This window comes from Polypterus senegalus, chromosome 1 (assembly GCF_016835505.1).
Source record: "Polypterus senegalus isolate Bchr_013 chromosome 1, ASM1683550v1, whole genome shotgun sequence".
Classification (NCBI taxonomy): domain Eukaryota; kingdom Metazoa; phylum Chordata; class Cladistia; order Polypteriformes; family Polypteridae; genus Polypterus; species Polypterus senegalus.
The window spans coordinates 275,044,462-275,116,550 of NC_053154.1; the positions used below are offsets into that span (position 1 = coordinate 275,044,462).

Consider the following 72,089-nt stretch of genomic DNA (forward strand, 5'->3'; position numbering starts at 1 on the left):
TTTATCTATTGCATTTGCAGAAACATATACCTTAATGAGCTTAGGTTAGCCCCAGCTCTTCATAACAAACCCTTATACCTCATAAATGCAGCTAACTTTGTCCAGCAGCAGCAACAGTCCCTGTAAATGGAGCATCACTCAGTAAAAGAAAATGTATTCATATTTTGTGTTGCTAATTTTCTGAAGGGTGGGAAATGGTGATATAATAATAGATGACTTATCTAGCGGTTATGTGAGCAAAAGGTGCTGTCCCATCACACCTCTTGTCAAAATGAATTAACATAACTAAAGGAGATCTGGTAGACTTGTGCTGACAAGAAGCAGGTCTTTTTTTACCTTTAAACTGGTGGCATTTAAAAACGTATTTTTAGAAACAAATTGTCAACTTTCACATAGTGTTAATAACACAGTGGGAAATTCAATACATTTTAGGCAGGTATAAAAATTTGTATTTTGGTGAGAGAGGTTAGAAGGTTAGAGGTTAAAAATCAGACGGTTTCCTTTGAACAATCACCCAGCTGTTATCCCGGACATTTGCCCATAGTGGCCTATAGTCCTGGCAGGCTCTGTCTCACCTAACACATCTTTTAAAATCATTCATCAGTTATGAATAGACCATGAAGTGCATGGTAAGCTGTTGATTGAATTTTCTTGCTAATTCCTTATTGCAGACATTGCAAAAGATGCTACATTTTTTGTTTATCTGTGCTTCCTTTCACGTTAAACAAGGATAGTAACTGAGACCACGATGTAATTGCCCTGCAGGTAGACCAGGAAGTAATGACATAATGGGCAAATTTAAAATTCATTAATTAAAAAAAAATTCTGCATGAAGCCATCCTGCTTCAAAACATTATAGCATAACTAGGGGGCTTACCACCTGCTCGCTTCGCTCGCCAACCCCTGTGGCCTGCGCTATGCGCCAGCCACTTCGCTTCTCTGCTGTTCATGTTGTGAAGAGGGGGGCTGAACGCTCCCCAAGGAGATGTGGTTGCTGCTCCGAAACACCCTATTAAACGGTGATACAATGGGAAACAAATACAGTTTTTTTTACCTCCTCTTTGCTCGATCAGCTGCTGGTTTGCTGCTGCTGCTACAGTGCCGCATGATCTGCATCTCACGTGGCGCTTTCAAACATTTAAAAGCCTTTACAGCAGCTGTCATCTACTCTTTGTCTTTTATTTCCGGTCCCAGGCGTAGTTAACTCTCTTGGCACAAAGTCTCGTCTTGCAAGGTGTGAGTTCTTGATATTTTAGTTTATAATTTAAAAATGGAATAAGAATCTGAAAATCTAACAACATCACATTAAAGTTCGATAAATTCTGAAAAGAATGATACAAACATATATATGTAGGTTTTAAAATAAGCCTGATTTAAAGCATGACAAAAAGGTGACACAAAATCGTTGCACTTTTAGGCTTAGGATTTTATATGTATAGAGTAGATATGAACAGTACTACAGGAGACAACAGAATGAAATAAAAATAGATTTCTTAATTTATGAGAAAATTTACATTTCAAAACAGAAATTATCAGTCTCCTTTAATAACCTTTCCCTTACACTTCAAAAGGGTGCAAAAGTTTGTCTGAAATGTCTTTTGAGCACAGCAGAAGATTAGGAGCACCACGTACATACAGTAGCTTCATACTGACTGATAACATACATAAGCCTCTCTCCACTGGGCTTGCCCTTCTTGTCTGCATGTGGATGTGAACACAGTCTGAGCTTCACTTGAGCAGTTAAATTCTGTCACACAGCATAAGTATAGAGGAGATCTGTCACAAGAAGAAGGTTGAAGCATAAATGGGAGGACTTTCTGGAGAAGGAAACGAAGGCAAGAGGGATGCGTGAGGAGGATGTGCAGGATAGGTGAAGATGAACAGACTCATCAAGGCAGCTGACTCTGAACAGAGGGAAAAAGAATAAAAAGATAATGATAATGCAGTTCCCCAGAATCTGACAATATGTTTGGAACTACTGAAGAATAGAACCAAGAATTATTATTGGTCAGGGGAAGTGGTCAATGCTTGGTGTTAATAATAACAGTACTGCACTATATATCGCTATTTGATGAAGAAGGTGAAGGTGAAGGTGTGTTTCTGTTTGCACAAGTCCCTTGTGAAGATACTATAGCTCAAATCCAAAAAAAACATTCTTCTATGTTTCTCCTTATATCTTGAGGAGAATACAAAAAATGCTTTGTCCATGTTTACGTAAGGATTTGGGACCAATATCTGTTTTTTGCACCATCTGTGGGAATGCAGTCACAATGCATTTTATTGATTCATGCATAACAAAATCCACAGCTTCTATAGCTGCATGGAATAAAACATAGGTTTTATTCAGGTTTTCATAGTGTCACAGGAAAGACATACAATAAAAACAAAATAAACAGTTTGCAAGTGTTGTTATACGAAAAATCAATTACTCCTCACTTTCCCAAAATGCATGTTAATCAGGGATCAAAACAAAGTAGAAGAACTAAATGTCAATAAAATGACATTTGGATGATGATCCAACATTGGATGACTATTCAGTCCTCTGAATTTACACTTCCATTACGAGGTCCTGAGTAGCCTCAGCTTATCCCAGCAGCTTTATCCCAGCACACAGCTAGCCCAACACCGGACTAATTCAAGGCACATTCACACAGTCAGCCACACTCAATCACACAGAGTCATCAATTAATCTAATGTGAACTTGTTTGGAATGTGGAAAGAAACCAGAGTACCTGGAGAAAACCACACAGACAGCGACGAAGCCTGGAATCAAGCTGTCAGACAGCAATGCTAACCCACAGATTATTATGCCACCCAAAACAATAATAATAAAAATAATGGTGGCAGTGGTTAACACAGCTTTCTGCCTGCTCCTGGATCCTAGGTTTGAACCCTAGTGTCTGTGTGACTTATGCCTGTTCAATCTGTTTCTACATGTTTTTTTTCAGTTAAATCCAGCCCCACATTCCAATTATATTCAGATTAGTTTGACTGGTAATTTTACATTAGCTCAGTGTGCATGCGTGTGTGTGTGTGTGAGTGTGCTATGCATGAATGTGTCCTGCTTATAGCATGATGGTGTCAAGATTAACTCTATGCCCTGTGACCGTAAAACAGAATTCGGTGTATTTGAAAATGAATAAGCTGAAAATAATTACATTATAAGAAGTACAGCATGCTGGCATAGTGGGAGTGCTGTTGCCTGGCAGTAAGGACCCCAGGGTTTGCATCCCTGGGTCCTCCCTGCACAGAGTTTGCATGTTCTCCCTGCGTCTGCATGGGTTTCCCCACATTGTCCAAAGACATGCAGGTTAGGTGGTTTGGCAACACTAAATTGGCCGTAGTGTGTGTGCTTACCTTGCGATAGACTGTTGTCTTGTTGAAGATTTGTTCCTGCCTTGTACCTACAATAACTGGGATAGGTTTCAGGCCCCCGAGACCCATCACGTAACACTGGTCTGAATTGAGCAGGTTAGAAAATTAAATAAATTAAATAAGAAAAACGAGAATATGGTCATAATGACCATGGGAAGCTTGATGTCCACAATACAGTTTTAATTTAAAACAGTACTTTGCACTTTGGACATGTTCACCAGACATTTTCATATTTAATAGAGTCTTAGTCAGACTTGTTACAAAGTCTTAGAGCACCACTAAGTTAAAACCAGTGTGATACGCCATCCTGGGACAAAGACTGATCAATTTAGATGGCTCATTCTATAGTGCATTCAGAAACTATTCAGACCCCATAACTTTCTGCACACTTTATCGTGTTGCAGATTTAATTTTAATGGATTCATTTGCTATTTCTGCCCATTGGAGATTTATAAAGTATCTATCTATCTATCTATCTATCTATCTATCTATCTATCTATCTATCTATCTATCTATCTATCTATCTATCTGCACTTAATACCCTACAATGACAGAGTGAAAATATGTTTGTGAAAGGTTTGCAAATTTATGAATAATATAACAAAAACTGAAGTTTCATTGTGGCTGATGTGGATATTCATTATTAGAAAGAAAGTATTTTAAAATACAATATTGGAAAGTGGATTTCAGTATGAGTCTAAAGCTCTTGTAGGAGTTTCCTTATTTCTTCACCAGCAGTACTTTGCTATCTTTGAAGGTTGGCAATGTCATCAACAGCTCCCCTATTTTTTTAAAAAAATGAGAAAACTAGATGGGGTCAAAGACAGAGTGCGATGGTTGCCAAAGTTCTTGTAGTGATGCTTTAACAGTTTATAACTAAAGCAGCAGTCTGGAGCCTACAGTTTTCAGCACCTTCCCTCATATTCTGCTTATCTCCAGCAATTAAAACATCTACATTCCTTTCACAGTTTTCAGCAATTTCAGAATGATTCTATTAAGTGGTACTCAGAAAAAAGCATGCACTATAGATTATACTAGAAGACCTTCTGTTAAAGAAATAAAACATTACTCTTATCTTAGATGTCTGAGAGGAGACCTGATGAAAGCAACATTAAATTATACAGGAAATATTTAAGACTGATACTAGCTAAAACTTTATGCAATGCTACTCAACTCAGGCACAAGGGCTGGAACCTGGCCTAAAATAAATTTTACAGAAATGTCAGAAAACAGGACAGACTCTGGCTCTTCATTATCATGAGTTGGATTAAGTGGATCTAAAAACAGTTACAAACATTTATTCACATAAAAACTGTAAAATACGCGGGCTTTCATACTATGATAGATAGATAGATAGATAGATAGATAGATAGATAGATAGATAGATAGATAGATAGATAGATAGATAGATATTGCTGTTGGTATAAATGAGACTCAGTAGTGTTTCTTGAGACACTTCTGCTGAATAATTTGTTGGCTGAAAGTCCTCAGTGTTAGTGTGTCATGGAGAAGATGTGCAGCATTGGTCATAATAACGTTCAGTTTTGTTTTAATTCTCTTCTTTGTCTCCGTGGGGTCCAGAGTGGGTCCCATAACCAAGTCTTCCTTTTCATCATCTTCTTGATTCTATGGGCCTTTCTTAAAGTGATGTTACCTGCCCAGCACACCACAGCTTAGAAAATCACATTGGCTGTTGCAGAATTGTAAAACATGTAAATGCAGACAATTCTTTTTGTACCAAGAAACAAACTTTTCCATCTGACTCCTATACTCTGTCTCATCCCCTTTATCGTTACACCCCATAAGTGCAGAGTCATCTGACAATTTCTTCATGTGTTAAGGAACATCTTAATCCAGTTAGGTAATTAGAAATTAGTGGGTTGTGTCACTTTCATTGGCCTTTCCTTAAAAACCACTATTTTTCTTATCTTATTATAATAGGGAGTAAGACTTTATTCAAGTGACTCTTTGTGAGGACTCAAGACAGAACTCAGAATACATGGGTAACTGAACCACTAGGAACAAGCAACCATATTGTCATTAACGTCAAGAGTTACAAACATTGGGAGTCAGGAAACTGACCAGTTTGATCCAATGGCCATTTTGTTTAATATTGTATACAAAACAAAAATAAAATACTAATACAAATACACTAATGTAATATGCAAGAATAATCAATACTTTCAGTTTTGAATCCACATAATGCAGTTAAGGGTTGCAAGTGAGTATAACTGTAAAAATTAGGTAGTTTGAAAAATAGTTAAAAAAATAGATTTAAAAATGTATTGAAGCTGTAATACTTCTACAAATATTGTTGAAAACTCTTGTCAACAACAGGATGAGATTATAAGTGAGAGGGATTATTGAATATTAAACAAAATCCTCACTTTGTACCTTTGAGTGGATGGTGAAGGCTAGAGCTCCATTTCAACTCAATTTCTCACAATAAATGAACAAGAGCTTAGAATGCTACATTTTTCTTTGTAAATTGCACTTTCATATATCAAAAAATATACTGTACTTTATGTATGAAACATACTTGCAATGCCATGAGGCAAGGGTAGTCATTTTTTAAACATGACATGAAGATAGAAGGACTAAATTAGAAAACCTTTAAGCAGGCAAAAATTTACAGTAGAAACCAAAAAGAAAAACAACCCATAATATCAAAGCCCAAAAACGTTAACGAAAGTCAAAATTCGTAGCAAAATAAAGCTCTAACTGTAAAATCTTCTAAAGAAAGACAGTGGACAAAAAATTAAAAAGAGTGAAAGATGTGGTCATCAAAATATGCAAAACCGGGAATCAGACAGACTTTTCCTCAAAGCCCAAAACAAGAATCACTACAACAGAGTAAAGGATCGTAACCAGAAATTGAAAAGCTAAGCAGAGATTATTGCAATTGGTTGTTACCCATCAAATTTTGATACCACAGAGTTGAAGGGAATGCCCTTTCTACCATCATTCGTTTGATGTTATTTAATGAGCGCATAGCGGGATATTCTGAGATGGGTTTCAATGAAAACAGTCAGCACAATGTTCTTAGAGTGGCTGTGCCTGTGATGAAAATAAAATGGAGTCAATGGCAGAACGCAAACAAATATTCAACTTTGTCAGGAGCAAAAATCACAAAAACAGACGTCAGATTCAAGTTCTCTGTACTTATGTACTATAATAGTTCTGATCAAATGCTAGAATAAGTACAGAAAATTTCAGAATAGTAGTATGGCAAAACAATAGCAAGCACCACTAAACATTTTGTTCATACAGCAAAGGAAGGAACAGTAAGAACCAGCTATATATTAGCTCACAGAATTGCCAAAAGAAGCAAATTGTTTTCTGATGGAGAATTTGTTAAAGAGTGTCTATGGGAGTTGGCAGCAATCCTCTGCCCAGAGAAGAAGGATCCATTTTAACTTCAGTCCCTGTACCGGTGAACGGTTGGTTACGGGTCGGATTGAGGAAATTGCAGAGAATCTGGTAATACAACTGAAATGCACAGTTGAAAATGTTGATTTCTTCTTCTTGGTCTTTGGATGAGAACTGTGATGTTTGTGACACACCACAGCTGCTGATTTCTGTGAAAGGAATAACGAAAGACTTTGAAATGACACTGAAACTGGCTTCTATGCAGTCAATGAAAGGGACAACAACCAGTAAGAATTTATTCACTGAGCTCAGCACGTCCGTGCAAAAGTTACGACTGCAGTGGGAAAAGTTAGTTGGTGACACAACTGACGGTTCTCCTAATTTGTCAGGTAAAAATGTTGGACTTTTAAAAAGAATGTAGGAAAAAGTGGCAGAGATTAACCCATCCCAAAAACCTATATTTATACATTGTATCATTCACCAAGATGTTCTAGGTAAATTAGTACTGAAAATTAATCATGTGGTTGATGTTGTAATAAATGCTGCAAATTTAATCAGGGCAAGGGCATTAAATCACAGAAAGTTTATTACGCTGTTGGAGGAGCACAAGACTGATCACACTGATCTGGGCTACCACACTGCAGTCAGGTGGACAAGCTTGGACAAAGTGCTCAAACAGATCTGGGATCTGAAATCAGAGATTCAGAAGTTTTGTCAAATAAAAGGAAAATCCATCCCTGAACTAAGCAGCACTGAGTGGCTATCAGACTTAGCATTTGCTGTTGATGTGACTGCACTTACAAATGAACTGAATACAAAATTGAAAGGCAAAGGTCTTTTTGCGCTTGATATGCACAACCTAGTCAAGGCCTTCAGGAGGAAGCTGCTGCTTCTATCTTAACAAGTAGAGAGGAACACACTGACACAACAGAGAAGGGAGGACTCTATCTGCTGATCAGCTTAACAGATATGCAGCCATGTTCTGGGCACTGCATGGTGAGTTTTCCAGACAGTTTGAAGACTTTGATGCAGTGGAAACTGAAATGTTCACCATCTCCTCTCCTTTTGTAAGTGATGTGGACAGTGCACCCAGGGAGGTACAACTTCAACTTATAGACTTGCAGTCTGATACATTGCTGGCACAACACTTTAAGTCAGTGCCATTTCTGACATTCTACAATTCTCTCAAAATGGAGAATTTCCCACACTTGTCTTCTTGTCCTCTTTGCATCAACATACATATGTGAACATACATTCTTAGTAATGAAATTCAACAAATCCAGGTGCAGATATTCTCTTCTGTCCGTTGTACTCTGAATAGCAACACTTCTGTGCACTAGTTGAAGCTCATCAAAAACTTAACTCTTCCCACTAAGTTGTCAAATGTACAGAGACAGTAAAATACTTTATCAGTGATTAATGCAGTAAAATGCATTTCTTATTTAGTGCCATGTACCATGGTTCAATAAATTAAACAAATTAAACAAAATCTGTCAATATGTGGTCAATATTTTTTTTTATTATGATGAAAACAAGAAATGTTTACCGTAATGTAACAGTTGACAGAATGTGTTTGGCCCTCCTCAACAAGGTGCATTCTCATGTTGCCCCCACATAGTTGTCCATCCTTGCCATAGACTGTCAGTATTGTCAGTCATCCCAGGTAGACAGAAACAAATAGCCCTCAAAATGGCAAATGTGCAACTCTTCTAAACCTTAACATCTGCCCATTTTAATGACCACTAAGGGAATACACAACAAATAAGAAATGGCAGCAGGATCCAGAATGTCAGAAACAGAGACACTGCTAAAGCAGTAAAACATCATATCTGGTTAACTTAACAACAGCAAGAATGCCAGTAATTGAATAATTAATAATAATAATACATTTATATATTTCTCATTACTCAAAGAGCTTCAATGAGTGGGTAGCCACTTCAACCACCGCTAATGTGTATTATCCACATGGATGATGTGATGGCAGCCATTTCTGCACCAGTACACTCAACACAAATTAGCTGGTAGGTGGTGATAGCCGATTAGAGAGAGGGGATGATTAGTGGGCTGCAATGACTAGGCTGTGGTGGGCAATTTAGCCAGGACATCAGGATACACCTTATATTTATGAAGGATGTCCAGGGATATTTTATGACCACAGAGAGTCAGGGCCTTAGCTTTACATCTCATCCGAAGGACAGTGCCATTTTTACTTCACCGTTTCCCCATCACTGGACTGGGGCATTGGTAACCACATTCAGACCTCAGGGTAAGCACCCCAAGCTGTCCTCACCAACACCTCTTCCACCAGCAACCCAAGCGTTTTCATGGATGGTCTCCCATCCAAGTGTTAGTCGGACCCAAACACGGTTAGCTGCAGGTGAATGACCTGTTCTGAGGTGCATGTGGTATGGCTGCTGGCTATCAAATGATCAGCTTTGTAAAGCAGTACATTTAATTTCTTCACCAAACTTTTGATGTAAATCAAGATAAATGCTGGCAACAAAAATACATCAGAAGACTAAAATGTGTGCCAGTGTATGGATGATAATTACAGTTTAAATTTGCCTTATGAAATAATAAGAAAATAAAGGGAAATGGTGAAGGGCTGGGGACCAGCCATTACTCCCTTAAATGCAGCAAAGTATATTAAAATAAAAGGTCCAAACAGTGAAAAAGAATCGTGGGCATTACTCATCTAATGCTGCCTCTTTTCCAAGGGTTTTCTCTGTAGAGCTCCTTGTTCTCTTTGGAGTTCCTTGCTCTTTTGAATCCAGTTCCCCATTGAATGCTGAGTTCCCATTGTTCTGTGGCTGACTTAGAAGTAACATCAGTGGACTTTGTCATCCGGGCTGCAGGTAAAAGAGAGGAGGCTGTTAATGACTGTGTTTCCCCCATTTATGATTCTTACCTTAGAATTGTGAAATAGACACTCCCAGCTTGTGTGTGTGCAACACTTGTAAAAACTTCAGCAAAATCTTTAACCATTTCACTGTTTTTACTGCCTTTATTTGACTAATGCATTATATTAATTACAGTTCACTTTTAGTTCTCGTCACAGAATCCCTTTAATCATAATGACCACTGAGACATTAGTTATTCCACAGCCAAGTATGTTTTATCTTTTTCTCTATTTTGGACAAACCAATTATAGTCTTCAGTCGCAGTCTATCCAATTAATACTATCCATTACATTTTTATATATCATAATATAACCTAATTAATTTTGCACTACTTATAATGTACATACTGTACTTAACTACATTTTCTCTAATCATGCAACATATACTTTATTTTTTGTTAGAGATAGATCACATTGTGGAAATCTGTTTCTGCTGGCTGTTGAGGTCTAATGTTTATAGTTATGTTATGCTTTGTGTTAAGCCATGTGGTGTGTAGTTATTTCTTGGGAGTTCAAAGGCCAGTGTCATAAATTTCCAGGCTGTCTCCACCAATGAGAATGAAGCACCTGGGTTATCACTTAATGTTGTTGTCTTGCTTTGCTCAGCTACTGATCATAAATTACTGCTTTCTGTAAATTACTCTGGGTGGGCTCATTTGTTAAGGTCAAGTTCTTCCAGTCATACTAATCTACCCTGAGCTGCAGCACTGCTCTGGGGAAGTCAAAGTGCAGCTAATGGATTTATATTTCATTACATCTCCTGTAATGTACAGCGTGCTTTAGGAATGTATTCAATATTGTACAAAAGGAGCCAGAAGCTAAACTACATCAACTTTAATAATTATGCACACCTCATGCATAACGTAAAGTCTGTCTATTTGCTATAATTCAACTAAGAACGTCTGTGTATGTCTATCTAAGAATATATCATTTAATTAACCGGTGCCAGAGTGTTTATAGAAAGCAGCCATGTGCTGTGTTTATACAAAAATTGTATTTTTAGTGAAGAGGAATAATGCTAATGGGCATTATTTATTTGAGCATCTTATGAAACAACCCAAAACATCCACTCAGGAATATCCAAAAGGCTTCATTAATGTAAATAGTTGACAAGATAGCCAAATAAAGGCTATCAATCAGAATCATCTTTGACAATTCATTTCGAAAAGGTCAAAATTTGTGCAGAAGGCTATCTATCTATCTATCTATCTATCTATCTATCTATCTATCTATCTATCTATCTATCTATCTATCTATCTATCTATCTATCTATCTATCTGTTGTATTTTAATAGCTTGCAAACCACTAAAGATCTTTTTGTCAATGAAAGCCAAACAAAACAAACTTTGAAATGCAATAGGACTTTTGCTCAGCCACCATCACTTCTCCTTGCCTAGTATAAATTTAAGGAGAACCTTAAATTTAAATGTGTTTTAAATAAATATTATGATTAAAATGTGTGGTTTATTATGGTTCCATTTTAACTCACTTAAGATAGTGGCATCTCTTTTTACCAAGGCTTTTTGTGACAGTATCATAGTCTATCTGCTTACCCGATGAGCAACTGAACTGATCATCTAGTTTATCACATCATAAAATGTCTTGAGTAAAGGCAATAGCTGCCATGAAAAGTAGTTTTCTCCAAAACAAAATAGGTAAAGCCTCGAAAAAAAGCTTGAACGCAGGCCAGAATCTTGCTCGTTTGCCCAGCAGATGCTAAAGAGACTTCAACCAGGCTAATAAGGAACCTCCTGGATTCAGCTGGACCAAACCACAAAATTTTTAAGATGGTAAAACAACTGTAATAATAACTTTAAAATCTTTAATGAAAGCTTCGCAGCTTGTATTTCAACTAAGGATCTTTATAAATGGAAAGGTTTATTTGAAAAAGTAGCAAAATGCACAAAAAAGACACGGGAGCAAAAAAAAAAAAAAAGAAACAAAACAGTTGCATAAAAGGCAATCCCGAGAAAACGAATCTCCAATAACGCAGCCTGAAAGCCAATAAACAGGCTGGAAAAATTCAAAGCATGCCTAGCCAAACGGAAAAAGGATTACAAAAAACAACTCCAACAAACGATGAATAGCCCCCACTACTGAGCGGTCTCATTCAGTTTAAATAACCTGAGCGAGGGACCAGGAGTGGTGATGTCATGGTGGCCCCACCTCCTGAAGCTCCACCCACAAAGAACAAGGAACATAATTACATTTTAAGGCAACATTACATATGAATTAAACAGAAAAAAACATATTGACATGATTAAGCAATAACTCAAAATGAACAAAACAACAATAAAACATAAATTACACATAATTTTGACCCAATGCATAAAAACAGCCAAGGTAAAGCTGACTCACTGCACAGGCCCTTCCTTTACTTCATTTTTTTTTTTAAATTTTTAGTTTCTTCTTTTCTCTTAATATTTTTCTGCACAACATTGTTTATCGAATGATAATTTAAGTTTTTTTTTTTTACAATTCAATTAGTCAAACACCTACTCTGTTTACTGATATTCATCCACTGAAAGCTCACCTTACTGTATATCGTACCAAATACTATACAGGTTTACTTACCACAAACACAAGCCTGAACAGAAAGTGCATAGTTTGATAAGACCATCGATTCCCAAGTCATATGACTCTTACAACACTGCAAGTATCAGTTTTTCCCAAAAATATTAAGAGGTTGAGCAGCTGAAATGAACAGATTTGGTAGATATTGATTGTTTACTGTCAATATTTCCAGTAATAGTGTTATTGCTAGAAGTACCCGTGATCCTGCTCGGGATGAAATGGGTTGGAAAATGGAGGGATAGATGAATGGGTTGTTAGGAGTATGTTGAAAAGTCAAGCCACTGTTTCACTTTGCTAGGGTTGAAGAGATGTCACATTGATTGAGTGCAAAACTCTTAACATCATTGATCATCCTACTATTTCATCACGGCACATTTGTAAATTTATTAACTATACAATGTTTTAACCTAAATTCAATGGCACTAAAAATACATTTGATGTTATACAATGAATTTAATTGCTCTTTGTCTGCCTTACAGATGTAACAACTGTTGTGCAGTCTGTCGATCCTGCAAATTAAGTTAAATGTTTATGTTCTGCAAGTCTACTGTTTTAAGATTACAACCCCATTTACTGCAGTTGGGCAGGGCAAAGGCAGGATTGAGTTTCAGGTGAGACTTAGGCTACATCCACATATAATGGATATACAAATATAAGCCTCCATTTTTGCCTTTTGTCCCCACTACTCCAACATTTGAAAACATTCTCCAGAACTATATATTTCTGAAAACAGCAACTTTATGTTACAGTGTGGATGGGTGAAAACTCTTACTTTTGCAAATGTGAATTCTAATCTTGTTTGTGCTTAAAGTGTAGTCCTTCCCTGAATGGATCCTGTTCATTACAACATTTCATTATCTGATTGGTCGCTCTTCATAGAAGAAAACTATTCCAACACAATGAACACAGAGGAGTTGCTTTGTATGGCGCTTGTTGTGTTTCTTACCTGTATGTGTCTAAATTGATTTTGTACAGTTCGAATGTGTGACCCAACATTTGCGGGATAGACATATGCGCGCCGAGAAAATAGCGCTGACAAAATCGCGAAAGTTTCATTAAATATGAATTACTAATTTAAAGCATATATAATAATGTTTATTTTAGAAGTCAGTATTATGAGTCGCGGCATGCCATCAGCACGGGACGCAGATAGTCCTTAAGATCACGCCCTGCATATGTCGGAAGAATTGCAGCCAGGGCGTCCCACTCTCTTGGCCTCTCTTGCGATTTTCTCTGCGCGCATTTGTCAAAAACCAGTTAGCGGGTTTGTCGGCGCTCATTTGTTGGTCGCGCTTTTGTCTGAATGTTGCATCAATGCACAAAAAGACAAATTCTGATCGCTACAGTTTTGTCATAAGGCTGGCAACGTTACCATCCCTTCTAGGAGTTTTCTGCTGATGTGAACATGGCCCGTGTATGCAAATACCTGGGTCATTTTTATTTTACATTGTTCTGGTACGGGCAAGGATACTTTGTAAATCATGTGAAAACACCAGTATAAATGGAGATTGTTTTCATTTAAAAATGCAATTTTTAAATGAAAACATAATAGTTAACGATGTAGCCTTAGATTCGGACACAAACAATAGGGCTAGTAACATTTGGCAATCTATAATCTTGTCCTTTTTGAGCTCTCCACGCCTCTAATCAACAACTTTTCCAAGTCTATCCACAAACGATTTCAGGCCTTGTAGCTGTCCACTTATCTGTATGGAATGTTTTATCTCTTTGAGCCCATATCTGCTTAAGTTTCATCTTGGGTTCAAGTTTGTGTGCTGCTGGAGAGGTTGATGTTCTTTTTTTGCCGCCATATATTTATTAAATAATTTATTATTTCATCAGTGGTTGATGTACTCATACATTTGATCACAAAAAATCACCTAAACAACAATTGTGAGTGCAATCTAATCAAATACAAGTAGAATACAGAAATGTCACATGGGCATCCCGGTCCACACAAAGTGCTGCAGCACCATGTTGCCCCTTACCAGGTATAAGCTGTGAAATTAAATACTATCATCTTGAATAATGATATTTTCACTGCTTCACTTTCCACAAATCTCTGTTAGCACTTCTTCTAATACAAAGACTGGAGCAAACAGAAAATAAATCAGATTTCTAATTCAACAAATCCTTAGAATAATATCTACATGTAGACACCAGTGTACAAGCTAGCTCTGGGAAGAACGGTGTCCATTCATTTTTCTAGGGAGGCTACTTTTCTGTCCTCATCAGTAAATGTTTACATTTTTCCTTGCATTGATGTTATCTGTAAGCTTGTTCTGGGACTGATAGAAAGACCTTCTGGGTTCCATTACAGAAGAGTGGGCCTTGTCTCCAAGGAGCGCTAATGTAGGAGTGCAGACGGGGTCACAATTTAGACACTACCATTTCTAAACACTGGAATTAGTTAAATTTCCTGTCAGAGACTCACACTATCCAGGGCAGTGTATTCCCTGTAATTATTTGGGACCTCTTCTGCCCGTAAATGGTTTCATCTCAATTACTAAGCAGCTTGAATGTTAAGGAATAAAACCAGTCATTAAAAATATATATATAATTTTTTTTTATGTGGCTAGCAGTCCAAAAAGACTTATTAATGTGTGATAAATAAACATGTTGATTATGAGTTTATTATCATGGTCACTGAAACATATGAGGAACATACAAAATGATAAATAAATAGGAAAGTGAATCTCTTCAGCTTTAAACCTACCTTTTAAATTATTTTGGCGAACTTTGTGATGATTTGAGCAGCAGAGGGGTATCTTCTTTCTTTTTGGAGCATGTTGATTGGATTGAAAAGGATTATCATACAAGCAGGTATGTGTTAATTTAAACAGCTTTTCACGAAAAGCAATTTATTATTCAACACTCTTAGTCAAAAGTCAAAGCATAACCAAACTGACTCTATTATAGCTTTTGTTTTTTTTTTCTTGTGCAGCTCCATTGCTAAGCCATTGAGGATTCTTGCTTTACTGATCCAAAGCCCAGGTGCCAGTATGCATGTGCATCCATTTTCTTATAAGGGTGGCTCAGTGACATCACACTTTGCATCACTTTTGCCTCTCATGTCTTTCATTGGCTCCTCAGGCATCAATAACATAAAATAAATAAATAAATAACGTAATAATAATAATAATAATAATAATAATAATAATAATAATAATAATAATAATAATAATAATGCAAGACAATAAAATGAATTACCTCATTGTTACAAAAATTACATAAAGCAAGTCAATCATTCTGAAATGCCAGTAGCTATAGAAATATAATGACATTAATAATCCCATACTTTAAATAAAGTGAAACAAGCCCTTCTTCAATACAATTCTGATATTACCTAATCTCAGTTTTCAATATTCTCAATAGTCATAGTCTCAATGACACTGAGGAAGTTAATTCTATCAGACTCTACTAGTTAAACTTTGCTAGTTAATTAAATGAGCAGGACAATGGAAGCAATGAATGGGAAGTGCATAGTGAAAACCAGGAACTGTTTCTTCACACAAAGAGTATGTCTGTAGTACTAGGGTGTTGTACCGTGTTAGCCATTATGGATGTAGTGAGAAGTCAAGCAAAATGACACCTTTTATTGGCTAACTAAAAAGATTACAATATGCAAGCTTTCGAGGAAACTCAAGATCTTGCCTGAAGAAGGAGCCTGATTTGCCTCGAAAGCTTACATCTTGTAATCTTTTTAGTTAGCCAATAAAAGGTGTCATTTTGCTTGACTTATTCACACATAGAGTAACGAGAATATGAGATAAGCTGCTGAGTCATGAAGTTTAAACACCCACCTTCACAACGTTTAAGAGCCAAACTGAAGGGATTTGTATTCACTATTAACAAGAGGGCTTAGATAATTGCAGTGTCCGTGCATATGCAATGTTCTTTACATTTTTAAGTTCTAACCTGAAGCAGTAGTACTTTCTTTATCTCATGACCCGATCTCAGAAATCTGAAATGTTAAACTAGGTTTGGCCGATCTGTCTGTAAGGCAGCTTCTGTACGTGCTTCCATGCCACATCTCATAAATGTGTTAATTACCTGGTATTGTCCTGGTATATTATGTGGATATGTGGACGAATGTGTCCTGTGATGGACTGGGCTTCCATTCAGAGCTGCAGCTTGTTCTGCAGCCAGATAAATGTTACAAGAGTCTTGTGACATTCAGTAAATGGATGGTGGTGCCATTTGCCCTAAAAGCATTATTTCTAAGGTAATCTTTCTAAATAATAATGCTGCACTTTCAGAAGCAATATGAGGGTCAACAACAAAATAACATGACCAAATGTGGAATTTCATTTTAGTTTAATTGTAAAGGTACAAATAAAATAAAAGGAAATCTGCCATTGTAGTTCTTTCTTGTAGTCTGCAGTGTATGCTTGAGAAGACTACAGGATGAGACATCTTTTCATGGCCCATACTTTGCTATCTACTGACTGTCACTGAGCTTGTTTTCTTCCTCTGTCTATGTTGTCGTTTTTTTTTTGGTGTTCACTCTATGCTCTATATTTTGTATTTGATTCACTTCCTGTATTAATTTCTTTGTATTTGGTCAGCTGTTGTTGCTTTTTATATAAAACAAACATACTGTTTTTCTCATTTGCTGAGGTGCCCATCCTCCCTACACACAAACTAAACAAGTTGCACATGGCCCCTTGATGATAATTTATTAATGACATTATGTATTGCTTAGTGAAAATGTTGTATCTCATATCTAAGAAAAGTCAACTACTATGGACTAGAATGATAAATCCATAATGGGCAATGGCTGCCTTGTGCCCTTGGGGGATTAGCACAGGATTGTCATAATAGCTGTTCTCTTCTGGACTGTTAATTTTAAATTCATTTGATGATACTACAGACTTTTCTTAGTTTCTTTTTGATTAAATCGGCTTCAGAAACCATGTCTTCAGCAGATAACACAACTGCTTGAAGGCTGGTGTAATACTGATCTACATGTATCTTACTTATCTCAGGATACACTGTGTGCCAACAAGATGGACAACATCTCTGCATGGCTTAGTCACTGTTTCATAGAGGCTGTTAAGACCGAAAACTATAAATCTATTGTATAAATCCAGTCATAATTCAAGTGAGTCTTTTATAAAGTATACCGCTTGCAATCTAAAGCCTATATGGCTGGGATAGTGAAGATTTAAATTTATCCTAAATGACTATAAGTCTTGATTCTTGGATTTATAGACTGAGACTGAAATTGAGAGACTACAACCCATGTTGAAATTCTCAACAGTGATGGGAAAGCTGGGTAGAAATGAAGCTCCCTATGCCTTCAATTGTATCTGCATTGGCCAAAATGCAACATGTTTTATATCTTAAAGACTGCCAATGTACCAGAATCTTGTTATTACATTTAATTACATTATAAAATAATGTTTTAAAATATGGGTGGTGTTGTGTCATAATGCTTCCTGTGCCATAAGCAAACAACTGTAACTTGCCTCAATGACTATGGCACTAACCTCTGTCATAATTAAATGCTTCGAACAAATAGTCATGGGTCACATTAAAGCTTGCCTTCCACCTTCGTTGGACCCCTTACAGTTCACATATCATGCCAATCGGTCCACAGATGACAAGCTCACACTTGTCCTATACACCATACTATCCTACCTGGAGAAAAAGAACAGCTATGCTAGGATTTCAGCCTTTAATACAATCATCCCACAGCAGCTAATAGTGAAACTTTCCATGCTCAGATTGAATACCTCACTTTGTATCTGGATTCTGGACTCCTGTCAGAAAGACAACAGACAGTATATGTTGGCATTAAGACATTGTGCACCATCAAACTGAGCATGGGATCCTCACAGGGCTGCATGTTTACTCCATTGCTCTTTGCCCTTCTAACAAGTGAGTGTACTGCCAGTCCAGCATAAATAAACTCATTGAGTTTTCTGGTGATACAAAAGTAGTAGGACCCATCAGTAATAAAGAATACATTTATTACAGATCAGAGGTGGAACAGTTAGTGAGCTGGTGTGGGGACAAAAATGTCAACAAGACACAAGAGTTGATAATGGACTTCAGAACAAACGCTGAATATACCCTTCTATATTTTAGTGGCTCTTCTTTAAAGAGGGTGGGCAACACAAAAGTCTTGGGCATTTACATCTCTGAACATCTCTCCTCTACTCTCAGCAGCGGTTGTACTTCCTTATAAGGCTGAAGCGTATGAGAATCCCTCCTTCCATCCTCACCACCTTCTATCGGGGCACTTTTGAGAGTAACCTGACAAGCTGCATCACATCTTAGTACAGAAACTGCAGTGTAACTCTGCAACTTGTGAAGATGATGGCTGAGAAACGTACTGGGGACTCCATCCCCTCCATTGAGGACATTTTTAAGGACAGATGTCAGAAGAAAGCCCTATCCATTGTGAGAGACTCCTCACACCCCTCTGACGAACTGTTCAAGCTCTTTCCATCTGGTAGGAGATATCGCTCCATAAAATCAAGAACAGCCAGAATGTACAATAGCTTCTTTCCACAGACAATAAGACCGCTAAACTCTCTGCAACATGCACATAACAAGCTAGTTTGTATACATACAGTATAATCATTTATTTTTTTAGCAGTAGTATTCAATTGACTATTTTACATAAGTATCGGTTGGACTTAAGGGTTGACTTTTGGTTTAGTTTTTTGTGTTTTTTTTTAATTTTTCCCTTTTTGCACATTTTCTGATCTTAAGTAACACAACTTTGTCCCACTGTGTTTTAGATATGGCTGGAATGACAAATAAAAACTTGAACTGAACGGAACGGAACTAGTTAGCACTTTTATGTCACAGCTCTACACCTTGCTTGTGTGAAGTCTTGCCAGACCCCATGGGAATCTTCATTTTGTCTGAACACTGCCATTTTCTGTAAGCACTTTAGGAAGCACGTTGGTGATGATTCAGATTTTGGTTTGGAGTCAGTCCGGTGCTACATGTCGGGTTTATTCTTGTCTTGAGTCCAATGCTCCCCAGATTGACTGTGGCAATGCTAAAGCAAACAAAGGAATAAGCTGTTACAGAATGTCAACAAATCAATATTTAAAATGCTGTTTAAATTTATGGTCCAAAATGTGCATTTTAATATTGTTTAAAAAGTCTAACAATGCTTTACTACCATAAGTAAAATATATTTTTATGTCCCATTGGGTTTTAATCTTTTCAGTTTCTCACTTTTTTTGTGATCTATGTGCCATGAGTGACATGAGAAGCCCACTAGCGTAGATAATGGAAAAAATGAATGGCCTTTTACTGAAATGTTCAAGGACACTAAATCAAAACATTCAAAACATAATTAGAAAGGAATTCATTTCCTAGTTTTTCAAGTGTAAGGGGTGCCCTGAAAGACATAAAGCAGGTGTCCTTGTCTGAAAAACTAATTTAATTAGCAAATCATTTGTTAAAATGAACAAAATGTGAGATCTCAAATTCAACTTCCCACTTCTTTGAAGAAGCTGAGAATTACCCTTGGGGTGTTCTTCATCTCCCTATTTAAGTTAGATTGTGCATGAATGCATACAGGGCGCTGCTTGACTGCCAGTGAGAAGAAAAGCACAGAATGTTTACATATTTTCATTAATACATTCAAATACATTGGCATATGGTGGCAGAGGGTGGTTTTCATGTTTTATTTACAATGATTATAGACTAGTTAGAATTTGGCACCCCACTTTCCCCCCCCTTTATCTTCTGCCTGACCCCATGGAGGTAAAAGTCAGCAACGGGTGCTCAAAGATGAAAAGGACAGCTTCTTTGAAAATTACTGTATATATTCCATGCGAGCAAAAATGAAATGAAGAGCAAATTCAATCAGCCGCAGTCTCCAGCAGCAAACCCAGCAGCACTGAGCATAATGCAGGAAATTACCATTGATGGAACAGAATTCCATCGCTAGACACAATCATGCAACTATTCACACAGGGCCAACTTGAAATCACTAATTAATCAAACTTGCATGTGTTTGGATATAGAAGGGGAAACTCCATGCAGACTCTGACTAGGCAAAGGATCTGAATTGCTATTCTAAGCACTATGTTGGGCATGAGAGGCAGACAAAGTCCAAAGAAAAGTTGGGGTGTCAACCTGGCCACCCCATTTCATAAAAAAAAACACAAGAAAACAAATGGCTTTAGCAGCAAAATAATGGCATAAGTATGTGAAAAACAATCAAAGGATATGTGGCCTCTGATAGCTAAGGGTCTGTCCATGGGGCTCTATCTTGTATTAGTTGGCTAGGGTCAAGACTGAGACACCACCTTCCCAGAATGACCGCCTTTGTGTGGTTTGAGCCAGAAGAGGCAGGACATCTTGGAGCGATGAAGACTGGGTTACTCACCGTCATAGGGTTTCTACTCTGAGCTGCAAAGGGAAGAGACTGGACTGTTAGTGCCAGTGTCCCCTCTTGTCCAAGAGTCTCATACCTACTCTGAGCTGATAAAGTAATCCACAGACATGCATGCGTGACAACTAATAATAATAATTACATTTATATAGTGCTTTTCTAATCTACGCAAAGCATTTTATATAGGCAGTGAGGAACCACCAAAACAACCACAGAATCCACCTGGATGATGCAATTGTAGCCATTCTTGTGCCAGTACATTTACAGCACATTAACTATTAGTTGGTGAAGGGGTGAGAGAGATAGTTAGCCAGTTAGAGAAAGGGGATGATTAGGGGCCAAAATAGACAAGACCGTGGTGGGCAATTAAGCCAGGATATTAGGGGACACCCTACTCTTTTGCCCATGGATCTTTTATGACCACAGAGAGTCAGGACTTTTGTTTTATATCTCATCTGAGACTCTGGGCCTCCTTCATGAAAAGGATTCAGGATTAAATGATAATACTACACTTATTAGAAATGGAGCAATTACACTTGTGAAATGTTAGCCTAACTCAATGCAGAAAAGTTCAAAAGCTTTACTTTGAGATATTAGTAATTTCTCTATAATATTAGAATAGCTCCTTCATTTATTTTTAGCTGACCTGCATTTCACTCAGTATATGTGACTTACAGAGCTAGTTTCTTTTGTCCAGCAATGGTGTTAAATTGTTACAGAACACATATGAACATGCAATGAATGTACTGGTCTTCTTTTTTATTCACATACTCTGTCTTTTTCTGTCATTTAATATACTTTCTTATGCCTAAGTTCTCTCTAAAATGAAGATCAATTTAGCATGAAATTTGGCATAAAAATACAATGTATTCATTGTTGCTCCTATTGTATATTGCTAGTAGATTATTTATGAATCATCTGTTTTTAGCTGTTTTCTATCTTCAGGTATTCCCAGACAGGGCTCTGTGGAGGCCATACTATATGTTGTACAACTCTTTGTTTTTCAATTATATTTTTCTTTCTGAAGATAGTCCTTTCATACCTGATGGTCATGGTCCTGCTGCAGAATGAAATGGGGACTGACTAGACATGATGGTATTGTGCGATGGATGAAAATCTGCATGTACTTCATTTCTCAGCATCAAGTATTCTATTAATTCTGACCAAATCACCAAACTTCATTTTAAAAATACAACCCAAAGACTACAGGGAACGTCCATTGTGGTTTACAAATTACTCAGCACCCCAGTTGTTGCATTTTTGTGCATAGGTGAGTCATTGGCTTTACTTCAACTTTAAAGTAATGGGATTTTGGCAGCAACTCTTCCATGAAATCCACTTTTGACAAGACTTCTCTGGACTGAATAGGGATAGCAGCACTGTAACTTCAGAGGTGACAGCAGTGATGTTCCTCTTCTGATTTGGAAGGGACATCAGTTTAATTTATCTCTCATCTGCTGCACTTATTTTTTGTGGCAGGCTGTTGGGTTTCTGGTTCTCAAACTTGCTCATTTTTTTGTGTATCTTAAAACTCCAACTCCTATCAGTTTTGAAAATTCTGCTTTGATGCATAATGCCCACCTTGTGTCTTGTTGCCATACTCACTCTTTTCATTGTATCAGAGTTGATGATTTGAAGGTTAGACCATAACATCTGCCACACCCTCACTTTTTAGTTTGGTTGTTCTTCTCCCACTTTGATTCTTTCCATACATTCTGCTTCTGTCTCAGTTAATCAGTTTGGTTCAAACATCTCATTTTGTCATTGATCACTGATCATTGCTTGTTATATTTGGGTAATCATGCGCTAATCATGAGGTAGAGACCTATAAAGTAATCTGAAATCTCTTCTTTTCTACTGACAAACATAAACATCCAAGGAAAGATTTACAGTATATAAAAATGTAGATGTTTGCACAATACTATAAATATAAGGCACATTTTCAGCTGGTAAGCAAGCAAATGATTAATTTAATCTAAAACTATGCAAAAGAAAGATTATAATTAAAACTGTTCACTCCATTAGGAGGATGTTACTGCCTTTGGCTCATACATACTATGCTTTCTTATGTTATGGCTACCCTTGACTATACTGTCCTCAACTGTGAAACATTCTATAAGCTAAGAGCAAATACACACAAAAATTTAAGGTGAATTCACAAGCAACTGCAAATGCATGAAACACTACAATTATATTCACGCAACACTGCAGTGAGTCTTCTTTACTAATAAAGACTTCTGTTTGAGAAGATAGAAATACATTACTTATTAGTACAGTGTGTTAAATAACAAGTACTGGCAAGAAATGGCCTAATGTGGAATTCATAAAATCTGGAAGAAGATAAATGGTGTATGAGAAAAATGTTTATAATAAGATAATATCTACAATTGACAGCCTAACACATGCTTTACATTGTGAGCAAATTGTAAACATTTAGATAGACTTAAAATTTTAAGGTGACAGAAATTCAACATTATAATTTACTGCTATGATTTAAAAAGCACAGAACAGTTTTCTGCAATTCATTTGTGCATCTGTTTACTCTACATTCAAAACACACTTTTATAATATGTAATATTTTAACAAAAAAGGTACACAAAAACACATAAGGAAACAGAACAAAGAGAATGAATTCCCACATATTGACATGTGACATGTAAAGAAAATCTTCAAATAAAAGAGGGAAATCCATCTGCAATTTACTTACTAAAGATGAATGGCTATGGACTGTCATGGGGACATTGAGATATTCACAATGCTTCCGTTATATATTAGAAAAGTAAAATTATCATTTAAACTAAGATTTCTATATCTCATTTCTTCATCCAAAATCATTCTGCTATGATTCTGATTTTGCAGGAATTCACCAAAAGCTAAAGTTTCATTTGTAGGCGGCACATCAACTGCTGAAGAAAGTTCAGTTGCTTGGGCTTCAGTGGTGTTTTGTTTCATATTGGCAGGTGGCACCGTCACGTATGACGAAGGACACAAGAATTCTTCACATTGTTCCAGGAGAAGCAGCTCAGGGCAGGGTACTCCATCATTTGCAGGCTGTAGAAGAATATAACGGGTTCTTTGGCGCAACCCACTGCCACAGGTGTGACTGCACAGTCCCCAAGGTGACCATTCAGACACCTCACAGTCTAGAGGTGTACCTTTAAATGATAAAGTTGAAAAGAATGTATGAAATTGTACATTAAGTTTTATATGTCAGAATTAGAAAAATGCCTTAACTAGTTCAATAAACAAATGATCAGTGCGCATCAGGATGTCAGCCATGTCCTGTCTTGCAAAGTTTCTTCTTTGTTTTTGTCATTTCCCACCAGAAGCTTTTATTATGTCTTTGATTTGTGTTTTCTCTTTATCCTTGCTCCCATGCCCTCTTTATTGTCAATAATGCCAGGTCTAATTAAGACATAGCCTGGCATATGCAACTTGTTGTGGCGTTAGTAAGCTTAGCTTGCACTTTCTTTGGCAAATTTGTTGTACTCACCACTTTGAATTAAAGTTAGCCGTCTTTTGGGTATCTCTATTTTCGATTTTTTTAATCTGGTATTGACTTTGAGTATTTATGGATTTGGGTAATTAGATCTATTCTTTGTTTTTCAGTTCTTTCATTTTCTTTGTGATTGTTCCCTTTTCTGCCTCTTTCTTTGTTAATTAGTTTAGCTATTTAATTTTGAATAGTTTTTCTGATTAGTTTTTATAATTGTTTTGTTTATTTCTTTCCATCCATCATTCAACCCGCTATATCCTAACTACAGAGTCACGGGGGTCTGCTGGAGCCAATCCCAGCCAACACAGAGGACAAGGCAAGAAACAAACCCCGGGCAGGGCGCCAGCCCACCACAAGGCACACACACACACTATGGACAATTTAGGATCGCCAATGCACCTAACCTGCATGTCTTTGAACTGTGGCAGGAAACCCACGCAGACACGGGGAGAACATGCAAACTCCACACAGGGAGGACCCGGGAAGCGAACCCAGGTCATCTAACTGCGAGGCAGCAGTGCTACCCCCTGCGCCACCGTGCCGCCCTCTTTCCATATTTGTTATTATTGATTATTGAATGCAGAATTTTTACATGTTTGGATTTAAAATTCATCAAGTAAATTAAATTAATAATTCAATTTTATATTCATTTGGGGTAGACTTTTTTGGTGGTTTTAGTCTTCTCTTACAAAAATTTCAAAACACTACCTGTTTCTGAACATTCATTAAGAAATCATGGGCAGCTCATCTATGTGTTACAATCAGAAAAACATGGAAATTGCATAGAATAATTGGTCGTTAAAAGTCTAATCAAATACTTTAATCAGTTACATATATTTAATTTGAATTTGCGGAACTGTAATTGCCTTGCTGCACTGTAACACTTAATGCATACTGTGGGTGCTCTGGAGGAAGGACAGGCATCCTGGCCGGGATAAAAGAAGGTTTTAATACCTGGCCATAAGGCCATAATGGAAGGACCGAGAAAATGGACTCACCAGGAGCAGGTCATTCCCCAACATGGCAGGCAGTGTTCCTCAGGGCTAAACCCAATAAGAACACCAACAGGGTTGCGTGGGAAATGGAGTCTGGAAATGCAACCCTGTCGGGGTCTTTGGGGTCGACCAGAGGTCACTGTCAGGGGAGGACTGCCTGGTTTTCACATAACCTGGAACTGCTCCAGATGACTGGGACAAGAGACCAGAAACAATTCCTGGGTCAGGCTTAAAAGAAAGTCTGCTGCCTCATTTGGACGAGTCAGAGTCAGGAGGCAGTGAGGAGAACTTCAAAGGCTGTATACCATATTGTCTGTAAGTTTAATTGTATTGGGCTGTCTGGATTAACAATGCTTACATTTGCACCCAGAGGTGTTTGTGGGTCATGTGTGTCTGGGGTTTGGGGGCTCGGTGGCACCCCCTACTGTTTACAACACTTACTCTGAGACATGTTATTCGTTAAATTGTAAACAAGTGGCCACAACTTAAACTCCATGTCATTTTGTTTTACATCCCAGTGTAGAATCGATGTCTTCAGTGTAAATCATAGCTCAGTTTGGAAGCATAGTGAGTAAAATTGTAGCAATTGCCATTGTACAGTACATATTTCTGAAATACAACAACAGCAAACCTAATATACTGTACCACATACAAAGCTACGCTGTGAAATTCTAATAGATGTTGACTGTAGCAGCTTACTGGATCCACACCACTAGCAAGGAAAACCTTATTGACTGGCAGTCAAATAAATTCATAACAGAGGGAATGTATAATGAGAGAACCTCCCAGATTAAAGAATGAATTTTGCTATTAAAATATAGAAAATGTGACTGTTCCCTGTTCACAAATTACCAATGGTTTACTTCATATTCCCAATGCAATATTAAATAATATGCTTCTTGCTATTTTTCAATCTTTATCTTATATAATTTCATAATCTCCAGTTGATCTAGATGAGTTTTAGAGTGTTTGGGTTATCTTTTACTCATGGTTTTTATTGTTCTGTTTTTATTTTTATATTTATTTGGTCAGGGTTTGATCACATCATCTAATGTTTGCGCCGTACTGATTGCTACAGACCATATTGAGCGCATGTGCCAATCAGTTTCCTAATGAATGCCAGGTTATTTGATGGCGAGGTGTTGAGGAGGCTCTCTTGTCTGAACTTTGCTTTAAAGTAAATAAAAGACTCTTTCACGATTAAGAATAAAATATGTCTTGGTAAGAATTTCAGGTTTTTGATTTAAGTATTCCCCTGACTACTAATTTTTTATGTAAACCCATTTATAGGAGTTTGTACACCAAATGCCTGAGCCTTGTTTGTTTTGTGCTTTTATTTCCTGGATAACAGCTTTAGCCTCAGCGACCCTGAATGAAATGCTCTTACTTACTAAATGATTGTGCTAGTCACAAACAGTATATCTCCTTTACTCTTCACAAAACACATACACTATGCCCTGGTCAGCTATATGGCATTTATGTGTTTCTTGCCTAGGGATCAGCACCTCAAACAAGGCAGAAGGAAAGGCCAATGCTGCTAAACGTTATTACTGTTCACTCAAGTCAAAGAGAGCAACCAGGCAGGGGCCAGACATGCTATCTCCTACTGCTACATATCATCTACCATCATCCATTTATCCATCCATTATTCAATCCGCTATATGCTAGCTACAGGGTCACAGGGGTCTGCTGGAGCCAATCCAAGCCAACACAGGGCACAAGGCAGGAAACAAACCCCGGAGAGGGCGCCAGCCCACCGCAGGGCACACACACACACACACTATGGACAATTTAGAATTGCCAATGTATCTAACCTGCATGTCTTTGGACTGTGGGAGGAAACCCACGCAGACACGGGGAGAACATGCAAACTCAGGGAACGCTACCCACTGCGCCACCCTGCCGCCCCATCTACCATCATTTCTGTATTCATTTATTATTATTTACTTTGTAGTTATCTAGTAAATTGCACAATGTTTGGTTTAAATTGGTCAGCTTTAGTGACTTTTTTTTATAATAAAGCATGTTATTTATATTAAATGTACATTCCATGTACAGTTTCACCAAGGCTTTTAAAAAAAATTTAACAAATGGACATTGACATGAAAAATAACAGGTCTTTTTTTGTCAAAAAAAAGCCAACAGAGGAAGACGTTGAAGTAGAGGGTGCTGTAAAAGGACCAAGACCAATGAATGTAAAAGATGATTTTTATTCTTCTCATTAGTCACCTGTCAACATCCTTGTGAAGCATCATCTCCATGATTAGATGGTATACACTGATAGTATTTTTCTAAATGGAAAATTGTTCTTTATTTCTGGTAGATATACTGCTGCGTAACACATTTTTTACACGTATCAGTCTAAGTTGACGTTTTTTGACAAGGGCCATTCAGACTTGGGGTTGGTGGTGGCTTTACACATTTACAGACAACAAACAAACAGCATAAATGAAATACATGCTGGATGTAAACTTTTAGTATTCTAAATTTGTGCATCTTATTTTATGATTTTTTGCTGTCCCAGCACTCTTTGCTTTGCAGTACACTCTTAAAAATAATGGTTCTTTAATGCATTGTATGATCCTTTAGTGGGTTGCATGGTTCCTTGTGAAACTATTGATAGATAAAGCACCATTTCATTCTGAGAAGGGTTCTTTGCACATGAAGTTCACTCTTTGTGCTTTGAAAAATTGTCCTAATATGTAAAGGAAGAAAATGAAATATTTAATGTATGGTAGGCTACCTGGCAGAACACTACAGTAACAGATTATGAAAACCAGAATTTAGTTTGTGTTATTGTTTGCAATGGGGGTCCTTTTAAAATCAGGTCCCATTTGTATTTCACAAATCTATTACCATCTAGTCATGATTATTTACAGACCTAAATAAATAGAATCTTATTTCTGGATGGGTCTTTTGGGACCCAAAAATGGCTCCACTATGACATCGCTACGAAGAACCACTCTGGCACCTTTATTTTTAACAGTGCTCTGTATATGAAGTTTGGTTTATTTTTGACGCTACCTCTTGGCTTACTAAGCGAGGTGTATGAATCCACAGAACATGTAAACTCCACTCAAACTGAAATTGAAAGTGGAATACAAGCCCACTGTATTGGATCCATCTATCAGAGGTGCTAACTACAAAGCCTCTGCTTTGTCCTAGTAATAGAAATGTGTGTCTGATTGTACTGCATGCTTTTCATTTAGAAGCTTTGGGTGCTGGTGTTAACTAAATAATTATACAATATTGTTTACGAAATTTTCAGTTAATAGGTTTTATATTATGTAAGAGTTTTACTGATTACTTCATACAGTACTTCTAAAACTTTCCATACGTAACATAAGCACAGTACAATGCATGAAGAGAAAGAATGAATAAACATTAAGCAATAAGTTAACTACTTAAAATTTAAATAATGGCAAAGTTTACTCTTTACAAATAGCTACATCTTATATCTCTTTTTAGAATGTTCTTACTTATTGTGCAGTTGAATGTAAGAACACTAATTTAAACATTAATTAATCTGATTAAAATTTGTTTGCAGTCTACTTTACCTTTCATTGCCTTGTTTTCTGAATTTTCGTTAACAACTTCACTGTTGATAGAAGACTCCTTTTCTGTCCTCTGGGCAGAAGATGGTTTGGTTTGATTGGCTTCTCTATCCATCAGGCTATCATTGTAGTTAACCATTTGTGTAGATAACAGACGAAACTCTAAATAGCCCAATCTTGGTAATTTTTGTAAACGAGGATAGTAAAATGAATTGGCAGGATGAGCAGGACTTTGTGCTGTAATGGGGGAAATTGGCTCTTGGGGCTCAGTGGCAAAATTTGGAGAAGAAAAAACAAAACCACTGTCTGTTCCTGCATCCCAAGGATAAAGATCAAAAGTCACAACTTCCTCCCAATGACCACTTTTGCAAAGATTTAGACTGTTGACTCCAACAAACCAATCTGGACTTGGAATTATGCGGGCCAAGATGGAAATCTAAAATTGAAGAAGATCATCTCATCTTAAGTAAACTGACTTGTAAGGATGTCTGAAAGAGAAGTTAATCTTTGAACGCAAAAAGAAAACAAGACAATATAAGGTAAGGTTTAATGTTGACAGCTAAAAAAACTCAAAGAGAAATTCTTTATTTTCAAAACGTTTACAGTTGACTTTTCATTGACTCAAACCAAACTCATCCAAGATCCAAAAGGAAAAATGGTGTGCATTGTCGACTATAGTACAGACTTATTAGTAATCACTATTAATAAAGACTTCTGATTCAAATAAATGTATGATGCAACTGGTGGTATTTTAGCATGTAGCTAGATAGATAGATAGATAGATAGATAGATAGATAGATAGATAGATAGATAGATAGATAGATAGATTCTAAATACTTTAAATAAAAAAATAAATACATACATACGTACATACATACAAACAAACAAACATAGATAGATAGATAGATACATACATACATACACACACTTTGGGTGTAGAAATAGAAATGTGTAAAATTAACACAATTAAATAAATGAAAAAAAACAATAGACAAATAGGTGACTGCAGTTTCCTGTGTATTGTGAAATTTTGTCAGACTGACGTATACAGGGAATTGAACAGCAAATGAGAATATATACATACTGAACAGTAAATAGAAGAAATGGTATTTAAAGTGTTCAGCACATGAGATACTCCAGACAATAAGGGATGTTATACCAGCGCCACCGCATGTATGCAATGAATCTCATCAAATTTGCAATATGGAGCAATGGCCCACCTGGTTTGTATCTAAATAGTGAATTGCTAAAAACTTCTGGGATAGTCACGGATTGTCCATAACAAACTCCATGTTTGAACAATGGGTTGCTCATACATGTAGTGCACCTGGAGCCAGATTACCAAAGGGCATCAGATTTGAGACTATATATTCTGAACACTTGGATAAAGGTGCTGCAAAGCTGTAAAATTATCAGCACTTGGTGAAGACCTGAATAAGACAGGAGTGTTTGCTGAACAGACCTGGGAGAAGAATGACTAATGAGTGCCCCTGATCAAAAAAAGTCCAACTACCACTCTGGAAGGACTCTTCTGCTTGTAGGTAGAGGACAGTGACATAGAATTTGAATGGTCCCTACTCAGGATGCAGCTGCATGATGCTGTGGCTAAAAGGTGGTTGATACTAATAAGGTTCACAGCACTAGGACTTGTAGTAGGAAAATAGTACTACGGAAGCTGTAAAGCTAAACAAAATGGACCTCCATGCAAAGTTATCAAGAAGATCCTCAAATTTTAAAGACAGGTGCTGGTAGGGCAAAATGTTGACAGATGCAACAGTGGGTGAAATGAAGGCCCATGTGTAGGCCACCAAGACAATAAATTTCCCTGGCTGTTTTCAGCAAGATATTGGAAACATTGATCTCACTTGAGGATATTGTGGAGCCTGTAAACCCAGTAGATACACTCTTTCCTGTTTAAGGTTACTATGGAGATTACAATATTCAGACTCTGCAGAGGAGAGAATGACACTTTGCTGGAAATGCTAATAGCTGTAGATATTGTTGAGTGTTTTACCTAATCCTCCTCTATAGTTTTGCAATTTTATAAGGGGACAGTTCCTCAAGACTAGCACATGACTTTGTTGGAATATCCTAGAGTCACACTCCTCATTCTTCCTGGAAAAGTCTTTGATGGGGTACTGGAACTGAAACTGCTCTGATAGTTGAACCTCAGTTTCAGGAGGAGCAATGTGTATTCTGTCCATGGAACAGTGGACCGACTTTTTTCCTAGCACAAATACCTCAGGGGTCATGGAGTTTGCAATCCCATCTATATGTACTATGTGAATTTTGAAAAGACTCATGACTATGTATACAATGGAATGTCCTACATTAGTATGGGGTTCTGAGCTGCTGTTGAATGCCATTCTATCCTCATAAATGTTGTGTTCATATACTTGGCATTAAGTGGATATCATTTAATGTGGTTCACAGGTGAATCTTGACTGCTAAATGTTTATGATTTTCAAGAGTAGAATATCAATGAGCAACAGAGGTTTGGAAGGCGTTCGGTTAGAGAACCTAATGTTTGTATCTGTACTGATTGTAGATGTTATTGCCCTCTTAGCCTCATCTGGTTGTGAACTCTAGAAAGCCCCTAGAAAAAGGTAGTTAATTTTCAGTAGGTAAGCAGTTTAAAAGTTGAAGAGTTCAGGTGTCTAAGGGTCTTGTTTGCAAGTGAGGGTGATCACGGAAGTTATAAATGAATTGGTAGGGCAGCAGCAATATTATTAACATTGTACCAGAATATAATGGTGAAGCAGGAGCAAGTCCACAGACAAACCTGTAAATTTACCTGTCAGTCTTCATTTTCACCCTTACATATGACCACAAATTCTGGGTACTGACTAAAAAAATGAAATCCTGAGTACAAAAAAGTTAAAATAAAGTTCCTTCATAGGGTTATGGGGTTCACACCCCATGATAGGGCAAACAAGTCAGCTTTTGGAGAGAAACATCTGCTCCTCCAGATTCAGATAAGCTAGTTGAGGTGATTTAGAAATATAGAATATGATTTGTCTTGTGCACTTCCCTTGGGAAATACACCAAGCATTGCCCATTGGCAGAAGACTGAAGAATAAACCCAGAATTTGCATTTTGGATAATATTTCTTGAGTGTCCTAGTGTATTTATTTTCCGGGAAGGCCTGGAGAAAGTTGTCGTGTATAGAGATGCCAGGTCAGTCTTTCAGGTCTATCTATCTATCTATCTATCTATCTATCTATCTATCTATCTATCTATCTATCTATCTATCTATCTATCTATCTATCTATCTATCTATCTATCTATATATCATAGTATGTATGTCCATGTATTTTACAGTTTTCGTGTGAAGAAATGCTTTGTAACTGCTTTTAAATCCACTTGATCCAGCTCATGATAATGAAGAACCAGAGTCTATCCTGTTTTCTGACATTTCTGTAAAATTTATTTTAGGCCAGGTTCCAGCCCTTGTGCCCAAGTTGAGTAGCCTTGCATAAAGTTTTAGCTAACATCAGTCTTAATTATTTCCTGAATAATGTAATATTGTTTTTATCAGGTCTCCTCTCAGACATCTAAGATAAGAGTAATGTTTTATTTCCATTAAAAAAGTCTTCTAGTATAATTTACAGTACATTTATATTTTCTGAGTATTTCTTTTTTTCCAAGTGTGTATTGCCCAGAACTTATCATACCGTATACTTTGTTAACATACAGTATATTGCATCTCCTACTGGAAAGGAATCAAGCCTATACATTTCTGTGATTATGTTATTAAATGTGCCTTTATGATTTTAATTACTTACATAATAATATAAAGGTAAAGTTACAGAAAAATTAGAGACCTCTGCATTGCTGAAATAAAACTCACAAGTCAAAAGTGCCAGTTCTATTCAGCCTCTTTTAATTGCATTTATGAATGGATGACTGCATAAAGCAAAATGCTAAATGACTGTCACCATATAGTGTATAAATTTCTTTGAAAGAGATGTGAGTGTCTGCCAGTTTGGCTTGGGTTATACTGATTGATGCCTAGCTGTTGGCATCACGTGCTAGTGGAGGAGGGTCACAGAAGAAACTGGTGCATCAGTTCACAACAATTACCACTTCAGTGTTATTATCTTCTCTTGAAGAACAAGACCTTAACATCTAACATAACTGTTTTAATTGCACCATTTTGCCAAATGCAGCATTTTAAACTAGCATTTTTGGTAACTCATTATTTATGTGTTTTAAATTGAATTAAGTTTTAAATATGAATTACGTATAAACTTTTCACTTTCCAGAAATAAGAGCAGGTGTAAATGTTACTCAGCATAGGATTAAGTTCAGTATTAAAACAGAAACTCCTTGTATGTACATATATAGAATGTAGACAAACAATTTTTACCAGAGGAGAGTCAGGCATCAGAGTGATGGTGCTGCTCTGCTTTCCTACTCCCGCTTTAATGGCATCTATCAAGAAGCAAGTATCTGATTCCAGTTCCTTTGACAATAATTCATATTTACCATCCTCAACAAACACTTTAAGCCCTTGCGATGCCAGCCCACCTTCAGTCCAAATGAAATCCGGTGACTTGTGAGAACAGCCTGAAAAACAAAAACCAATTAAATTTTGCTCTACTCATTATTATGAGTTGTCCCTTTACATATACTTTGCCAAACCCTACCCTAGGGTCACAGAGAGCCAGAGCCTGTCTGAAAGTATCTATCAAAATGCAGAAACTAACAATGAAAGTATATCATTCAGAGCACATTTACATAAAGATTTACTTTATCAGCCCCAGTCAATTTAAAGTCACCAGTTAGAAAGGCTACATGTATTTGGATTGAGGATAGAAATTATAATCCATCCACCCATCCATTTTCCAACCCGCTGAATCCGAATAGGGTCACGGGGGTCTGCTGGAGCCAATCCCAGGGCACAAGGCAGGAACCAATCCTGGGCAGGGTGCCAACCCACCGCAGGACACACACAAACACACCAAGCACACACTAGGGCCAATGTAGAATCGCCAATCCACCTAACCTGCATGTCTCTGGATTGTGGGAGGAAACCGGCGCGCCCGGAGGAAACCCACGCAGACACGGGGAGAACATGCAAACTCCACGCAGGGAGGACCTGGGAAGTGAACCCGGGTCTCCTAACTGCGAGGCAGCAGCGCTACCACTGCGCCACCCAGAAATTATAATCCTATTTCTTTATAGAAATTTTTTTGCCCCACGATTAAATCTTGCAAGTATCACGCTATTGTTATCTCTGTCCACGCCTCTTTGATCATGGAGCTCAAATCATTATGCCCCACATACTCATCTCGCAGCTGGCATCTTAACCCACTTTTATTAGCAGATGAGAACTGTACAGAGGTAACATCCAAGCAAAGTGATTTTTTAGAGACAAATACATCCTCAGAGGTCTCTACAGGAATACTCTGGGAAACTCTGAAGGCATTTCTAAAAGGATAGATTATTTCATATCTCTCCCACAAAAATAAATCGGAAACCAAGAAGGCATCAGAGTTAATCAGTAAAATTATCAGAATAGATCAAGAACATGCCAGGTTTCCAAATGAGGCACTTTATAGGAAAACACATGCTCTGAATTCAGAACTCCTCCTCTTGACAACAAAAGAAATGGAACAACTCATTTTCAAATCATGACATCATTACTATGAACATGGAGAGAAGGCTAATAAGATCTTAGCTCAACAAATCCACAAGTAGGAAGTTCACAATGCAATACCAGTAATTACCAACACAGACAAAATCATTGACCATAAAAATATAATGCACACATTTAGAGACTACTATAAGTCCTTATGTTCTACTCATTTTAAAGAAGACAAGACACAATCTAATAAGTTTCCGGATGCATTACAGATACCACAGCTAGATACTCTCAGTTCAGAGGAACTGGATAAACCTGTGACACTCTCAGAATTACAAGATGCTATAAACTCACTTCAGAGTAGGAAATCAGCAGGGCCTGATGGCTACCTGTTTAATTTTCTAAAAATAATTTATTTAAATTAACTCCTCTTTCATTAGCAACATTTACAGAAGCTATAAACAATAAAATTCTACCTCAGAATTTTAGCCAAGTATTAATTACCGTCTTTCCTAATAAAAATAAGGACTTATTACAATGTGCATCATACAGACCAATCTCACTTCTGAATAATGATGTTAAGATACTCTCCAAAGTTCTGGCTAGATGGATTGAGAAAGTGATTCCTTTGGTAATATCACAAGACCAAACCGGATTTATTACAGGCATACACTTAGCTTCCAATCTTCAATGCCTGTTTAATGTAATATATTCACTCACAAAGTCTAACGCCCTGGAGAAATTATTATAGTTGGATGCAGAAAAAGCATTTAATATGGTTGAATGAGACTACCTTTTCACTACCTTGGACAAATCTAGGTTTGGTCCGAACATATGTGCATGGATCAAACTAGTGTACTAGTCCAGAAGCTTCAGTTTGTATTAACAATATTATTTCAGACTACTTAAAACAATAATGTGGCACTAGACAAGGATGCCCCCTGTCACCACTGCTATTTGCAATTCCCATTGAGCCATTGGCAGTTCACTTTCAAAATGCATCTGATGTAAAGGGTATTATCAGAGAATGACTTGAACAGAAAATATCACTATATGAAGATAATATGGTACTATATATATATATATCAGATCCACAAAATACTGTGCCTGCAGTCCAAACAGAATTTCAAAGGATTTTTGGTCTCAGAATTAATTTGAATAAAAGTGTACTTTTTCCAGTGAATTCTCATGCACACAATATTAGATTGGACACCTTCCCTTTTATCATTTCAGATCAGTTTAAATATCTAGGGGTAAACATCACAAGTAAACATAAAGATCTTAATCAACAAAATTTTGCTGTCTGCATGGAAAAACATAAGAAAGATATGCATAGATGGTCTACCCTTCATCTTACTTTAGTTGGATTAATTTACACTGTCAAGAAGAATATCCTTCCTAAGCTTCTTTTTCCATTTCAAAGCATCACCGTATACATTAACAAATCATTTTTTAAGAAGTTAGATTCAATCATAACCTCGTTTATTTGGAATTTTAAACTTCCACATATCCAAAGGGTGATCCTACAAAGATCTAAGGTAGAAGGTGGCATGGTTCTACCTAACTTTCAAGTTTTGTACTGGGTGGCAAATACACAAGCTATAAAAACCTTGACATTAACACAAAAAGATGAACATACACACTCTTGGTCCACATTAGAAATAAAATCCTGAAGTACTTCTTTATATTCCTTGCTTTGTATCGTCAATATGCTAACTACCCAATTGAGCATCATTCACTCAGAATATGGAACCAATGTAAAAAAGTACTTCAAGATAGAGAAGCTTTTATCTGTGGCACCTCTGCATGAGAACCAACTTTTACCACCCTCTCAAATGTATGCAGTTTTTAGTGTTTGGAAATCATACGGGATTAAATCACCTACAGATCTGTACATACTGTAGATAACGTCTTTGCATCCTTTGAACAATTACACTCCAAACTTAACACATTTTTTCCACTATTTACAAATTAGAAACTTTGCTAAACAAAATCTGCCCAATTTTCTTCACCTCCCACCTGTTTCTATTCCAAAAGAAATATTCATCAGTCTTGAGAGCTCTAGACAGCATTTCTGTAATATATAAAAACATTTTAAAGTCCCTTATTTTCAAAGATCCCAGAGTACAGTAGGAAAGGATCTTTTACTCAACATTTCAGAAAAGGAGTGGAAGGTCAGACATGCACAGAATTCACTCGAGCTCAACTTATTATTCAACTTAAAATCTTTTATCGAGCACATCTGTCTCATTTAATATTATCCAAAATGTTTCCAGGGCAAGATCCAACCTGCGAACATTGTAATTGAGCTCTAGCCTCATTGGGCCATATGTTTTGGGTGTGCACCATATTAACATAATTTTGGACCAAAATCTTTAAGTGCCTTTCAGACAGCCTTGGTGACACAAGCCCTCCTAATCCACTAACAGTTGTGTGTGTTACACTCCCAGATGGGCTTAAAGTGGAAAAGATCAAACAAACTGTAATTGCCTTTACTTCACTATTGGCACGTAGACTTATCTTGCTCATCTGGAAGAAATTCTAGCCCACCTCTTTGAAGTCAGTGGGTAACTGATCTTATATACCATTTGAAATTGGAAAAAAATCTAATTCTCACTTAGAGGATCTGTTCAAAACTTTTTAAAAACCTGGCAGGATCCAAACATTTTAGAATAAGCATTTACATTGGGAAAAGGATTCTCTCCCCTCCTTTTTTTCCCTTCATGGATGGGGGCTGATTTGAATTAATTTTTGTCAAGTGTGACTTGCTTATATGGAATGTTACTTGATTTTAATAAATTCAATTAAATGTAAAAAAAAAAAAATTCAATTGTAATCCTCACAGGCAGAAGGTGCAGTTTTGTCTCCCAGATGCCTGTATGCAAGCAGATTCTTCCACCTCATCCCACAGATGCTGAAATGGGATGAGATTTTATAGCTGAGCAGGCCAATAAGTTGGAGATGTCACTATAAAGTCCTCATTATCTTCAATACAGTATCTGTCAGTCAGTCAGTCATTGTCCAACCTGCTATATCCTAATACAGGGTCACAGGGGTCTGTTGGAGCCAATCCCAGCCAACACAGGGCGCAAGGCAGGAACAAATCCCTAGGCGGGATGCCAGTCCACTGCAGGGCACACACACACACACACCAAGCACACACTAGGGACAATTTAGGATAGCCAATGCATCTAACCTGCATGTCTTTGGACTGAGGAAGGAAACCGGAGCACCTGGAGGAAACCCACACAGACACGGGGAGAACAAGCAAACTCCATGCAAGGAGGACCTGGGAAGCAAAGCCAGGTCTCCTTACTGTGAGGCAGCAGCGCTACCACTGCACCACTGTGCTGCCCTCAATACAGTATCCTGCTGGAAATAACCAGTACCAGATAAGTAACTGATGTTCATGGAAGTAATGTTTTGGAGAGGGGATTCAACTGCATGTTGGGAGAATATTTCTTGAACCATCACAATTTCTGTTTACAGTTTTCTCACCTGCTATGAAGAGTCCATTGCCTCATGAGACAGTCTTGCCATCAGTATTGATCAGATAAGGCTGGAACTTCCAAGATCACTTGAATTTGTTATTCTCCACAGTTACTCAATGTTTTTATTCTGTGTGCACTTTAATAAATGTTTTTTGGTTTTTGCCAAAAATACTGGAACCCAGATAAGTAATCTCTTCCAATACTCAATATGCAATATTTTCTATCACACTTTTACATCATTTCAGTAACTGTGGGCTGTCTTATCAGCCTAGTTGTTTCTTCATATCCTTCATTAGTCTATCAAATTCAAAAAAGTGTTTTTGACTGATACTTGTCAGATGTTGTTTGTATGATATATTAAACTAAGACTACTAAGTATGAAAATAACATGGTTTGGCAGTGTTCCACTGATGAGTTTAGTTATATTATCTCATGTTCAGATTCACATAGTGTCATATTTTGCCAGTCTGAAGGTCTGAATGCAGTTGGTCTGCATTCATTTATCACACATGTAGACTTTAAGCTAAGAAGAATGGGAAAGGACAAGGATGAAGCTCTGTATTGTTTCCCTTAGAGAGAAGGAGGACTATTCAGGCAAACTGATCTCACTTCTTCCCTCCAGGGTAAAGCTCCACCCCTTCCATCCCTGAAATAATTGAAGTCACTGGAAGCCGGTGTTCATCCTGGACGCTGTTCCCATGAGGGAGAAAATCCCCTTAGTCAAAGATATTATAACAGATCTACCAGTTGATGTTGTACTGGGGCTACTTTCTGCATCATTATTTTCTTTTGCAATTTTCTTTATTAAATGGAGACTGCTGATTTGGCAACCCAACATACTAATGCTCCCTCTGGCTTCTCTGTTTATAATGTATACTGATGTGTCTTGATGGTGGTATGTGTGGCCTGAAGTGTTGCCCAATATGCTCAACATTCTGCTCTATGTACACTAAGTTTTTATTATGTTTTTAGGTACATGTAACCTCCCACATACATATTTTTATGACAGCATCACATACTATATAAATAGAATGCTATTTAAAGTAAAAAGGCAGGTACCAATTGATAATAGAAGTATGAGAGAAAACAGGCAAGACTAAAAATATTTGGTGCTACATATTGAATATACCAGTGAGAGTACATTAAGAACATCAAGATTCTTCCAGTTTTCACACATGACAGTGCCATCAGCCATATGCTTTCATCCTAATGTGAACCTGAGGTCAGAGACAATCCTTGTATTAAAAAAGCTGATTACGGCACACCTGCCTAAAAAAGCTTAACAGACTGACTCCAGAAATTCAGCTAAAAACAACAGTGAACATTTATGCAGCAATTTCATTTTGCTTAAAGGTAAGATGGGTAAAATCCCATTTAAAGATTTAAATACATGAATGAATGAGCTGGGACAATTAGAAGTAACGCATATCAATGCTTCAGTTATACTTCCCACTGAACAAGATATTGTTTGCTGTATATTGCTCAGTCCCCAATAAGATCCGCAGAATAGGCTCAGGTGCTATGAAAGATGACTCATAAAACATCTTAGTCATCATTCTTTGATTATTATAGTAAATTGGGGAAATCATCAGGATTGTTGTCTGATGTCTTATTTGTTCTCCGTACTGTTTGATTCTCCATGTTAGGCTTTTACTGTCATTTTTTTCAGTTATGTTTTGTTTTTGTGTCTTTGTTTCCTCTCCCTTACTTCAATCCCAATCTATCAGTCCTCTCAGGTATTTCCTTAATTAAATCAACAGTTACCTGACAGCTCTATATAAGACACCGGCTGCCACAGCTAAAGTCAATAATGTCCTAATTGTCTCAATGACTATATCTGTGTGGAAACACCTGCTTTCAAAATCATGCGCATGCTTTATGTTTCCTTCATCTTGTAAGTAACCTGTATATAAATTATTTTAATAATTCTGAGATACTTTAGTTAATTAAACACAATGTGGGACGCCCAGGAGGACGTGAGGAGGGCTTGTGCCTCCTCCAGACCGCGAGGGGGCGTCCGTCCTGGTTTTGTTGGCGACCACGGGTGGAGGGCTTGGAAGCCCAGCCCTGTAGGGGCCCGTGGTCACCGCCAGGCGGCGCCCCGATGCCGGTTTATCCCGTATGGTCCTCGGCTGGGGCTGGAGCCCGGCCGGGACGCTTTGGAGGACCAGAGGAGGGCGTGCCTCCTCCAGACCGAGTGGGGGCGTCCGTCCTGGTTATGCAGGGGGCCTCGGGTAGGGGGCTTTGAAGTCCAGCCCTGTAGAGACCCGTGGCCACCGCCAGGCGGCGCCCCAGTGCCTGTTTATCCCGGGAGCCCGGCACTTCCGCCACACCAGGAAGTGCCGGGGGGAAGACGACCGGGGAGACACGGACGGCTTCCGAGTGCGCAGCCAGCACTTCCGCCACACAGGGGTGGGGCCACCGCTAAGTGCCGGGGAGCAGCTGGAACCCGTCCGGGTTCCCATAGGCCTCCCTCCAGTCGGTGGTGGACGTCGGGAGGCAGAAGGACGGAGCTTGAAAGAGGACAGGAGGCGGCCAGGAAGCAAGGCACAGAAACTGTGGGCCCTGGACTTTGGGGGATTCAGTGCCAGCAGCACTGGGGTTTGTGAGTGTGCACTGGACATTTATAGTTGTAAATAGTGTTAATAAACGGTGTGTTGGGTGAAAATATGTTGTCCGTCTGTCTGTGCCGGGGCCAGCGTTCACAACAAGTATATACGTGGTTCATGTTTTATGCCATTCCAAATTTTTTTCTTCCATTGTCCTGATAAAAGTGTCTCAGACAGGTTAGCTCTTTCAGGGCTGATGTAGACTTTTGTCAAAAGGAGGTGTTAACAATTGTAATCAACTGTAAACTGTGACAACTCCAACCATTATGTTTTAGTTGGACTCTCTTTGCTAGAAGGAAAGTTAGATTCATTGGTTTGACTGAGATTTCCTGCGCTCGCGTGAGTAGCAACGGCAAAAATGGCACTAACATCTGGCGAGAGATGAAAGTGAATGCTTAAAGCAAAATACTCCGTGGACGACGTTTTGCCTATTATCTCTGAACTGGACTTATGACTTGTCGGACTCAGTTTTTGATACAAGTGATCGAAAACGAATGTGAGGTTCCAGCTTCAGCTGATCAGTCCCCAGCTAGTCGTGGTACTGACAGTGTTCGCCAGGGAGGACTGACACTTAACAATGACAAGTGGCAGAAACCAGAGTGACCGCCGCTGCTGCTGTCCCAGCCAAGCAAAGACAGCCTGGCAGCAAGCCTGCTGCACATTCTTGGTAAACTGGCAGCCACAGCATGCAGCAACAGACGTTTTATGTTGATATCTGTGTGAAACCATTGTTTTTGGAAAAAATATTCAGCCCTCAAAGAGTGAAATCACTTGCTCTGCGTTACATGTGGATTTGCACCTTTTAGCCATTAAGTTAAATACAAGTCAGTATGGTCATGTTTCCTGTTAACTCCCTCAATAATAAACTCCACAATTATTTACTTACCAAATATTTAGAAATGCTGGAATATGGAAAATTCAAATAGCTTTCTTAAATATAAATTACTCTAACTTCTTCAAATCAAGAAAATCACACTAAATCTAAGCAGCAGTTCTACCATAAATGAGGGAAAACAATATCCATCCATCCATTATCCAACCCGCTATATCCTAACTACAGGGTCATGGGGGTCTGCTGGAGCCAATCCCAGCCAACACAGGGCACAAGGCAGGAAACAAACCCCGGGCAGGGTGCCAGCCCATCGCAGGGAAAACAATATAGCACTGAAAAATCTGCTTTGTCACTTCAGGGTCATAGGCAGACAGATCGTACCCTGGAGCACTGGCCGCCTTGGATAGAATCAGCCCTGGATGGCGAACCAGTCCATTATAAGCTGTTCTCACACACACACACCCAAACTCACTTACATCAAGCCAGTTTACAAAGATCAATTGATCTTTCATATTTTTAGAATATGGGATAAAACCTCATATAAGGAAAGGGAGTAGGGGCAAACTCCAGGCACATAATGGCCAGCCCTGGATTCACACCTTATCTCTTTTAAGCTAAGCAGCAGCAGTCATTCTTGTGATACTGTAAATTTTCCTCATTAAATCTTGTATGTTGTTTTCAAATGCATCAGTCAAAGTTTAAGAATGCTTTCTCAGGTTGTACAGACTCCTTAACGTCATGACCATAATCACGTTCAAGTGGCAGATGAAATTTAATGTAAGTAAATGTAAAGTATTACACATTGGAAGTATAAATGTTACATTTGAATAAAACTTGGGAGTTCTGAGAATTGAAAGTACACTTTATGAGCAAGATTTAGGAGTCATAGTATACTCGTCGCCATCAACTTCCAGACAGTGATCAGAAGCCATTAAGAAGGCTAACAGAATGTTAAGTTATGTAGCACAGTGTGTAGAATACAAGTCGAAGGAAGTTATGCTGAAGCTTTATAACACACTGGTGAGGCCTCATCTGGAGTAGAGTGTACAATTTTGGTCTATATAGGAGCACGAGAAGAGTGACTAGGCCGATTTCAGGACTGTAGGGGCTGAGTTATGAATAAAGAAAGAAATAGTTGAACCGTTTCAGTGCAAGCAAAAAAAATGAAGAGGTGACATGATTGAAATGTTTAAAATTACAAAGGGGATTAGTACAGATGATTGAGACTTTAAAATGAGTTCAACAAGAACACGGGGACACAGTTGGAAACTTAATAAGGGTAAATTTTGCACAAACATTAGGATGTTTTTCTACATACAGAGAGCCATAGACAAATGAAATAAACTCCCACATAGCATGATAAACAGTAGGACTTTAAAGACTTTTAAAACTCAGCTTAAGGTTATTTTGATAGAATTAAGTGGATAGGACTGGCAAGCTTTGATGGGTTGAATGGACTTTTCTCATCTAAATTTTTCTGATGTTCTAAAGTGACTTTAATATGCTAAACTAAAACTGGGAGCTGTCAAGGCCACAACCTGGAAATCTTTTGTCAGCACATACATAGATGCAAAAAAGCAAATTAACAAACATAAATAAAGACGTCTTTGTTAACAGACCGAAGAATATAATGTATTACATTGTTAAAGGAAACATCTGTGTTTTGTACTTTCATAACACACAGGTTAAAAAAAAAAATTATAGAGATATCATGCAGTGTTCAGGACATTTATTTGAATGAAAACATATTTTTCTCCTGTTTTGGGGTTATGTTTATTTTCTCCTTCATTCACTGGAAAGCTGCTGTTCTTCATCACTGATAATAAAGGATCCTAGTTTTTCTTTCTCATACTTGGTGAGCTCAAATAAAAGAGCCGTTTTCCACTCGTGGCATATTTTGAAAACTGCCTGCTTGCATATATGGGGCTGCTTCTGGGAGACTTGATGTGGCTCATTAGAAATAACTGAGACTTGCAAGCTGGAATGAAAATAAAATTATGTGTTGACTAGAAAAAAGAAAGAACATAACAGAATTCTATAAACGGCAGGCTTCTTTACATGTCTGTTCAGCTCATCCTCACCTGCAGGATTCAGTTGGTGCTAATGAGCCACAGCGTGCAGACAATACACCTGATGGTCTTTGTATGGAATGCAGCCCTCTTAGGGCATTTTAACAGACGGTTTTAGGCAAGAGCTACTGTAGCATTATTTTAGTAAACACAAGTACTACTCAAAAAGTACTCTTGTCTTAAATTTACCAGTGAATCATTTCTAGATATCTCTGATTTAAATATTTAAATGTTGATGCTTTATGTGCAAGTTTTTTTTTTTAATTCCTTCTCTACTGTTGTAACAATTATGACAGGAACTGCTGTATCTTCCTCTGATGCCACATTTCCCTGGTGTGTGTTAGTGTATGTCTGTGTGTGTGTACGTTTGTGCAAATGAATCATGTACAAAAGTAGTACCATGCAAGATGAAGGAAGTCTTTATGTTCCTGGTCCTTACCAACTGCACTCTATATAAGATGTTGCTCATACTCAACCTGCTCTGACTGTTAACCGAAAATGGATGAATGTTGTTTACTCAAATAATGCTTAATTTATATAATTTAAACAGGAAATTATAATAGAAGTATACATTCACATTACTGTATATGCATGTGACTGAGCATGTGTGGATCTGAGCCGTGCTTAACAATGGACTGATGGCCTATTCAAGGCTGGCTCCTACTTCATATTTGATGTTGCTATAATAGACGCTAATATTCTGTGCAAGTGAGTTTGATAAGCCAAGAAAGAAAATGAATGAATGAATGAATTAACTGAAAACATAACTGCTGTAGCAATCCATGGTATGCCCTATATACACTGTAAACTATTAATAATATTTAGTACAGTACAGGCATTCTTTCCCTAAGTTGCTAACTGGTTAGCTACTGTATACATGATTTTATATATATATATATATATATATATATATATATATATATATATATATATATATATATATATACAGTGGAACCTCGGTTTACGAGTAACTTGGTTTACAAGTGTTTTGCAAGACGAGCAAAATTTTTTAATAAATTTTGACTTGATAAACGAGCGATGACTTGCAATACGAGCAGTATGGATACACTTTGTCTGCTGAGCGTCATGTGATCACAACTGAGCTGATGGTTCTTCTATCTCGCACGCACGCGCGTCTCTCTCTCTCTCTCTCTCCTTATCTCTCTTGCTCGCGTGCAGCGCATCTCTTTCTCTTTTCTCTTGAGGGCAATTGTCTCCTATTCTCAGTCTGAGTCTGTGTGCCTCACTCATATAGTCAATATCCGTACGAGCGTATACTGTTTACTACAGCATTGTGACTGTGTGTGTGTGTGCACGCGCACACGTGTGTGCTGTGAAGTGCGAGTCCCCATCTTGCGCCCCAAAACACAAAGCTGAGTCTCAGTACTTTAACAACACCAGCCGCCTTCAGCTTGAAACAGCAACAGCGCTGTTATTTATTGTAGTTGGATCTTTATAATGTTCCTTGTATCACCAATTGACGGCAGGCGCTTATAGCATGTCTGTGATCTTTTTGGATGCGCTTATACGGCGAACTGCTACAGCGCTGAGAGACTGTGATTGCTTTGGGACACTCTTCCGCGTGTCGTCGCGTTGGGTGGAGTCCCACATGAGTTTAGAAACTCACTCACACCAGCCATGATTCTTTTTAAAGGTAAAGTGCAGGTTAATTTGTTTTATGTATTTTTACTTTATATTTTGTATTAATCATTTTTATATGAATAGTTTTGGGTTGTGGAACGAATCATCTGAGTTTCCATTACTTCTTATGGGGAAATTCGCTTTGATATACGAGTGCTTTGGATTGCAAGCACGTTACCGGAACAAATTATGCTCGCAAACCGAGGTTCCAATGTATATATATATATATTCCAATGATATAACATAAAAACATTAGCTAATCGAGTAAATATTAACTCAGTGGTTCTCAACCTGTGGGGGGGGGGTCTAGGGGCTGTAACAAAAAGGGGGCGTGAAGATGTGAAAAAAAGAAAACGAATCAAAAATATGAAAAAAAATCTACTGAAACCAAAACAAATTAACTTAAACTACATTCTGATACTAGAACAATAAATATAGAATTAGATAAATATCGATAAAAGTTAAGTAGGTATACAGTAATAAAATATGCATCTACATTTCAAAAATGTTGGGGGGGTGATTAAAACTTATGAAAACTCGGGTCGCAAATACTTAAAGGTTGAGAAAAGCTGTATTAACTATTAAGGTGGAAACAAATCTAAGCAATTGTAAATTCTAATACAGACCTACTCTGATAAATAAACATCTATAATAACAAATGAACTAATGCACTTTAATTCCTATCAAAATTTTATATCCCACTCTGTTTCACACTTCATGCCTTATTACTATCAAAAATTCTAATAATAGATATAATGCAGCTAACATATTAGATTAGATTAGATAGACAGATAAATAGTGAGAAGGACAATGCACAGTGGTGGGTGACCCGGTCAGGATGAGCCAAGGTTCTTTACCTGGATGTGAGGCCAGCCTGTCAGAAGGTAGGAACTGGCATCCCAGCAGGTTTGGATCAAGTAATAATAACCGGCTGGGAGGCCAGTGTGATAGAAGGACTGGGGGAGACCACCAGTCAGCGTTACATGCTCCCTGGACACAATAGGACGGTGAAAGGCTCCCTGGGTGACACTACCAGTATGAACACCCACTAGGCATGCTGGGAGCTGTAGTCCCATAGGGCAACCTTGTTGGGTTACATGGCATGTATAAAACCTTTTTATAAGGTATATTGGTTAATAAACCTTTTTTATTGTATGTGTTTGGGGTTTGGGTTGCTGCAATGGTCACTATAGATAGATAATTTAAATGAAAAGGCATGGATTTTTAAATAAGGAATAATCTAAAAAATAAAGGTGCCATAGAGGTTACTCAGAGTAATGCCATGTGGAACCATTTTTGGTTCCCAAAAGAACTATCCAAATGAAGGTTTCAGAAAGAACCTTTAGTTAGATCTGTAACAGGCTGCATAAATAACCTTAAATAAATGATAACAGATTTACATATGCCAGTCGGTTCCTGATTTTAAAAGAACTCTTACTGCATTCAATAACACAGGCTATGTTCTGGTTTTCTTGATCTTTCAGTGCCCAGATAGGTCACTAAGGGAAATGAGGACCTTGAGTTCCTAGAATAGAAGATACCATTTAATTTCCTTTCATAGTGGTGACCCCTCTTGTCCTCTCTGTGGTTCCCTCATTTTTTCCTTGTTTGGATGGGAATAGTTTTACACCAGGAGTCACCCAAAGCTGACTGTGACTTCAGTAGAATTTTGACTATAAATGTGTTTTCCTTTAAGTTTTATTTATTGTGTTACAAGGGGTTTATGGGCCATGAGAAATAACATTGTTTGAGTAGCAACAACCATCTAGATGAAGGAGTAAAAAATTACTTTTAATTATTTTGATCTGAAGCAGATTCTATTAACATATATGATATCATATTTGAGAAATGCCAATGGGTTCATGATTTTAAGAGGACTCTTGCTGCCTTAAATGAATCTGGCTAAACTCTGTTCTTTTATCTGTAGATTCCTACTGGGTATCCTACTATACATTGAAGATGTTTGTTTTGTCCACATATTAGAAACCTTTTAAAAATCCAAAAACGAAATTCATATGCTAAGAACCATTTTCAGAATAGAATTTTCTACGAGGAACCACACAACCCAGTAAAGCGCCGTTAAAGAACCAGTTATAAATCTAAATACAAAATAAGGGGTTCTAGCACAAAACACATAAAAATATAATGAATTCTAACTGTAAATGGCAAACCAGATTTGCAGAAACAAACAGAATCAAACATCCATCCATTTTCTGACATTTAATTTCCAAATCAGGGTCCCATCAGCTGGAAGCTATCTTTTATATAAATTTCTTCGTATGCTCAACCTTCATTAATTACCTGTATACATTTAATTATTTGATTATGCCAGAAATCGAAGTGATTTCCAAATATAAAATGATACCTGCACAAATTCTACATGAAAGCACTGTCACACGACCGTGTGACACGTGTCAACTAAAAAGGAAATATGTGTCAGGATTATTAAACTGACGATAGTAAGAAATAATTAGGAGTTTTCCTTATAAACGTGTTTAGGAATTAAAGCCTCGCTGGAACGGGAAGTCTTTCCGAGCAAAAAGAGTCACAAAGGCTGTCACCAAATTGGAGGCAACTTAGTGACAAATCTCACGCACTTAACTACAGGACAACAAGATCACATCTAGCTTCGTGTGCTCTGCATTCTGTTTTTGGATTCTATGCCATATTTTGCTTTATTCTACTATTTATAAATGTTGTGCATACTGTGTCTTGTGGAAGTTCTCAATGTGGCAGAAAAAATTAATTGCACTAAAGTGTGAAAGGTCAGCAAACTATTAGGTTCATCCATCCATCCATTATCCAACCCGCTATATCGTAACTATAGGGTCACGGGGCTCTGCTGGAGCCAATCCCAGCCAACGCAGGGCGCAAGGCAGGAAACAAACCCCGGGCACAGGGCAGGTTCATGTAATGTATATAAATTGGTGAATGCTTAAATGCAAAGGTGTGCTGATGTTTGCATAATGTATTCCAGTAAGCCATTGTTTTACTTAGTAAGTCCTACAAAATCGATGAAGCCGTCCTACAAACTCCTGGAGCTAAATCTGGACGCGACACTAACAGAAAGACGCACCGGTGCACATTTATACATATTTACTACTCCTTTAACCACATTTGTGAGTGCCTGCTTTCGCTATTCCCACTTTATTACGTATCCTTAACGTGTGTGGTTATTTTTGTCTGTGGGCTCCGAGATAACAAACGACAAATCTTCATCCGGGCTAATGAGGTAAAGCGGATCCCATCGAGGACAGTAGATAAGGACCTCACGGTGGAGTTCAGGGAAGCTTGTGAAACTCGCTCAAACTCATTTTTATCAGTTTAATGAATTTTGCAAATCAATCACATGTCATTAGATGATAAAAGAAAAATTAGTCCCTAACTAAACCCATTTGAAAACAGAGAGAACTTGCCAACTCCGCATAGATTGTGTCTCATAAAGTACTCGAACCAAGCCCTCTGCGCGACCTTGTATGCAGAAACAGACAACTGGTAGTAGTTAATTACAGATGTGAGCCGTACGTTCTGACAGCAGTAGGTCAGCCTCCTTATATTAAATTAACACTCACCGAAAAGCCGAGACCATTGTGCGGGGGGACGATAAATCGGGTATTGCTTTGGAAAATTCTGCGGACTCCATTCTGCGTTGAAGGTAAGAGAAAAGTTCGACGCGTATACACTTTGACAGGCTGTTGCATTTATTTCAGAGAGCACCGCACGTAGCGAATTGGCTACGAAAAAAGTCAGAAAAATGGCAGAGGGTTGTAGGCTGGTGGTTTCCATAGCCAGATTATATTGACTGTGCAAAGACCCTCTGGCGTACTGCAATAAACTACTTGTATGTGGGCCGCTGCTGTTCAAATAAACCTTTCAGCTGTCAAGTATCCAAGTCAAATATTTATTTGACAATCGAGGATACTTTAAAAACAAGGTAACATTAACTTTGAAACTTGTTCTTTTAAAGGAAAAACCGTGTCGGTTGTCGGAAAGCTAGAAGCCTGAGATGGCCAACTTATTTGGAAGAAACGTTATTCAACCTCCACCTATGCGCGAATTGAGCCTGTTCTCCATTTTTTTCTTTTTTTTTTTTTTAAATAGTTATTTTTGGTAAACGATGCCATAGTGTTGGGTTGTATGCGATTGTGCCCTGCAAGCGGCTGGCACTATGCCCAAGGTCGGTTTCTGTCTCGCTCCTCACACTGTGAGAGTAAGCCATAGCTTTTCAGGATCGCTGCCATGGTCGCGCATTGGAAGCTCTCATTTCTGGATAGTTTAACAGACGTGTCCTGATGTTACTGGTCTGGCAGTACTTTGAATTGCTAAATAATGTGATACAGGATCAAATTTAAAGCATTTTCAGAATTGAAATGAAAACTTAAATTGAGTGTTTATATTGTATCCTGCAAAACACGACCGAGGCTGCAAATAGATGAAGCCAATAATCCGTAAGTTAACTAACTGAACTTTAACATCAATATTTCTGACCAAGGACATTTTGAATTAAACACGAACACAAGTGTGCATTGACTGCTTCAGCCATTAGACTGTCAATAACCTTTGCGAGGAGGATAGCAAACACTGCCAAATCCACATTGTCACAGTTGGGGAATCAGAAGATATTTTATTGCAAGGGTATGGAATATTTCACTAAATTTAACTACATCTAATTAAAGATAATGTTATGTCTGTGGACTGCCCCTCATATGATCCTTACTTATGAAATATACAGTAGCACCTAAAACGAGAAGGTGTCAAGTAAACCAAGCATCACCATAATTAAAAACTAATTAAAAGCTAAGCACACTCAAGCATGGTTTGATTCCAATAAATTTGATCTCTTGCTAATTTAACATCCATATGCATATTTTTTTAGTAAATTCCAAAGACACTTTGCACAATTAATGGTGCTGCCAAAGTATTTCACAGTAACAACTGTGTTCAGATATGGTCATATATGATTTGCTGTTTTTTTATCTTTATTAATGATGCACATTTCAATTTGACCAGAAGAAATCATAACGAAAGGAGTATTATCTAACAAAGCTGTCTGTGTGAATGTAATGGTCCACTTCCCCTGCTAAGGCAGCCCACTGAGATATCACAAGAAATTATTCAGGGCAAAGTGAGTTGTGAGAATGTACAGTTACAGTTACATACAGGTTGGTCGTGTGCCACATATGACATCCATTTCTGTCCTTTCAAAATATATAAAAACACCCAAAACTTTAATCACCTTTTGAGATGGGTTGGGCAATTCTTAGTAGCATCCAAAAACAAAAATGCTGCACTTCTCCCATAATCCAAAGCAAACTGCTTTTGTACGTATTTTATGCAGTTACATTTATGAGGTAGGGGAAGGAGAATAAAAAGTAGAGAAAATGAATTGCTTCCTACAAGCCTGACCCTTTATTTTTTTAAAGCTATCAAAAGATTCTGCATACAGTATGCTCCAGCCAAAGCCCCCCATGCCTCCAATCTAAAACATTTCTTCACCCCCTTAGTAGCCTGTGATATGTGCACATAAAGGCTGAGCCTGTTTACTAAATACTGGAAGGCTTACCATACCACAAACATTCAAATCCACCACCCCTTTGTCTTTGTACCTCTTAGCTTATCCCACAATGGTGAGCGACCATCTTTCATGAGATTACAAGAAATCATAAAAGGGATTTAATATGTGATTCCAGTTCTCACTTTCACAAAACAATCCAGATCTCTTCTCCATCTTCCTCTGTATTTGAAGAACTGCCTTCTGTAATTCAGACATTTAATTCCTAAGCTCTGGTTACAAATTTTAGTCAAGGTGTTATATGACAGGCTCGCTGCTTACCCCAATTTTCCATTGGGATGCTGTAAGTTGTTGTTGATCGATGTAATGTAATTTTCCTCTTTCTTGAGATGTAGAAGATATGGATTTGGACCAAAATATGATGTAATTCTAGTATTATATCTACTGTAAATGTTCATTTTGTTTGTGAATACATAGTAATATTTATTTTAAAGAAGCACAGGATCTTCGGATAATAGTGTTTTTTTATTCAAGATTGCATTTATTGTCATGAACATAGTGTACACAGTATAAACACATTTTTAAATGTCTTCTCAGAACAGCTGACAATACAATACCAACAAAGCACACACACACATACATATATATATATATATATATATATATATATATATATATATATATATATATATATATATATATATATATATCAGAGTCTCTGGCATCTATATGCCCAGGCTAATGGATTTCAGCAGTGCCTACAGGTAAGTGCTCTCTGGCCATACTGCCCTTTCCATACTCTGCACCAAAATAAATTGCGCCGTGCATTTGCACATGGAGAAAAAGTTGTATGTGTCAAAGTCACAGGTTTCGCTACAAATTGAATTTCATGCAAATTGTTTCATTCATTAATTGTATAGTTAAAATACATGCATAAGGTGATATGTCAACTTATGGTATACATATATACTTTTAGCATTTTCCTTAGCTAATTTATTGTACCCTAGTACCACAGCAGGATTTAACCGTTCACCCAGCACTGGAGCACCTGTGTGACACCCGGATTACCAAAGAATATTTTATACACGGGCAGCATGGTGGCACAGTGGTATCGCTGCTGCCTCACAGTTAGGAGACCCAGGTTCGCTTCCCAGGTCCTCCCTGCGTGGAGTTTGCATGTTCTCCCGGTGTCTGTGTGGGTTTCCTCCCACAGTCCAAAGACATGCAGGTTAGGTGCATTGGCAATTCTAAATTGTCCCTAGTGTGTGCTTGGTGTGTGCCCTGCAGTGGGCTGGTGCCCTGCCCAGGGTTTGTTTCCTGCCTTGTGCCCTGTGTTGGCTGGGATTGACTCCAGCAGACCCCCGTGACCCTGTAGTTAGGATATAGCGGGTTGGATTATGGATGGATGGATATTTTACACACTCCTCAGACCCTCTGTTAGGCCAGACTTACATGTCATTTACAAGTGAATTTTAACTGATGTGGATTGATGGTGAACATTGTGTTATTAAGTGAGAAATGTTTAGCACTCACATGCTTGAAGCATGCATATAAACTATCTTGCATCAAATAAACTCAAACATGTATCAGTGCACTATTATAGTTTAAAGTTTTTAGTTGCTCCATTTGAAAATAACATATTATATACAATTGAGATTGGCAGCAACTTTATGTATTGCAGCTTCTGATAGTACACAAAGAAACATAACTGCAAGCTACTAAAAGACTTTAATGATTGTGTGCTTATCTTATTATCATTGTTACCTGAGATTCACCAGTTGTATATGTGACAGTGCAAAGAAATCCAAAGTATGCACATTAAATATAAAGCAGCCTTGCTGATATCTTTGAGAATTCTACATGTGTCCCCACATAAATATAAGCTTGCTAATGGATCTTAGTTTGTTCCCATCAACTATTGTTATTCAGGTGCTTTGTGTACATTTTTATAGTCCCTGCAGGTAAGACCTTGTATGTGTAATCTTTGCAATGGAGATCACTTAGTAGTAGTGCTTTCCTTCTCAGCATTTCAGTTAGGAGAGGCTCCCTCTGACCCTAAGTGGAGGAAGATCTCTGACTCTGGCATCACTGTAACTTGCCATATTTTTTCTGAATTCTACCTTTGGAGCAGATCCTACACTGGGCCCTGGATTGGAGAGATGTCAAGGGTGAACAATGAGAACACTGTGGTGGCCCAAGGATCGGGTCTAGGACCTCTCATCTCTCTGAATGTCCTCTCTTATGCTCTATCATCGAGTCTCATGGTTTGTCCTGTAAATGTTGTACTAATGATACACAGCTATCTATACCTGTTATCCCCTCCAGAGGACCACACAGTATTTGCTAGAATCTCAGCATGTCTCACTGATATGACAGCTTGGATGAATGAACACCATCTCTCACTCATTCTGTCAAAGATGGACCTTCTTGTTATCCCAGCCATCTATTTAGCACCCCACTTTTATTAAGTTTGGCTCACTACCACTAACACCCTCCAAGTTGGTATGCAACCTTGGGGTGGTGACTGATGATAAGCTGTCCTTTGGACCATGTTGCCTACAGTCTCTTGGTCTTACATGATCACCATGTACAACAACCATAAGATCACACTGTATCCGGCAGAGTATGCAGCACAAATCCCGCTCCAGCCTTTGGTCTTGTTACTTCCAGACTACTGCAGCTCTGTGCTGGCAGAAACGCCAACATATTTCAAAATGCAGTGTCACATCTCATTGTTCAACCAGCCAATTCGGGCACATGCTGCTCCTCTTTTCAGATCATGACACTGGCTTCCTGTAGAGGCACTTATTAAATTTGAAATCCTTGATGGTTGCTTACAAAGTAGCCAGTGAGTCAGCAAATATATATATATATGGGGACACTTGTAAGGTCCTATGCTACTTCTCGATCACTTAGCTTTGCTGTTGAATGGCGTCAGGTGATGCCACCTCTGAGTGTTATCAAATTTCAGTCCAGACCCTTTTCAAGTGTAGCTCCTAGCTGGTAGAATGAGCTGCCCACCTCCATTAAATATATAAACTTAGTCATAACTGAAATAACATAGCTAAATGTAACATTTTCAAACCTTAGCATCACAGAAAGTCAGTTCTATCCTGTCTGCATTGAATGTAACATATGAGACACCAGTCCATTATGGTGATCACTCACTCACATACTAATATCTGCATTGATGTGTGACCAATTAGAATTAATTACCAGATAGCCTAACATACATCATAAGGTTATAAGGGAAAATCTAGTGTACCTGCACTAAAAATTCACAGATTCAAGGAAAAGATGCAAACGTCACACAAATGATGAGTGTAAGACTTGAACCAAGGGTACCGATACATGAGGCAGCTGTACAACAACCATCAACATTTTTCAGTCAGAGAAGTCGAGTTTAGGATTGTGGAGGGTTTGGAGGTTATCTCAGCGGCACTGGACATAAGACATGACATCTGTGGAAGGGCCCCACTCACTCCCAGGCACCATAAGTAATGAAATATTAGTAATTTTTTTGCCATTTTATATTGCTTAATTCAAAAACCCAGTGCTTCTTTTTGACCCATTTTTCATATGTTGAGTAGTTTGCAGTTATGTTACACATTTTTCATAGTCTTTTAATTATTTTTTACTATCATAATGTTACTTAAGGAGTTTTTAGTGGTGCATGGCAACCTTTAACAAAGTGTATTTCTTGGAGCAATTTCTATACACTGTGTGTGTTTATTTTGATAAAGTTAATGTAGTTTTTTGTTATATATTATATATGTCTTATTCTTTGGTCTTATTTCACAATTTGCACTTTATAAAATACATGATCATTGGTTCAAAAGTAAAATTGGGTAAAATATATACAAGTATGCATAATAAATGTAACATGGGCTGGCTTGCAGTGACTGAGTCCATTTAAAAATTGTTTTCTACAAACCTTCAACCCAAGGAAGCACACTAGCTAGAAAATAATGGAACATGTGAGTGCACAGCTTATATAGTAAGGCAAGCTTTATTTCTCCTAGCTTATGTTCAGTCCTGCATTTTGCTATTGGAAGGTAACTTCCACTTTTTTCATTTCATGAGAAGGATGAGATCTTTCTGACAGATAACTTTAAAATGTGATCCTAGGAATTACTTATGAATGCTTTGAAATCACTTCAGTAGAAGAAAAACCCCATATATGATACACCATTTTACTCATCATGATGTAAGTTATGCAAGATGTGAAGCTTTTTGCCCCCCGCCATTTTGCACACCATTGTTGAGCCATATTTTGTGCAGAAAATTATACCTTTTTGATAAAAAGTAAACCAATAGGTGCCTTCAGAAAAAATAATCAGAAGGACTTGATGTGGTGCAGCCACATGAACTGATCCTAGTGGTTCACCCCTTAATGGGATATGAGGAGGTAAAATTACTTCTTTTCATAAAATGTTGAAAATGGGGATTGGTAATATAGGCACGTGGAGTGTTATTTAATGCCATTTCATAGCTGCTGATCACGACTATGATAAGATGTTTGATATTTGATTCTTTACTGGTAGTCATAGTCCTCTAAGAGCCACCCCAATGTGCAAAAACAACACATTTCATATATAAACATGTGGGGTATTGTTTTAGACCGTTTCAAGGTCAGCAATCGCAAATATATCATTTTTGATTTTTTGATCCTTTATTAGATATCTAGCCCTCTTGGACTTATATCAGAGAATATTTTATTATACTTTATATATATATTTATATTATACTTTAAACGTTTAGATTGAAGCACGCATTTTAATATTTCAAATAGCGGAGGCAACTATTCTTGTTTATTTCCGCCTCATGAAGTAACCTCACTTATTTTACCTGTGTCTTTGGGCCTTTTCTCTAGGATCTCTACATTTATTTTCATATCCCATCTCAGGTTAATTGGCAGCCCCAAATTGCCCCTGCAAGTGCATGAGTGTGGCCTGCACTAAAATAGTGCCATTCCTGTCTTGCATCTAAAGCTGCCAACATGAACTCTTGCACTTCGATAATCAGGTTCATGAAGTAAGTTTGAAAACTGTTACGAGTATTAGCAGTATGTACAAGAGGAATTTGTATCTGACTACACGATCCAATGAACAGACCATAAGACATTGGCGTATTTTCTAGATATACTGTTCAAAATTAGACAGAGGTAACCGATTACTAGCCAGTGTAGGAGTTACCGATAAACCAAACCAAACTGCAAAAAAAAAAAAATGTGCAAATATAAAACACCATATCTTCAAGTGGAGGTCTTTGGGCGGTGTGAAATCTTGAACCATCTTAAACTTGAGTAGAGTACTTTGGATTGCTTGTTAATATTTGGTATTTTAATGAATAGGTTTTTTTATTTATTTATTTAAGTAAATTAATAATAAATGGCCAATGCAAAATTCCCTACTCAGTATTTGAACTAAGTCTCCGCAGTAGTGCAGTCCCACTGTGGGCAAAAAGCAAGCAGCACATCCAGATGAGATTGCTATAATGTAGTTATTTAAGTCAAGTCAAGTTGGGGAGCATGCATTGGTACAGCGTGTATCTGCGCCCATTACATGACGAAACAGCTCGGGATCCCGGTTTGCAAATCCCCAGGCAGACATGCAGTCCAGTCCCACCCTATCTGCCACAGCCTGGTGTTATGTGGGTGACCCCTTGGCCTGATCCAGCCACTCAGGTCCTCAACAATTCCTCGGGGAATTGTGCCACATGGCCATAGTGCCGTAACTGACGCTCCCTCACAATGTAGGTAATGTGCCTCATTCAGGACTCCATGAGCAACCACTCATTTAACACACAGTCAAACCAACGGTACCCAAGGATTCTCCAAAGAGACACAGTACCAAAGGAGTCCAGTCTTTGTCTCAGGTCACTGGATGGTGTCCATGTCTCGCAACCATATATGGTTATTTAAGTATATAAAAAATAGTTCATTCAACAAAGGTAAAACATTTTTCCTTGGTTATTGCTAATAAAATTGGAGGCAGATGAAGTGAGCCCAAAATGAACACTTCCAACTGAAGACCTGTATAGTTATGTAAAGCACATTATTATCAAGTCCAGTTCTTTTGTAGCTTGTCTGGCTAACGGACGAGACATCTCAGTTTTCATGAGGAGTTTAGGACCTGAATTCACATCCTGGTGATTATGTTTTGACTAAAGCTTATAATGAAACAAACTAATTTTATTAATATTTTTTGGCTATCACATTTTTGTAAATTTTAAAAGCAAATGACAAGCAATTTTAATGTCTTTAAACATAAGTGAAAAAAACTGTGTATGCATATATTCAAAAAATACTGTTGCTATCGTCTGAATTTAGGGTAGTTTGCAATCATATATTCAATTTAACAAGACTTGTGCAGAAAGATTCATACATATTATTTGTTCTAATTAATCAATGATGAAAGATGTAAGTGCAAATTTGGACTTTTCTAATGAATGCATAATGTGTTTCTCCGAACATTAGAATAACTAGATGAGAACAATTCAGTCTTATTCACTTAATTCTTCTAAAATAGGGACCTTCAAAATAAACTTGATGTTAAAGTCCTACTGTCTAAACCCACTACTTGGTAGGGTAATCCATGTGTCTATCTCAGAGTAAAGAAAAACTTTCTAATATTTGTACAAAATTTACCTTTAATGAGTTTCCAACTGTGTCCCTGTGTTCTTGTTGGACTCTTTTTAAAATACAAGTCTCGATCCACTGTACTAATTCCCTTCATACTTTTAAACACTTCAGTCATGTCTCCTCTTGATCTTCTTTTGCTTAACCTGTAAAGGCTCAGCTCTTTTAATCTTTCTGCATAACTCATCCCCGTGGCCTTGGAATCAGCCAAGTTGCTCCTCTCAGGACTTTTTCCAGCACTGCCATGTTCTTTTTGTAGCCTGGAGACCAAACCTGCACACAGATTAGACCTCACCAGTACCAGTGACTTGTACTCTACACGTCATATTATATAACCTGGCATCATGTTAGCCTTCTTAGTGGCTTCTGAACGGTGTATTTTCAGACCTCACATTTGTGTAATCAAATCTACCTTCCTAATACAGGGTGGCCCACGAAAAAGTAGCCCTCCTCCCTGGCGAAAAAAGGCGCCCTTCCATAAAGAAAGAAACTTGAAATGCAAAAATCTTTACTCACTCTTTACAGAAAGTGCTGAAAATGATTCTTTGTGGAATGGAATACATGTCGCTCAGCTCGTACTCACACGTTTGCACTATACGTCTAAACAGCTTTCGTGATGAGGGTAGTCAATCGGCGCGCCACTCTGGCAGGAAGGCGGGCTACTTTTTCGTGGGACACCCTGTACTTCACGTTTACGTTAAATTAAATTCTATCTGCCCAAGTCAGTATGCTGTCCAAGTCCCTCTGTAATGATTCAACGGATTCAAGATTATCTGCCAGTCCATTACAGCTTAGTGGCATCTGCAAACTTAAAGGAAATTGAGAGTTCTTATTGTTTGTTAAAGGGCGAACTTCTTAGCTTAATTCTTCATTACTTTGTCATCATCTCACCAGAAAGACAATGGTGTTATACAGATACGCATAAACCTCCTCTTTGTATCATTCAGAATCAGAACACAACAGAGTGCTCTGGTGGTTATTTTTTCTCATATGTAATTTCAATAGGTGTCTTAAAATTAATCAGGCTTTATTGCATACTTAGAAAGTCCATTGAAACTTGGCTCGTATAAAGTCATGGATACAGCAGTGGTCTTCTGGATTAAGGGACTTGGGTTCAATTCCCAACCCAGTCAACATCTTCCAACAGAAAATGCTGAGAGGAGTTCCTTGACAAATTCCAATAAAATAATATTTGTACTGAAGAAAACATTGCAGGAGCCAAAATTGTTTACTTTGCATGAGGAAAAATAAGAGAAGAGATGACTGAACTGGAATAGCATGATAGAAATATGAATTATGAAAGGGACAAATATGGTAAAAATCATTTATTACTTTGGAGTCTCCAGTTCTTCAGCAAGTAGGAGGGAGAAAATGTTTGAGGCTTGTTAGGTGTAAACTTCAAAGTTGCAAAGCTTTTTAAAAAGAGAGATTGAAAAAAACATAATTGACATTTAAGATTTAATACAGCTTTGGGTGACATCCAGTCTTTGAGAGCAGGGGCTCAATAAATCTATAATTAAATCAAATGAAATGTTGTAAACTTTATCTTCATTCAAATACTCGGAACCCACTCCATTCCATTTTATTTAAAATATACAAATTCAAGTGATATGTCTCATAAATGAAACACAGAAAACTTTACTAGCATGGGATTTGTCTTAAATTTTTTACTTTATGCTGATCCAGATTTGAAAGAATAGTTTGTTATTATGAAGGAATGAATGGCAGTAAGAAGTCGAATTTAAACGAAAATCATACTTGAAGGTTCGATTTATTTTTTAGTTAGAAAATATTTCAAATAATCTTACAGTATTAAGAATAGAGAGTACACGTAAATTGCAAATATTTGATTTCGATATATAAGGCGAATCTTCTAATGTCTAACAGCAGCTTCAGTTTCATTACACATTAAAAAAATCGTATTTTGTTTCCACATAAAAAATACAATAAAAAAAATAAGTTAATTGCAGTCCACAACTATGAATGAATAAACGGACGAAGACGACAATAATGTTGTATCACTATAATAAAAATACACAAATACTGTGCAGATTTTGAACTGCAATTAGCGTTGGCAGTTAATGGATTTCATAAATAGTCATGCACAATTTATAAAGAAAAAATATTTTATTATGCCACTTAATTACCTGTAAACGATAAGTAGAATATATGTCCCATATGCACACATATTAAGTGACGCGTATAGAAAGTAGAATATTTTGTTCTATTCTTATGTGCGCGGTGATAGGACTGGAAGAAAAGCATGCATTGTGTGCGGTAAACTATTGAAAGAAAGAAAGAAAGAAAGAAAGAAAGAAAGAAAGAAAGAAAGAAAGACCGATTAGCCAAACCCTCCCAATAGTACATTAAATTAATATTCCGATTATAATTCCAGTGGTCGAAAATGTGATGTTCAGTTGACTAACAGAGCAAAACTATATCTGAAAACGTTTAAAATATTGGGTTTGTTTAGTCCAATACTTGAAAAAATCATTATGTGGGTCATCGAAACCATTGAATTATTAAGCACACAACTGATGTTATTTCGACAAATGCTGACTGAATAAACATCTATTAAGCAGGTAGAAAATATCCTATGTAAACGTTTAATTCTTCCGATGGCTTATTTGGTTGGTTGAAAAGCGAATCCTTTTCATCAAAATGTAATTTTATATCATCGCTTACCTACAACTCCTTCCGCTGACGTGACAACTTTGGCTCACGCGTGTCAGATCGTTTCTCTGTGCTCTGTGCTCTGCAATGCGCTCGCTGCCAGTTATTATTTCCGCCGATATTCACTGCATTCGCGTCATTCGATTCGCGGGATTATCTAAAGGATGGGTGGGTTTATTTATTTTTCCTCATTATCTATCCATCCATACTTGAATAACTTGCTGCTTTTTGTACGTAAAAAATCCCCTCCAAAATACAAATCGCTTCAATGTTTAGTTACCATTTATGTTGTTAGGTTATATTCTTCGCACTTAACTTCAACCTTAAAATTCTGGATATTACTGTACATTATACTGCAGTTTTATAAGATATCATTTTAAAAGCACATAGTAGGTTGTTTACATATTATCAATTAATATTTTGCGACTGATGCTTTTTAGGGCAATTTATTTGGAGCAAATCAATGATAAGCATAGCTTTTCACACCTTCGTCCTTATATTTTGAGACGATGCTATGAAAATGTTATCTCTCCGTAATTTTAAGAGCACTTTTTCTCATTGCTGCTTTAGCCTGAAGTGAATTTACTGGGCAATTTCGTTGTTAAATAAAAAAAAAAATCTCATTAGTTTACGAAATTCCTACTAGTTTCAGTCAGGAATAATTTATTACCACACGATTCGGTTTATGTAAGGCACACTGTACTTTGGTATTAGCGGCTGTTTATGACCAATATAAAACAGAAAATTAAAAAAAGAACACTCGTAACCTTTTGAGACAATGAAAGCTTTACGTAGCTTTATAACATCCATATAGGCCTCATTTGAAGACTATCGGCGTAAATTGATAGAAGCTTTGACATATAATATTTATAACGTATATAAACAAGTGATGAACATGAGGTAGTCTCCCAAAATCTGACATTTATAAAATATTCTACAATCATAAAACACATATGGTCATTGTCAGCGTGAATCTGCAAAAAGAAGAGTAATGGCAATTCTGTCAATCAGAAAGAACCGAATGTTTTGTGGGTGTGAGTTTGTGTTCGTGTGTGTGTATCTGATTTTTTATCAGTCTAAACAATTCCCTAATGCGGTATTACTGTACAAATTTGATCAAAACTGTTATTACAGTAAAGGTATTTTAGTAAATGAGCATATGACATTGGGAAAGTGATGACGTGTTGTCTATGGTTGGGGATGCCAGTTCGAATTTCACCGTACTCTGTAGAAGCGACAATGCTATCACTAATGCTGCAGTGCTACTGGTGCCGTGATACTGGTTCTTTAATGGCACGGTATGGTTCCTAACTGGGTTGTGTAGTTCTTCGTAGAACCACTGCTCAAAAAAGAACCATTTCATTCTGTGGAGAATTCTTTGCACATAAAGTTGATTCTTTGTGCTTTGAAAACATCCTAGAAAAATTGCACTTTTTAATGTAATCTATAGGCTGCCGAGCAGGACACTAACAGATTAAGAAAACCTGAATTTAGCCTGTGTGATCATATACAGCTCTATTGATATTTTATAAATCTGTTATCATCTATTCATTATTGTTAATGAAGCCTATTACGGGCCTAAATAAAAAAGAAGATTCTTTCTGGAACCTTCACGTGGGTAGGTCCTGTGGCATCGCTCTGAAGAACCACTTCATCTTTAAGAGTGGACTGCATCTGGAGATCGTACCGACAGCAGGCCCGGCACCCAGTCTCCAGCCTGCTTTAATCAGTAATGATGTTATTCGTTCTGATCTGTCTGATCGTATCAATGAAATGCTTCAATGGGCAGCTCTAACTTCTTTGAATGGTCTTTGAGGGTCGTTTGAAGCCACTGTCACGTTGCCCAGTTTATTTACAAGATCAATATTCGGTATTGTCCTCCTCGCTGTTGAATCCGATGAACATATGAAAAACATCACTCTTATTCACAAGACATTTTAATTGTGCTCAGTTTTGAAAAATAACTTTAAAAAGTCTAAAAATGTGTTTATTTGTGCAAGTGTGTGTATGTCTTTAATTCATTCAAAAATGTTCTGCGAAAACATAATTAATTGCCCAATATAATCGAAATTCTCGCAATTAGAAAACCACACTAAATTGTCTTTCAGTGGACTGAACATTGTAAGCCTACTTGGCATTTTTTTATTTTACTATGGCTACTGTAAACATGAAACAACAATCGAGGCATTTGGATGAAAAACAACAGAAATATTTTATCAATCAAGTGTGTAACAATACATTTTGTTTTCTGTATCACCAAGAAAAGAACAACGAAAGGAAACAGTTCTAAGAAAGTAAATATTGTTACCTGAATAAATGTGAAAAATCAAAAACCTTACTAATTTCATTACAGTCCATAGTTAGAGTTGCATATTGGCATAATATACAGATTTTCTTTTCACTTTCCTCCTTTAATACAATTTCATGATTTCTGTCTAGAATACTTTGTGGTAACAACTGTACATTTACTATAAAAGTTAGGTTTAACCAAAGAAAAAAAAAAAAAAAAAGAAGCGCACTAGAGGCACAAATGTACAGTGCACACAAGTGTTTTATATTTTCTTTAAACATTTTTACATATACCTATAAACTTACATTAAAGTGCAAGACATACCCTTAAACGGATCAGCGTTTTCAAAAATGAACATCCTTAATTACGATTTTATTCAATTTGCACTCAGTTGAACGTGAAATGTTAATTGTTCCCGCACTCAGTTATTTTGAGTCATTGTCAACTAAAACGAAGCCTGCGACTCAGTATGGCTTTGTCAGAATTCCTGTAAAAGGTTACCGGACCTGAAGAACAGAATTACAGTCATCTTGCCAAAGTAGTCACAACAACATATAAATATAAGAATTTATTTTACAGTATTTCTAGATAAAGCCAGCAGCTGCTGCAGAGGGGATGTTTTTGAAAGTTGTAGTTTTTCCTTCTTCGTTAGTAATTACAGTAGTGTAGTTCCAGAGGATCTGTAGATCTGTAAACCACTAGATCGCAATTCATAAATCAACGTACAGGCTTTTGGATATTGGTCTACATTTTGCATTTTGTGTCATTCCATCTATTCCCATCAAACAAACTTTAAGAGCCGTGAAATGCTTATCGTTGAAGACCCACATGCCCCCATCACGTACACATCTCATATACAGATATCTGTCAAATGCCATTTTAATAAGTAATATGCTGACCACCTCTGTCCAAGGGATCCTTTCTTATTAAAGTGTTCCTCCACACAAAGAAACTTCAGATGGCATAGGCTGAAAACAATAAATGTATGGATAATACTGATAGGCTTGATACACGGGGACACTAGCTGGGTTCAGCAGGTCTTCCGTCCTATACTGTCTCTGATCGTCCTTCACCAGCACTTTGACTGCTACCTTCTTGGCTGTGGTGCAGGGCGAAGGGGTGATAGCCGCTAGTTCGGCTGCGAGTTGTCTTCTTTTGGTTTTGTACCGGCGATTCTGGAACCAGATCTTCACTTGCGTTTCTGTAAGTTTAAGGGCTGCAGCAAGGGTCGCTCGTTCTGGACCCGACAGGTATCTCTGCATTTTGAAACGCCGCTCCAATTCATACACCTGGGTGTGAGAAAAAGCGGCCCGTGATCGCTTCTTCCCTGGTCTTGGCTCTGGGCTCTCATTCTTTGGGACTTCCTCTTCGTCTGCCATCCTCTCGACTTCTGGAAGGTTTAATACATCATTGAATCATTTCTGTGCTATTATATTAATATATAGCTCCGTTAACATTTACTGAAATAAAAAAAAAATTAAAATGGGAAATGAAGACAAATTAACGTATTTCACACTGGGCTGCTGGCAAATATAAGCTGAATATATGTCTGTAAAATAACTTATAAGAATTATCGTGCATGTAAAGCATATACCTTACAAAGACATCACAGCTGTTTATTTATGTACAGCACGTTAATAAACGTTGAAAGTCAATGTCAAGTTAAAAACAAACAAACAAAAGTGTCGAACTGTTAAATTATTAACCTGAGTGTTTTTTCTTTCTTTCTTGCCAAACAAATGCAAGCTTCACTATTTTTATTTACATATGGAAATCACTAAGAAAAAATACGCGAATAACGCTATACATATTCGATGTGTTACTATAACGGATTTGCTTATATCGTTATTTAAGCATTTTAGCGCATGAAATACATATTCGGGTACGACTTACACGTAAACCCGTGAATAGACACCATCGAGCTAAAAGGCTGGCATACCTTGATGTCGTTCTATGGCCGAATGCTCCGAGCAAACTACTGTGTACGCCTCGCTGCAGCACCGCTCACTCAGTTGCCGAGTTTCGTCCCTTTGTAAACTTTTCCAGGGCTGAGAACTTTCCAGAGAACTTGGCATCTGTCCTTGGCAGTCAGTTTTTGGGTGTATCTTGTAATTCGCAAGACACGTTTGTGGGACCCGCTTACTAATACCTCCGATTTCGTTCTGTAACTCCGTGTCGGACATTAAGCACAATTCAGTAAATTCCCTCCCAATATGATTCTCAATGTCCGTATTGTTACGGGTCAAAATGTTTTGAATTGAAAATGAAAATCCTTTTTGTGACATTTCTTATACAAATAACATCCGTTTTGCACAACCAATATTTGCTTGTTTTGTTTGTAGTAATTTAGCTGAATTCGTCTTCATTCAAGATGTCTACAGAAGTGTGAGAGATGCATGAAGTAAAGCGCCCTCCTCTTCCCAACCTCCGTATCTGTGATTTAAATGCAGTGCTTTCTGAGTCAATCAGCGGGCGATGTGTCAAGTTTTCAATTTTATTTTAACAGTTAGTTACAAGCGGAAAAGAGAAGAACTTTCATTGGACGACTAGTGTCAGAAGCCCCACCCGACGAACTAGCTCTCTCCCAAGTGCTCTTGAAGCACTTGTTATAATTACCGAGAGCCCGCGCCGTGAAGAAGAGACTTCGACTCAAAAAGCAGTCTGAAGTAAATCTTTAGAAGTGTCACCGCCTAGCGTGTCTGCGCCACTGATGTATAAAATCACACGATAAGCAAACACGCACGTATTTCGTACACTGTATATATCTGTGTATATCAAAATGTAAAAAGTGTACAAGTAAAACATTTAAATGTATAATGTCCTTTTGTAAGCCGCCTTAGGTAAAGATGTCTGCGTTGATAGATAGATAGATAGATAGATAGATAGATAGATAGATAGATAGATAGATAGATAGATAGAACTGTTTCATCTATCTATCTGCCTTGAAGCACGTGTTGCTTTGTTGAGTGCTCCTGGTTCAGTCAAAAGAGCATATTTTTAATTTGGCGTGATCTGCTTAAAAGATTGTACAGCTCCCAAAGAAAAAAATCTTTTGTTAAGATTGTTTCGCCATTTTTTGTGCCCTGAACAGTTTATAGAGTTTGGGACATCCACGAGCGGAGTCTCAGAAGCTGAAATCAGACATAAATATAATAAAATTCGTAAGTACTACTTTTAACGGGTAAACTAATAATCTCCTTGTGATTTCGTCGTGTTAATATTTTGTGTTCGTTGCTATATCATTTACAAATTGTGCCATAACGACGGTGAAAACTATACACATTGAATGCAATTATTTTATAAGTTGTAAAGTTGTCATTCAAAACTTAACATTTCCAATAAACTTTCTCATATTCGCATAATCCAATTAAGGGTCACCAGGGGCCGAAAAGTCCCACAGGTACCAGTCACGAATTGGACGCCAGTAAGTCTCAAGGTCAGTCCTCACAGGTTTTTAATTGTCAGCGAATTACTTTACATGCACGTATCTGGGGATGTGGGAGGAAAACTGAAATATCCCAGTGAAAAATCGTGCAGATAAGAGGGGAAGAGGCAAACCGCACATGGATAACGACCTGCTGAGGAATTCGAACCCAGTCAGCTGATCCGTGAGGCAGCGGGGCTAACCACTGCGCCACTTTATTAAGCATTATTTATTAATAGAACGAAAAGAGATTCCATGATATAGATATTTGTTCTTTTCCAGGTTTAAACATTGTATCAGATTACACCATTTAAATTGTGTGTTAAGAAATATCGTTTGTTAAAATGCTTAAAATATGTGCACCAATCCGTCACAGCAAAACATAATTTACTTCTTTTTTTTTTTAAACTGCGTCCTGCGTTGTTCATGAAGTCCACACGACTCTCAGCTGTAATAAACGGTTGCCGAAACGAAGGAGTAAGAAACGAATTTTATGAACTCTGTTTGTCTACCATTATATTCTAACCCAAAATGATGACAGAAGAGCAAACGTTAATAGGAAAAGGAAAAAAAAAAGTTCATTTGTAGGTATTGACAGAATGGTTAGTAGGTAATGCACGTAGGTTTTAAGAAACAATACCGCATTAAACTAAAATATTTTAATATGCTTAAAGGTTTAATATCATAATTTTTCATTTTTGAATTTGAGTATGATGAAATAAAGGCGATGGTTGTCAAAATAAGGCATTCCTTGTGCGAGTTATTTTAACGAGTCTGTAAAATCGTGTTTGTCCGCTCGTCATTAATTCCTTTTGACTGTGGGATTCCATAGATGTGCCGTTGAACTGCCCCCGTGGCTGCGGTTTAATTTCCACTATTCTGAAGGGTCACACTGCACCGGGCAGAGACCACTAGAAAAAGCAAAACATTGCTGGTCACCGCATGTAAATCATCTTTGGGCCGAGGCTGAGTACGGCACACTGCGGTGAACCAACTTTAAAATCTGCCGAGTCGAATGACTGTGGCTGGTGGTTTGAAATGCTCTCGCTATGTGGGTTTTTTCTTTTTTAGTATTTATTTGTTTGTTTATGTGTCTGTTTGTTTATTTTAGAATCCCACACCACACAAAACAAGTACATAATTGGAACGCTATTAAACGTTTTTAAAAATAAACATTCCCTCGGAATATTTGCAATTGTAATAAAAATTAAGACAGACTATTACCTCGTAGCTATACTCTTTGCAATGTAATGAATGATTATATAATTCCTTGGGTTCTATATCGAAACATTTATGGAAATCGTACACATTTACTGCAGCTCTTATAATGTGTTAATCTCATTCTTTGTAAATAATTTTAATGCAAAATTAAAATACTAACATATAAATTAAATCTGTACATCGCAACCTGTAAAGAAAACGCGTGTTGGCATAAAATACCTTTCAGTTGTTCTACTCGTCTGTTATGCATAACTAAATGTTTTAGAGGTTAGCTTGGGTAAAACCTTTAAATAACGTTTTGTGACTGCAGGGAGTTGCGACCTCCTGTACCGTGAAATATAAAATAGGTGGCTAACGTGAAGCCTTCAGATATTTTGGACATTATGTCCCGTGTCATACTATTTACGGTAAATACGATATTGTATTTACAGTAAATATTCCGACATAGCGGTTTGAACTTTTGCTATAGGGTATATTCACTTTTTAAGTATCTTAAAAAAAGAGCGCTATTCTGCCTTAAATATAAGATATGTATAGACCGTAAATTATCAACATTGAAAATGAGAACACACTTTCAGAATTAATATTATATTTTAATTTTCATCAAGGTACACCCGTCAATAAATGCGTTATCACCACCTGTCAACTTCAGTAAAGACATTACTGACCAGAAGTCAAGCACGATTTTACAGACTTGTTAAAATAACTTAATAAATATGCGAGTGTGTGTGTTGGAGTGGGTGGGGGATTCGAGTGGGGGTCATTTTAGGGGTTTGCTGGTGTGCGAATGAAAGGGCATTTTATTATATTTAACTTTTCAGAAAAGTTTAACTTTTTTTTAATACATTTTGGAAAATGACAGACTTGAACGGTTTTAAAAGTACCAGACTTGTTAGGTTAAACTATTTATGAAAGTATTGAAAACCTCCTTTTCATGTCTGTGTCTGGTAAATGGTAACTGTTGAAGGGACTTACCATTCATTCTGTCTCTGTGAACTGAAAAACAGATGTTTCTTACACATTTGTAGCGGAAATGTGGATGAGCCTAACTGATTAGTCGCCGCATTTTAGCTCACGTGTTGACAAAAGTAGTAAACAGCTGATTTTCATTGTCTGATCTTCTGGGCTGCAGATAGTTAAGCTTTGTATACCAAATGCTCTTCCTGTAATATCAGTGCCTTGAAGAATGTAAACATTGTGAAGCAAAGAGAAAGTGAAACAAATTGTTGTTAAATGTACTTTTCGACAGCAGTGTTCATTCGCACAGTGTGTAATAATTTGTATATTGTAAATGTATACTATTCAGGTTAAAAACTGTATTGCGTAACAGCAATAATAACTTTTTGTCCCCTATTATTATTATTATTATTATTATTATTATTATTATTATTATTATTATTATTATTATTATTATCCATCAATCCATTATCCAACCCGCTATATCCTAAAGACAGGATCACGGGAGTCTGCTGGAGCCAATCCCAGCTAGCACAGGGCACAAGGCAGGAAACAAACCCCGGGCAGGGTGCACACACACACACACACACCCACACACGAAGCACACACTAGGGACAATTTAAAATCGCCAATGCACCTAACCTGCATGTCTTTGGACTGTGGGAGGAAACCGGAGCACACGGAGCAAACCCACACAGACACGGGGAGAACACGCAAACTCCACGCAGGGAGGCCCCGGGAAGCGAACCCGGGTCCCCTAACTGCAAGGCAGCAGCGCTGCGCCACCGTGCCTCCAATTATTATTATTATATTATTATTATTATTATTTTGTTATTACACAGTACTCTATTGCGTTAAAAGTACGGAGTTGTTCAGTGAGAGAGTGTATTTGGTCAGGTCTGCATCTGTCAATATATTACCATAATTCAATCTGAGTGACAATATGCCAGCTGTCTCTCGACGCATTCATTTCCATTGAATGAAAATATTGGAATTGGAAAGTGATGACAGTTCACTGTAAATCCAGAGTTAAAAATCATATTTGATAGTTGCACATAAACAGTTGAAATTTAATGATTTAAATATATCGTTCTAACATATGTTTTACTTTTACCATTACCATATTCTTGATAATTGCCTAACGAATTTAAAACATGTATTTTACCTTTCTAATAATATGATTATTAAATGGGCCTAAATGATAATCTTGGTATTTTTCAAGTCAAAGTTATTTCTTCACAGTCATGGTATATATTAATTTGCCTCTTGAAACTGTGTTCGTAATTGAAGCAATTCTTATACATTTTTAAAAATATCTGCCTTCTCTAGTTATTTAAAATAGAGATGAAGGGTACTGGGGTCCAACGTAAAAACAAACACCTTAAAAGTTACTGAATTTGCCGATTTTGAGTTTCAATGTGCTTTACTTGATAATGAGGTATGTTTGTGACAGAAAAGTAAACCAGAAATAAACATTTTGTCACAGAGTCTTGCTACTGTTTTTTTAAGGTAAGGCAATGTTTCCTGTTTACTTGTCTGCTTTCCGTGACCTTTGTGGATGAGGTTTTAATATTCACCCTGGAGCAGCCCTAATGTTGGAAGGCATGTTAAATCATACAAAAGATTATTCCCACCACTCAGAAACATGATTGTGTCAGTTCTCAATAACCATTACATTATTTCACAGAGATTGCCTGTTGCAAGTGTTTCAGTGGTCTCGTGATGGTAACTCCTACACAGACTGAACACACACATAGGGTGCAACCAAGTAGAAAGAACTGAAGAGACGTTATAGGAGTACATTTAGTTTTAATCAGATTAAAGTTTTGTACAGATGTGGCAGTTGTAAGAAAATGTGCCTTATGATACTAAAGCCTGTTGTAAGCGTTTCAGTACTCTAGTGAGAGTGAATTATAAATGAACTTACTGTGCCTCACTGCACCACAGTCTGCATGGTATATGCATGTTCTCACATTGTATTTATGGACTGAGTGGTATATGTCAGTGTGGTTAACTGTGGATGATTGCCATTTTTAACCCTCAATATTGGAAATACACTCTGTCAGTAATACTTGTCAATTACCAAAAAAGACTAGTCCTTAATTTGCAGTGAATTAAATAATGCCCATCTATCTCCTTTTGTCTGGGTATACAGCTGGTTATGTATGGAAGCATAAAGACTGTGAGTGATCTTGCAATGTTTGTTGAGTATTGGTTCTGTAGTTGTGTAAAACAATAGAGACAACAATTCATATCTGAGTGTCAACTTTACTGTCAGTAACGAATCTTAAAGAGTATTGTTTGAGATGTACCCTGCAGGAAACTGTACACATTGGGATGAAGGGTTGCTGCGGAGGAAGACCAGTAGAGAGGTGAATCTAGAAGCCAGTTTCTTTATTAAAATAGCTGAATCTCACAAAAACATTTTGCTTTTCTTTACTTCTCAAAATGACATGGACACGCTGTTCAGTAATATGTGTGAATCTTAAGATGAAGATCAATATTTGACAATACTCTTGTCTTGAAAAATGTGATATATTCTAAGTTTTAAGGTTTCTTTTTTTTCACGTTGGACCCCGGTACCCTTCACCTCATTTTAAAGCATGAGAGCAGGCTAAGTATTTTTTAAACTTTATAAAAATTGCTTAACTTTACAACACATTTCATATGGCAGATTAATATATGCCATTATTGTAAAGAAATTAACTCCATTTTGAAAAACAGCAAAGTTATCCTTTAATATATATATATCACAAATTGTTTATTTGTTGATTTAGTAAGACTTTTGTTTTTTTCAAATGATATAATGTATTAATTATATTTCCTTTAGAAACTTGCATGTCAATACAATCTCAGAACGAACTATATGTTCTATTCTTTGCGGATAATTAATAACTAGTTAATGCCCACAAGTTTTGAACCAGATGAAGCAGTTTCCAAACGGGCAATGCTATTTTCATATCAGAGAAACCTGTATATGTTTAAATTTACATATATGCTAAGCTGCTAAGAAAAGAATCTTTGAATCCACACCTGTTCATGAAGTTATTTGTGAAATAGATAACATATTCTATTTAATCCAGTTGAGGGTCATGGAGGCCTGAGCCTATCCCAGCAGCACAAAAGAATTTGTTCTAGACAGGCTGCCAGTCACACACACACACACACACACACATGCAGATTCCCACAAGGCCAGGTTAGAGTTTCTAGTTAACCTAACGCAGACACACATCTTTGAGATGAAAGCCTGTGGTGACACAGGGAGACCAGGCTCTTAAGTTTGCGGTATGCTACTTTAAATTTCATTCATAGGTATTGCACACAACATTTCCAAATTCTTTATTTATTTAATACCAGAAATACATATTGCTAAAAATTCATAAGCAAACAATGTAACAAATACTAGTTATTAAACTTTTTCAGCTATAAAAAAACACTTTTAATGACTGGTGTCACAAAATCAAAGAAGCCACAGAAAGGTTTGGGGCAGCCACCCGTATATTATTCTCTGGCTGCAAAATGGTTTAAAGGTTTGTACTGATGTGTACAGATTGGAGTCCAGAACAGAACTGAGGGGGTGCAGGAAAGGTGGCAGCTTTAAAGGTCAGTATAGGAAGTGACATCAAAGGGGCAGGAACCAGAAGGATCTTCATCCATAGGCTTGCACCCGGAAGTGACATGAAAGAGGAAGGAACCAGGAATGACGTCATCAGGGCCAGGTGAATTTCCCATGAACAGTCTATAGAAAAGCAAGAGATAGAGTCAGTGCACTCCGCTACCTCCAGGTCTTGCTCGGAATTACTCTCATTTAAGCCCTTTCACTGCCTCCCATACGCATGTGTGTGACACTGGATAATATTTCTCATGTAATTCATTTGTACTCCAGTAACAAAGTTTAGACAGTTAACAAGATATAAATATATGACTACCGCAACTGATATACACTCACCTAAAGGATTATTAGGAACACCTGTTCAATTTCTCATTAATGCAATTATCTAATCAACCAATCACATGGCAGTTGCTTCAATGCATTTAGGGGTGTGGTCCTGGTCAAGACAATCTCCTGAACTCCAAACTGAATGTCAGAATGGGAAAGAAAGGTGATTTAAGCAATTTTGAGCGTGCCATGGTTGTTGGTGCCAGACGGGCCGGTCTGAGTATTTCACAATCTGCTCAGTTACTGGGATTTTCACGCACAACCATTTCTAGGGTTTACATAGAATGGTGTGGAAAGGGAAAAACATCCAGTATGCGGTAGTCCTGTTGATGCTAGAAGTCAGACTAGAATGGGCCGACTGATTCAAGCTGATAGAAGAGCAACTTTGACTGAAATAACCACGTTACAACCGAGGTATGCAGCAAAGCATTTGTGAAGCCACAACACGCACAACCTTGAGGCGGATGGGCTACAACAGCAGAAGACCCCACCGGGTACCACTCATCTCCACTACAAATAGGAAAAAGAGGCTACAATTTGCACAAGCTCACCAAAATTGGACAGTTGAAGACT

The 72,089-nt window shown here is 37.5% G+C and overlaps 2 protein-coding genes across 4 annotated transcripts; both read right to left on the minus strand.

Moving 5' to 3' along the window:
- Positions 1–18,870: 18,870 nt before the first annotated feature.
- LOC120542326 (spondin-2-like) lies at positions 18,871–49,249 on the minus strand. 3 transcript variants are annotated; one of them, XM_039774725.1, is made up of 4 exons: positions 48,432–49,249; positions 33,000–33,199; positions 28,634–29,066; positions 18,871–19,235 (listed from the first exon to the last, which is right to left on the minus strand). In XM_039774725.1, the coding sequence occupies exons 1-4, from the start codon at positions 48,643–48,645 to the stop codon at positions 19,189–19,191; spliced, it is 894 nt and encodes a 297-aa protein (XP_039630659.1). In that variant the 5' UTR covers positions 48,646–49,249; the 3' UTR covers positions 18,871–19,188. The 3 variants fall into 3 exon arrangements, with proteins under 3 accessions (XP_039630659.1, XP_039630641.1, XP_039630650.1); XM_039774707.1 differs by lacking the exon at positions 18,871–19,235 and adding an exon at positions 22,903–23,740 and having other exon boundaries at positions 48,432–49,246; XM_039774716.1 differs by lacking the exon at positions 18,871–19,235 and adding an exon at positions 22,903–23,740 and having other exon boundaries at positions 33,161–33,199; positions 48,432–48,662.
- Positions 49,250–61,762: 12,513 nt separating this feature from the next.
- On the minus strand, positions 61,763–64,415 carry nkx3.3 (NK3 homeobox 3). The gene is made up of 2 exons (XM_039774736.1): positions 63,914–64,415; positions 61,763–63,364 (listed from the first exon to the last, which is right to left on the minus strand). Exons 1-2 carry the CDS (start codon positions 64,257–64,259, stop codon positions 62,901–62,903), a joined length of 810 nt encoding a protein of 269 aa, XP_039630670.1. The 5' UTR covers positions 64,260–64,415; the 3' UTR covers positions 61,763–62,900.
- Positions 64,416–72,089: the final 7,674 nt, after the last annotated feature.

Coding starts and splice junctions, on each gene's coding strand:
- LOC120542326 (XM_039774707.1), bottom strand. CDS start 48,645: ATGGAAACCACCAGCCTACAACCCTCTGCCATTTTTCTGACTTTTTTC. Junction 29,067..32,999: donor TGATGCCTGACTCTCCTCTG/GTAAAAATTGTT, acceptor CTTCAATTTTAG/ATTTCCATCTTGGCCCGCAT. Junction 23,741..28,633: donor AGAAAACAAGGCAATGAAAG/GTAAAGTAGACT, acceptor TATCATTTAAAG/GTACACCTCTAGACTGTGAG.
- nkx3.3 (XM_039774736.1), bottom strand. CDS start 64,259: ATGTCACAAAAAGGATTTTCATTTTCAATTCAAAACATTTTGACCCGT. Junction 63,365..63,913: donor GGCCATAGAACGACATCAAG/GTATGCCAGCCT, acceptor TAAACCTTCCAG/AAGTCGAGAGGATGGCAGAC.